The sequence below is a fragment of the Perna viridis genome, chromosome 15 (genome assembly GCF_037379345.1).
Source record: "Perna viridis isolate PV_CMFRI_1.1 ecotype Kerala chromosome 15, ASM3737934v1, whole genome shotgun sequence".
NCBI lineage: Eukaryota > Metazoa > Mollusca > Bivalvia > Mytilida > Mytilidae > Perna > Perna viridis.
The window spans coordinates 155,859-219,147 of NC_142459.1; the positions used below are offsets into that span (position 1 = coordinate 155,859).

The 63,289-nt window shown below is 33.5% G+C and overlaps 1 protein-coding gene across 12 annotated transcripts; it reads right to left on the bottom strand.

The window, feature by feature from the left end:
• Positions 1 to 3,281: 3,281 nt before the first annotated feature.
• LOC148596443 (phosphatidylinositol 4-phosphate 5-kinase type-1 alpha-like) lies at positions 3,282 to 56,277 on the bottom strand. Of its 12 annotated transcripts, none has more exons than XM_088564411.1 (21): positions 56,012 to 56,275; positions 53,969 to 54,009; positions 52,831 to 52,971; positions 48,889 to 49,019; positions 47,434 to 47,551; positions 45,996 to 46,148; positions 44,393 to 44,452; positions 42,826 to 43,065; positions 40,081 to 40,158; positions 38,617 to 38,689; positions 37,423 to 37,440; positions 35,285 to 35,402; positions 33,998 to 34,130; positions 30,286 to 30,373; positions 25,996 to 26,049; positions 21,436 to 21,564; positions 20,420 to 20,576; positions 19,006 to 19,175; positions 17,767 to 17,954; positions 13,473 to 13,496; positions 3,282 to 5,469 (listed from the first exon to the last, which is right to left on the bottom strand). In XM_088564411.1, exons 1-21 carry the CDS (start codon positions 56,073 to 56,075, stop codon positions 5,458 to 5,460), a joined length of 2,190 nt encoding a protein of 729 aa, XP_088420537.1. In that variant the 5' UTR covers positions 56,076 to 56,275; the 3' UTR covers positions 3,282 to 5,457. The 12 variants fall into 12 exon arrangements, with proteins under 12 accessions (XP_088420537.1, XP_088420533.1, XP_088420540.1 ...); XM_088564407.1 differs by having other exon boundaries at positions 38,593 to 38,689; XM_088564412.1 differs by lacking the exon at positions 13,473 to 13,496 and adding an exon at positions 12,360 to 12,379 and having other exon boundaries at positions 5,305 to 5,469; positions 38,593 to 38,689.
• Between the last annotated feature and the right edge of the window lie 7,012 nt (positions 56,278 to 63,289).

Below are 63,289 nucleotides of genomic sequence, written 5' to 3' on the forward strand. Positions count from 1 at the left end.
TAATTTTAATCTCCAATTTTTTTTAAACTGAAAATCAAAGCCCTTGTATACTGTTCAACACCAATTTTACACCAACTATGCACCAACTGTTTTAATTATCATATCTTACATAACTGACCTTATTTAAGCACAAATTCAACACCAACGTAGCACCAATATTCAATAAATCAAAAACTTTTGACAAGTACTTAAAACAACATCCTACATGGGTAACATGATACTGTACTTCATCACCTTTCCTATAGCAAAGTACTTGAAATCATAATAAAGATGAACTTCTGGATATAACACTAACGATGCAATGACTAAATCAAAATATACTTATCTAGACATGCAACTAATTATCATGAAAATATACACCTCTACAGTGTTGAATAGACATAGAGAAGACCGGACTAAAGAGAGCTTAGATAAAAGCTAGAACAAGTGTTATATTGAGGGTTATAGGTTACTGGTTAGTGTAAGATTTAGTGTTTGGTCTCCGGTATGGTCTTGGTCTAGGCCTTGTGTCTGGTGTTGTTCTTGATGGTCTAGCTTGAGGTCTTTGATTGATGTTAGATCTAGAGGTATTTATGGGTTAAGGGTAAGATATAGGTACTTGTTTCGGTTCTGGGTTATGTTTAGGGTTAGTGTTCGGAATAGGGTTAAAGGGTTTGCGTTAAGGTGGAAGAAATTGTTTTGATAAAATTGGAGCTAGGGTTAGGGTCTGAATATCAGATAAGGCCTAGTACCAAGAAAGTTTTTAGAGTCAACCGTTAGATCTACGGTCAGGTCTTTGGTAAGGGTTAAGTTTATGGTTAAGTGTAGAGTTAGGCTTTAGAATTATGTTTAGGGTTGGGGTCAGATGTTGATGTTTGTCTAGGGTAGTGGTTAACTCTAGAGTTAGGTCTATGTTACGTCTTCAGTAAAGGGTTAGGCTTAGGTTTATGTTTATCCCCGTGCGTGACCCATCCTTTTTTTTTTCATTTCATGTTCATTTTATCATCCATTTCATGTTCATTGTCTGAATATAGCTGAAATATTGCTGCTCGGACGTTAAACCCCAACAAACAAACAAACAAAATAGGTTTAGGTTTAGGGTTGGGGTCAAGCCATGGTCTTTGTCTAGGGTTAGGGTTATGACTATGGACAATACATTTGAGAAATATTTTATCGATTAAGTTATGTTTCGAGAAGGAGATTCACTTTGAGGTCGAATAAAGTTAGTTGAAAGGAAATGGTTAAGGGTAGATTAGGGTTGAATTTTCAAAAACTTGTGTCTATCGCAGGTTTTGTATTGATTAAGGCTTGATGTTAGACCTTTGTGTTATGAATGTTATTGTTAAAGCAAGAACCATCTAGTGTTAAACCTTATGTCAGATTAAATGTATAGAGTTACAGATAGAAATAGTTAAAGGTTTATCTATATAGTAATAAAGTTGAATTCAGTTGGAGTAAAGACTCTAGAGTCGGAGTCAAGAGCTGCAGTAAAGAGTTCAGGTTAAGGGGGTAACCCTTAAAATTTTCTCAACGACGGAGGAAGATATGGAAATTCCCAATAATGTGGGAATCGATAGTCCTCAAGTATAGGCCTAAAATTTCATTTCAGTCCCAAGATGGACTAATGGGCCTTGGTCCCAACGACCAATTTCGATATTGGTACATAAGTGGTAAGGAGGTCCTTATTTTATTCTTGTTTTAAAAATCGACTGAAATATATTTAACCAGATATATACATACTGGGTGTCAATTGGTTTTACACACAGTTGCAATAGATAAGACATATATATGACACTTATAACTTAATTTAATGGTAAATATTATTTTTAGGAGACGCATGGTGGGGAGGGGAGAGTGGGGCTTTAGCACTTAGCGTCCTCGCTAAATCAGACACTGAAATTAATACACACTTAACTGTAAAGTGCATGAACAATTTCAATCTTCAAAATAATTCATATTATTACGGTAAATTTCATGTAGTATACTTATTTATTTAAAAGTAATTATTTTTCTTTTACAGTTTTTATAAGAAATTTTGAAGTTTATCATTAGTGACAGATTTTTTTTCTGGTAGTAAAATGACCTTCTTGAGGGAGACAATAAACGAAATTATCATAGTTCCCAGGGTCAAAGTATTGTTTTATTACCATTTAAAACTAATAAGATATTGGATATTTTGTAATAAATTAAGTTGTACCAGCATTATAGCCAAAGTTGTACAAGTGTAATAACCAATGTTGTACCTGAGCTATAACCAGTGTAATAACCAATGTTGTACCAGCGTTATAACCAATGTTGTACCAGTGTAATAACCAATATTGTACCTGAGCTATAACCAGTGTAATAACCAATGTCGTACCAGCGTTATAACCAATGTTGTACCAGTGTAATAACCAATGTTGTACCCGAGTTATAACCAATGTTTTACCAGCGTTGTACCAGTGTAATAACCACTGTTGTACCAGCATTATAAATAATGTGGTACCAGTGTAATAAACAATGTTGTGCAAGCGTTAAAACCAATGTTGTACCAGTGTAATAACCAATGTTGTACAGTGTTATAACCAATGTTGTACCAGCGTTATAACCAATGTTGTACCAGTGTAATAACCAATGTTGTACCTGAGCTTAACCAATGTTGTATCAGTGTTATAACCAATGTTGTACCAGAGTAATAACCAATGTTGTACCAGCGTCATAACCAATGTTGCACCCGAGTTATAACCAATGTTGTACCAGCATTGTACCAGTGTAATAACCAATTTTGTACCAGGGTTATAAACAATGTGGTACCAGTGTAATAACCAATGTTGTGCAAGCGTTAAAACCAATGTTGTACCAGTGTACTAACCAATGTTGTACCAGTGTAATAACCAATGTTGTACCAGAGTTATAACAAATGTTTTACCAGTGTTATATCCAATGTTGTATATAATTTATATCATTTTTGGTAATGAATTTTGCACCTTGAAAGTTAGTGTGACAAGTCTAAGATATACTTTACTGATTCCGTTGGACGACTTAAGGGTGTCTAATGCTCCTCCTTTGTTCCTTTTTGTTCGACTCAATTTAACTTAAAAGTCATTTGTTTTGATCATAGGAAAAGACCCTGCTAACACATTTGTAACAGCCTGCAGGCAAGCATGACACCTATTATTCTGACTGCGAGCTAACTAGTTGTTACTCTGTTTCCAGTTTGCCATGGGTTCGACAGTCCCTAGTAATTTTAAAGTCTTAGGTATGACTTACTCGGGAACCAAGCCAGCGCCTACCACTACTGTCAACTTTTAAATAACAGTAAATGTTGTTTAAGAAAAATAGTTTAATTTTACAGTGTGTTTAATTTACAAAAAGATAATGTTGATAAATCTTACAACAGGTCACATGATTATCATGTGACTAATAATAACCAATATCATACATGAATATATGTGTATGAGAGTGATAAATAAATACAATCATGATAAAACATTTAAAATATGGCAACCTTTCATCAGTGGATATCTATAACTAATACACAGTGGAGCGAGTTCCTTGGTCCAGACCCCTCCCCCATTCACCCCCCCTTATCAGTGGATTACAGATATCTATAATCTAGAGGCTATAAAGAGCCTGAATCACTCACCTGGTCTGATAAGCAACATTCTATTTTTGAAAAAAAGCAACCATGTTTTTCTTGATTAAAACTTCCTAACACTAATACATAATGAAGAATCATATCAATATTCATTAAAGTCTGTCTAGTAGTTTCTGAGAAATTCTTTTTTAAAAAATAGCAAAAAATGTCAAAGAAGGGCAATAACTCCAAAATAGCTCAACGGATTTACTAGTTTGACCACAGATGGAGTTCTTCATTTTGAACAATTTACGCTAGAATTTGGCTAAACCTAACAGTTTGGATAACTTCTGTCCGACCCCTATGTTCTTTTCTAGTAACTGTGGCCATGTTTTTCGATGGATCACAAATCCCCACATCACTTCTATACAGAACACCCAAAGGAACATTCATACAGTTTGGTTCTAAGTTGTCTGGTAGCGTCAGAGGAGAAGATATCTTTATATATAAGGAAAAACGCTGAAAAAGGCAATGACTCCAACATGGCTTAACAGATTAATACCAAATTACAACACTTAGTAGATCTCATCATGCTAAACACATTTACTCTATGTCAGCTTTTTGCTTAACTGAATGGTTTTGGAGATATAGACTGTATATGCATAAAACTTCTGACCCCCATGTTCTATTTTTATTAACAGCAGCCATGTTTATCAAATAACCCAAAATCCCCACATCAGTTCTATGTAGAATATATTAAAGGATATTCATACCAAGTCAAACTGGCCCAGTTGTTCCAGAGAAGAATATTGGAAAATTGTTACCAACGTCAGTGGATGACGATGGACATCAAGTGATGGCAATAGCTTACATGGCCTCATCCAACTCAATACCAAACGGAGTGAGGTCCTGGGCCCAGACCCCTCCCCTCATCTAACTCAATACCAAAGGGGAATGTTGTAGTTCAGATCAAAGGAAATGGGAATTGTTTGCATGTTTAAAATATACTGTAACCATATAGAATTTTACTGATTGTTTTGCTGAAGAATATTTACTTAACATAATTTTTAAAAAAATGTCCAAATCAATGTCCCTAAAAAAACAAAATTTTATCCTAAATAAACCAAGTATAAACGGTACTGCAGCATATCTTAAAACTCCCTTAATAATTGGCCGTAATGATTACAGAGATGAAGTTCCATAGATTGGACAAATCTATTAGTATGTGACTAAGGCACAAACAATTTACTTCTCCAGGGGGGTTGGGGTTGGAATTTTATTCCAAGTTAAAAAAATTTCCAGCAGCAGCTAGAGTTAAAATTTGTATTTAAAAATCTGCATCGTTAATAAAAAAACAGTCAGTGCCTAATATCCTACAAATTTCCTATAATGGCAGATGGGAGATATTCCTGTACTGGCAGATGGGGGAGAAACATCCTACAAGTTTCTTTTTTGTAAACATTCAGATAAAATATCATGTCATCCTAAAAAGTTTCTATCATAATTGATAGTATGGCATAATTCTATAAATATATATATTTTACTCTGACAGTATACCAAAAAGTACCTAAAACGTGAAGATTTTATGACACCATACTACGAAATTTCTATAATGTGATATTGGAGATAATAAGACGTCATACCACAAAAATTCTATAATGCAATTAGGAAGGTAATATGATGTCATACCATGATGAGGGATGACAAATTTCTATTATGATAATTAATAACTTTTATAGGAAGAAAAACATTGAAATTAAGATCCATGATCCATGAAAGAAATAAATGTATTGCTACATCTCATCAGACACACAAACATTGAAACATGAGTCTGTAATCCAGTCCAAAAACTAAAGAAGGTCAAAGGTCACATAAAATACTATTGCATCACCAGAGGTTCCTGTCAATATGTCTGTACTCAGCTACAAATGTGTCTAAAATAAAAAAAAAAAAAATTATTATTGATAAAATGAAGTATACCAGCAAAAAAAACAAATATTAAACTATCATTAAGTACCTCTTCATTCACACAGACTAATAATTAACATTCTGATCACAAAAGTAAATTTGAAATATCTGCTATTTCATCACATTCATAGGCACAAATAATTTCTAAGCATGAGGAAAAAATGTTAAAGTAAAATAGACAACACATACCAAATAAAACACTGCATGGAGCCTTAAGTGGTCACCTGTGACTCAATTGATTCAATTTTTATTTTTTCCATTGAAAAATATCTAAAATTATCACATATTTTCCTGCATAAGCTTGGAAGCGAGATAAACCCTCAAAAGGATGATGAAATAATTATAATGAACATCCGATCGAGATATCTCTATCCAGATAACTAGAAGATAACCCATCTGAATAATGATAAGTAATAGCTAGGACATCTCCAGATAATAACAAATAATATCTAGGATGTCGGAAGGGAGACAACCCCTCCAGATAATAACAAATTATATCTAGGATGTCGGAAGGGAGACAACCCCTCCAGATAATAACAAATAATATCTAGGATGTCGGAAGGGAGACAACCCCTCCAGATAATAACTACCATAGGATGTCAAAAGCGTAATAATCCTTCTGGAAAATTACAAATAATAACTGAGACATTGAAAGCGAGATAATCCCTCTGGAAAATTACAAATAATAAATACGACGTCGAAAGTGAGATAATCCCTTTGGAAAATTACAAATAATAACTAAGATATCTACAGCGTGATAACCCATCCAGATAATAACTACCGTAGGATTTTAAAGGCGTGAAAATCTCTCTGGAAAATTACAAATAATAACTAAGACGTTGAAAGCGAGATAATCCCTCTGGAAAATTACAAATAAAAACTAAGACGTCGCGAGATAATCCCTCTGGAAAATTACAAATAAAAACTAAGACGTCGAAAGTGAGATAATCCCTCTGGAAAATTACAAATATTAACTAATATGTCGAAAGCGAAATAACCCCTCAGGAAAATGACAAATAGTATCTAGAATGTCGAAAGCGTGATGCCATGACAAATAGTAACTTGAAAGTGAGATACCCCCCGAATAATGACAAACAATAACTAGAAAGTTGAAAGGGAGATAACCCCTCCAGATAATGACAAATGAACTAGAATGATAAGATTTTATAAAACAATTGTTTCTTAAGGATACTCTTATTTTAGCCATGGATGAGTTAAAACTTGTGATGTCAAAGGAATTTTGGAGAGCAGGGCATTCTAAATTGGCTTATTATTCACAAAATAATTTTTTAAAGTAAAAAAAAAGAATAAGACAACCCTAGAAAGACCATGAAATCTCAGACATCCTTAAGTAAGTTTTCCTAATAACATTTGTATTCAGCGATTTACATCAATATCATGTAAGCATCAAAGTAACTTGGACTGATTTCATTCTGTTTCAAATGTAAGCTTGAAAGGCTTTGGTGAAATTGAATATGATACAAACATATCACAGATTTCAACAGCTATGTCCCTTACCCTAGGACTAAATCTTTAATAACAGCTTCAGAATGGTTTGAATGGAAAACATTAGAACATTGTTAAAAAATAACTGTCTTTTTTTACACTTTTTATACTTTATGAAATCACATTCACACAAAGTCCATACACAAACATACACAAACATATAGACCAGGGTTAGAACAACAACTACCATAATAAAAACATGCGAAAAGAAGTAAAGTCTGATATGATGGACAGAGATGTCAGACCAATTCCATGGTAGTTCAAAGATTTATCCACTAGACAAAAGCTATCCTCTGAATTTTTCTAGTAAAATCTAAACAAGTTATTCAGTGGATTAATATCAATGCGCAATAATAAAAAAGTTTTTTAGTACTGCAATCGTTCTATTTGAGGAACCTAAGTGCTTGGCAGTATATTTATTGATGATATCATCCTGCTTGTTTATTGTATTCTCACCATCACTATTGGGGAAGAAATGTATTTAACATGTGGTATAAAAATTAAACTTGTTCAAAAAGTGATAAGTATGAAGACAATAATAAGAGGCTCCCAGGAGCCTGAATCGCTCACCTGGTTCAATTTGTCTTTCAAACACAAAATATTTAACAAGGGTAATCAAGGGAACCAAGGTTATAGCGGTAATCAAAAGAATGTAATCCAGGGACAAAGACCAGACATGGAAAACAGACATACACAACAAAGAACATAAAGTAACTAAAATCATACATACAAAGTAACAAAAGTAAATGAGCAACTCGGACTCCACTAAAAACTGGGAGCATGGACCAGGTGCACCGGTAGGGTAAGCGTCCTCTGCTTTTCTAGGAACACCCGCCGAGTTGCTCATAAAAAGTCAAGTCTGGGGTAGACAAACGAGGAAAGGAAAACTATGACCCATTGAATAAATCAGTTTTCATGGTGCTGATGGATACACCATAACGATCCACGAGTTCATGATGACGACGATAAAACTTCTGTAGTGATGACTTCAATCTTGTAGCAACATAACCCTGTTCCAGAAGCCTATTTGTTAGAGTTCTAGCGCGATACAAAAAGTCTGCGTAGTTTCGGCAAGCTCTGGCATAACGTATGAGTTGTGATATGAACACTCCATACGCAGGAGCCGAAGGGATGTTGCCACAGATGAAGAGGTTGTTCAACAATTTTGACTCAAAAAGTCTTTGATAGGACTTACAAGATCTTTTCAACAAGTTTCTTTTAATCTATCATAGTTTTCAAGATATTGACTGGAAACTGTAGAAAAACAAGATGCTCCCAGTAGCCTGAATTACCCACCTAGTTGAATTTTGCCTTTCAAAGGCAATAAATTTAAGAAGTTGTCCAACAATTTGACTCAAGTAGTCTTTGGTAGGGCTAATCATAAGGATCATTTCAACAATTGAATTATACTTCCTTTTGTTTTATTGGGTATGCGGGCGGAGTATTATGAGTAATTCGGTTACAGTTTGGGTATTTAAGGTTTGTTTGTATCATTTAAAGTTATCGAGTTCACACCAAACCAGTCCGACAAGTTTATTTAATAATGTTATGTTTTGTAAGTTAATTTGTATGAATCAATTCTAATGATGTTCATACAATTTATATTTTCTAGACTACTATGACATGACAGGATGATGGTCGCCACTGACAAACCTTTCTTTTTAAATAAATTGCTTTGGTGTGCTTCTCCTCCTATATTAGTCTTTTTACTTGCCCTTATAAAATGGAAATGATTTATGTTCGGACGAACGTAGTGAGGGAGAACATAAAGTTTCTTTTAATTTATCATAGTTTTCAAGATATTGACTCAAAACAGTTAAAAAAAGGCCATTTTTCCCCTTTCAAGGACAATAACTCTTACAAGGAGTCATCTGACAACTTTTATCCCTGAAGACTTTTGTATTCCTAATAATAAGGATCATTTCAGCTATTGAAAGAATTTGGCTAAATCTAACACTTTTGGAGGTATATGCTAATAACTACTGTCTGACCATTATGTTCTATTTTTAGTAACGATGGCTATGTTTTTGACAGATCAAAAATCCCCACATCAGTTCTATGCAGGATACCCCAAGGAACATTCATAACAAGTTTGGTCTCAATTTGTCAAGTAGTGTCAGAGAAGATTTTTGACAGAAATAACATTAAAAATAGCAAAAATTGTTGAAAAAGGGCAATAACTCCAACATGGCTTAACAGATTAAAACCAAAATTTAACCAGACACAGATCTCATCACACTGAACACATTTTTCTGTCAGAATTTAGCTAAACCTAACGGTTTTGGAGATATATGCAAAAAAACTACTGTGTGACCCCCATGTTCTTTTTATATTAACAGCAGCCATGTTAATGCCCATATCAGTTCTATGCAGGATACCCAAAGGAACATTCATACTAAGATTGGTTCTAATTAGTTAAGGAGAAGAGTTTTGTATAATTGTTAATGACAACAACGGGCGCCAATAGATGGCAATAGCTCACATGGCCTTTGTCAAGGAGAGCTAATAATATATTGACTAGAAATAAAAGCAATATACTCATTTGGCACCAATTAGAAAAAAAAACTCTTGGCACAGCCTCACACTTTACCCAAATTCTAAGCCTCATAAAGATTTCCAACTTAATGTGCCTGTCATAAATATGTCCAGCTGATATAACATACCAAAAGTACAGACCTAACTATGCTACAGATATCCGTTCTAACCACATAACACATGTACGATCTAACCACACGGTATGTCAAACCTAAAAGTCATTCAAATAATAGTTCTCCACATAAATTGATATAACAACTCCCTTCCTCTAAAATAAAAAAAAATCATATATCTAAGTAGATTTAACTTTTCCATTCTAAGAGTGTTTTTTCATTAAGACAGATGATTTCTTCTATGATCATATTAATGATTGCACTGAAATAGAAATACACTTCTGGAAATAGTCTATGGCAGATGATTGCAGCTAATCTCTCATGGCATACATGCATATAAAAATCTAGGATTTCCCATACTCATATAAAAATTCTTATTTTTTTCATTCCCTGATTACCTACACTTTAGCAAATAAAAGCTTTCTGGAGCATAGCATGATTCAACCAAAATGGTCAAACCCTGCACAGTTGGGGCACAAGAAAACACAATATTAGTTTTTAACACACTTATAAGCAAGGGGACTTATACTTTAATTTTGGACACAACTGGATTGGACACAATATAGCACAAGACTTGAAAATTAATTCAAAATTATCCAAATCTGACAAAAAATTTAAAAGTTGATATTTTGGGGTGTGGTTGCTTTGGCCTTTGACCCTTATAACTCAAAAACTGTCATCAAAATACAAATCTCAGATTTGCAATAGAGACTCATGTTACTTCTTATAGAGATTACAGCATGCTGCATTAGTAACTAACAAGTGTTAGACAGTTAATAGTTTTAAGCACATAAGAAACGTTTATCATGACAAAACTATTGTTTCAGTGATTTTACCCCCCCCCCAAAAAAAAAAATAGTTCTACTAAGTCTGATATTTTTAGATAAACATTATTCGTCATTTTAACATGGGTTCCCATCGACAACTTTTGCTGTAGTATCAGCAGTAATGAAAGTTTGACCTCTTCAGTATCACGGCTATAGTCTAAGCAAAGTGTATCCATTTAGAACAACGAGGTAATAAACAATGGAAAAACTCTAAAAATCACCGCTATCTACAGCCATCATAATTCATCCCTTTCCAGCACCTTTTAAAAATATTAACAATTTGAATTTTACAAGCACTTAAAATTTTGCTTACACACAGCAGTAAATTTTGGTTACTTTTTAAGTTACAGCAGTTTGTTTTCTGTTTATTATAAGTTATTTTGCACAATTTATTGTCTGTCTGCATTGTTTTATCTTAAGACTTCCCCTTGTTTTTGTCCAAAAATTTCACCTAGTTTTGTCCACAGATTCCCCTCGTTTTGTCCAGGGATTTCCCCTTATTTGTACAGGGATTACTCCTCATTTTGTCAAAGGATTATCCACAAATTGCCCATGGTTTCCCTTTTGTTTTGTCTAAGGAAAATCCCTTATTTCTCCATTGATTTTCCCTAATTTTGACCATGGTTAACCCCTTGTTTGTCCATAAATAACTCCTTGTTTAGTCTAAGGATTTCACCTTGTTTGTCCATGAATTACCCATTGTTTTGTCTAAGGATTTTGCCTTGTTTGTCCATGGATTACCCATTGTTTAGTCTAAGGATTTCGCCTTGTTTGTCCATGAATTACCCATTGTTTTGTCTAAGGATTTTGCCTTGTTTGTCCATAGATTACCTATTGTTTAGTCTAAGGATTTCGCCTTGTTTGTCCATGGATTACCCATTGTTTTGTCTAAGGATTTCCCCTCATTCTTTCTATAGATTGTCACTCTTTTTGTTTAAGGATTTCCCTTCCTTTGTCTGTGGATTTCCACTAGTTTTGTCTAGATATTTCCTCTCATTTTATCTAGGGATTTTCCCTTATTTGTCCTTTAATTACCCCTCATTTTGCTAAGGATTTCCCCTTATTTGTCCATGGATTACCCCTCGTTTTATACAAGGAATTCCCCTTTAGGGCTAACAGTATTGCTACTTCTCTACACTAAACATGTAAGCAATTTGTTATGATAACTACACTTATAAAGCCTGTATATAAACAAGATTAAATTAGTTGTGACTTGAACTTTAATGATCAATATGTGTTGTCAAATTTTGTTTATTTCAATTTATATCATTTAACTCAAAAGGGAAATTGTATTTACAGTACAGAAAGAGACATACCATGACTGATCACTGACATACTGTTTTACCACTCACTGAGCGGTAACCTACAATTTTCTTTATGGGAAGAGGTATTCCCAATTTGTTTCTATATTTTGAATGCCCAATAACTTTCAAAAAGAATTTGTATCAAATCTGAAAAAACAATAATGTTTTTGTATACCACTCATAGAGTGTTGTATCACTATGTTGGTGATCATTCACCACAGTATGTCTCTTTCTATAAATACAACTTTACTGACAACACCTAATATGGCTATCTTTGATAAGACAGACAGGCTAGCCAATTAACAACATATATAATGGGGTTAGTTAACAAACTACATTAAAATCTCTAGCAATAAATAGAAGTACAACCAGCTGTGGGAATGAAATAACCCAGTATCTAGTCAAATAAGAAAAGTAAGCCATATAAATAGCCTTAATTCCTTCGGTTTGGCAACAAATATTTTCACTATAGATTGGTGTACTATATTGATGAAATATACTTTAGAAGCAGAAGCATGATAATAATAAACAGCTGATTGTATCCCACAACCAAAACAAAGCTTCGTGTTACCATGGTTACCTTGGCTACGTCTGCAAATTAAGTTAAAATAGAAAATTAAGTTAGCAGCATGCAGTATTTCTATACGAATACATGCCCAAGTACAATGTACACATTTCATAAAATAATGAAAACTAATAAAATGCTTTGATATGATTATAAATGTTGAATCCTGAACAGTTTGGGAAAAAAATGCTTTGTGATGGTTGTAAATCCTGAACACCTTATTGATGGTTGATACAGCAGAAGTTTCTGACACTGAATGAATGGGGTCAGAGAACTTCAAAATGGAAAAATGAATTTTAGATAAGAGTGAATTTTCATTAATTACAAATGGCGTTTGATTTGGACTTCCCTATGTTCTAGTTAATCATGTCCAAAATTAGATCATAATACAATTACAGAGTAAGAATGGGCATATCAAAGAATTTGGTACATTCAAATGCTTTTGAAATCAAATTATATTTTGGACTTCCCTATGTCCCAATGAAAAAGCAAAAACAAACATATCATCAGGAGTCAAATACCCACTGAATTCATTTCTTGTTCAGAAAATGTTATAGATCATATAACCAGTCTTAGTTTTTTCATTTGGGTGTTGCACTTTTGCAATAAAATTGATCATCAGATCCATGGGTTTTTTTACACCATAAATCACTTAACTATAGGCAGTGTCTGAATATTATATGAACTGCATTCATAATTTTATTAAAGAGGAAATTTATCTTCAAATAAAATTGTCAAAAAAGCCTGAATCACCTGGGTCTCATCAACAATAAGATGCTTAACATCATAAAATGAACCAGAGAATATCTGTCATACATTGTTTGATATATACTGATGGGACAACAAACACAGATTAATACCTCTGAGATAATAAACATGTCAATTTGTCTGTCTGTCTGAACTTCATAACGTTCATACAAATTTAACCCAAAAATATAAAAAGTTGGAGAGGGTGATGTTGTGTTACAGACCTACATAGTAATTTTTAACACCCTAACACACTCCCTCAAATAAAAATTATAGAGAAGCTACACTAGATATAGTGATAGGTTCAATGGAGGTCACAGTATTTGAGAGGTTTAAGTTGAAATACAGATTCAGATTTCATGCCAACATTACCTCAAAAATAACTCCTTCTATTTGCTAGAAATACCCAATTATATAACCACAATGTTTATGTGTAGATAAGACAATTATATCACTATAATGTTTATGTGTAGACAATTCAAAACATAGAAATTAACATAATGATTAAAAAAAAGGCAAACAAAAAAACAAAAACAAAAAACAAAACAAATAAACCAACAAAATAATACAAAAAAAAAACACATACAAAATAATAAAACAAATAAAAAAACAAAAATGCAAAATATAAATTATCATTTAATGATAGCAACTGATTAATATGTATATTTTTCTTGTACCTGTGAACAACAGCCTGAACCTGGTATCATATGTATCATAGTTAAAATCATGTATCATATGTCCCTCCATAGTTAAAATCAAGTATCATATGTCCCAGGGCTCACTGTGGTCAGGGTTCGACATTAACGGTTGCCCGATTGCCCGGGGCAAGTAAATCGCCGGTCTGGGCAAGTAAAAACGACATCAAAGTTGCCCGACTGGGCAAGTGAAAAAAATATGTGCCCAAATTACATTATTTCTGATCATCGCAGCTCTAAAACATCGAAAATTACTTCTGTATAGTTCGCCGTTCTTCCCGACCTTGCTGACCTATAGATTATCATTGGATAGTTTTCTGATTTTCCCTTTGCCAAAAATAGATCGTATGATATTAATGTCGACCAATCGGATGCGTCCAATTGTACATCTATTTTCGTTATCCAATTGAACATCGCGATTTATTTATGGAATTTCTTACTTTGGAAAACTGTAAGAAATCTGTATCGAAAACTTCGAAAATATGAGAGAAAAAGAGAAATAAAATTCTATTGAAGATAGTTATTGTTGTCCATTTGTTAAACTAAAGATGTGAAATAAAAACTCCTCACATGAATACTTGTAATTTCTATGCTTCTTGTTTTACCCCTTATTCCCGCAAAAAATATGACGGCTTTTCGATTTATTTGGCTTGCAATTAATCAGTTCTCCCCAAGTGTCGAGGGAGTAAGCATGGCCAAGCAGGGGACACAAAGTTCCGGGCAAGTTTTTCAATATTTCAGGCAAGTAAATCACATATGTCACTTGCCCAACTGGACAAGTGAATATAAAAGTTAACGTCGAACCCTGGTGGTGTAATTTCAAAGATATCCGTACCTTTTTTTCTCAATTTTTTGTCAAAGCATCAGGTGAATGCTTGTTTCTGGCCTCTTTCTGGCACCTAATTTCTAAGCCATTAGTCCCTACCCCTTTTATATATCCAACCTTTACTTCAGTGGTATGTCATCTCTATGTTCATTTTAAAATAACTTAATTTCAGAAGTAACACACTTCCTGATTGGATAAAAAAATTATTGCATCATCTCATAGACCAAATTTTGTAATGGGACTATGACATCATCAACTTTTTAGCTAACCTGGCCAAAGGCCATGTGAGCTATTGCCATCACTTGACGTCCGTTGCCGTGGTCATCATTAACAATTATACAACTCTTCTCCTCTGAAACTACTTCACCAATTGCAACCAAATGTGGTATGAATGTACCTTGGAGTATCCTGCATTTAATGATGTGGGGAATTTTGATTCATTGAAAAACATGGCCGCCATTACTAAAAATAGAACATAGGGGTCAGACAGTAGTTTTTCACATATATCTCCTAAACCATTAGGTTTAGCTACATTCTGACATCGGTTAAAAGTGTTCAGCATGATGAGATCTATTTCTGGTCAAGGTTTGGTTTTAATTCATTATGCAATGTTGGAGTTATTGCCCTTTTTCAAGGATTTTTGCTATTTTTAATGTTATTTCTTTTAAAAATCTTCTCCTCTGACACTACTGACTAATTGAAACCAAACTTGTTAAGAATGTTCCTTGGAGTATCCTGTATAGAACTGAGGTGGGGATTTTTGATTCGTCGAAAAACATGGCCGTCGTTACTAAAAATAGAACATAGGGGTCAGACAGTAGTTTTTCACATATATATCCTAAATCGTTAGGTTTATCTGAATTCTGATGGGAAAAAGTGTTCAGCATCATAAGATCTATCTGTGGTCAAATTTTGGTTTTAATCCGTTTAGCCATGTTGGAGTTATTGTCCCTTTTTAACGATTTTTGATATTTTTAATGTTATTTCTTTCAAAAATCTTCTCCTCTGAAACTACTAGATCAAATAAAACCAAACTTGGTATGAATGTTCCTGCATAGAACTGATGTGGGGATTTTTGATCTGTCAAAAAACATGGCAGCCATTACTAAAAATAGAACATAGGGGTCAGACAGTAGTTTTTTCGCATATATCTCCAAAACTGTTAGGTTTAGCAAAATTCTTTCAACAGCAGAAATGATCAATATTATTAGGACTACAAAAGTCTTCAGGGATAAAAGTTGTCAGATGACTCCTTGTAAGAGTTATTGCCCTTGAAATGACTTCTTTTTTTTTTTTTTACAGTTTTCAGTCAATATCTTGAAAACTATGATAGATTAAAAGAAACTTTAAATTGTTGAGAAGATCTTATAAGTCCTACCAAAGAATTCTTGAGTCAAAATTGTTGGACAACTTCTCGTTAAATTTATTGCCTTTGAAAGGCAAAATTCAACCAGGTGAGTGATTCAGGCTCCAGGGAGCCTCTTGTTTATAATGATTTACTTGTTGAATTTTGATGCTAAAATTAATTTATAAGGAATAACTGCCATGTTTTCAGTCTATCTGAAACAACCCTAATGGCTGTGGTCTATCTGAAACAACCTTAATGTCCGTGGTGTACGTTGATTTAGTGTGCACCACATGAATGAAGTTTTTTTCTTCATAAACATAAAAAAAAAGTAATAAAACAGTCATTCCTTTAATGGATCAATCCACTTATACAAAAGTTATTGTCCAGCCATCCAAAAAACCTATGGACACCAGCATTATTGTTTGCAGATTTATCAAAAATAATTCAAAATACGAAGTTGTCGAACTAGGTATACCCCCACTTGTACAGATAGTTCACAGCACCCAAAATAGCTTACAATTAAAATTTGGAATTACTCCATCCTTTTGAAGTTGAAATTTTTTTAGATAAATATTTTCTCCAATATTTCATAATAATAAATAAAGGCCACATACCAAATTTAAAATCCATGCATCCATAGGGAGCTGAGATAATTGTGGTGAAATTTGGATGGATGGAATGGAGGAAATGGCAGACAGACAGAAAGACAAGGTGACTCCAATATAACATGTGTTGAGTGGGGTGTAAATGTATCAATAATCTCAGTGGCTAATAATTACGGATTCTGTTAGGTCAACACTTTCGCCTCTATCAATTTTCACTGTTTCATAAAGGATATGTGTTATATACGTAATATAGTGTTAAAGTCAATATTGCAGCTACTTATTTTCTTGCTTTTATACTGACCATGAAAATGGCTAAAATAAGTTCACCGTGAAAATGAATACTTTTACGTTTTAAGAGTAAAAATATCATTTTTGGTTGACCAAATGAAATAAACCACGAATCAAGTATTAACCAGGTTATTGAGTATAACCGGTTAAAAAATTAGTAACATTCTTTATAATTTAAGATAATGGATGACCGTGCAAATATTAATAACCGATTTGTAATCACTGAGATGACATCACAGTACCAAGCAATGTTATACAAAATAACCTGATCAAAAACAACCAATCAGAAACCTGCTACAAATCAAATTAAATTATAAAAAACTATCTTGATTTCTTTATTTATTTTCAAATTTTGTTTCCTAATAAGGCAAAAAATAATATGTCTGTTTTCTGCTACCCTACCTACCCCTTAACATTACTATTATTATAGCAGGAAATAGAGAAGTAATTAGAACAAGATTTATAATTGATAGCCAACATCACTGAATTAAAAATGATACCAGGTTCTAAGATCAAATACTGAAGCACTAGGTACACAGAAAAAAATGCAACATATGTTTTAAAACATGGAAACATACCGTATATTTAGGACCAATATGGAAATTTAGGTTTTTGTGGCTATAAAATAACATGGAAACAAAATTTATTTTCTCTAAATTACATGAAAACTGTAGCTTTCTCATGAATTAAATCCTATGAAAACATATAATTACCATTTAATTTTTATTTATCTGTAATTAATTTGTTAGTCCTTAACACATGTTTTTCATGGTGGTCCTAAACATATGAGAAACACATGTTTTTCAGGTGTTTTCAAAACATAAGAAAAAGTGTGCTGCAATTTTTCCTATGTATCAAATCTAAACAAAGCAACCTTAAGCTGAGGGTCAACTAAAGTTCTCACCATTTCTTCTTCATCTAACTGATTTGTAACACTGCCCCCCTCCTGGTTAGTCAGGGTTGTGTCTTTATTTATTTGTTCGTTATCATCCACAGCTGAAGCATAAGATGTCTCTGTGCTACTGATCAGGGTATTATTTACAGATTTCACGGGAGAAGATTCTGAGTCTAACTCTGCCTGGAAACTTTGTTCTGAAAATAGACACAAACTTTAGGAGGTGGACCTAGGGTAAGGGACATAACTCTTGAAATCAGTGGTATGCGTGTGTCATATTCAATTTCACCAAAGCCTTTTATGCTTTCCTTTGAATCAGAATGAAATCAGTCCAAGTTACTTTGATGCTAACATGAGGTTGATGTAAATTGGTGAATATAAACATTCCAATGATTTGTACGATTTGTGTCCCTTACCATAGGCTACCTCTTTAATTCTAATCTGAAAACAGAGATAAAAAAAAATATGTCCCACAACAAGCAGTAATAAATATTTCAATATTCCTAAAACATTGAGGCTTCAATTTCGCATTGCACGTGGTAGAACCTCTAAGTGATTGGCTTTCTATTTCGATAGTTTTTGTTTTGAGTTCCTCTGGTATACAATTAATGTTAGGATTTAGATCTTCCTATAAATATATTTCTAATGAGGCTGATGAGAAGTTACTCATTGAAAAACATGTACAGCATATAAAAATGTGCAATGTGTTTTGAAAACAGACTTAAAGAACTTTAGTGAATACACTCTTAATACACTACTACACAAAAATCTGACCAAGGATTAATAAGCCACCTTATTCAATATCAGCAGTCACTGATTAATTGATTAATTGGTTATGGTTAAACATCCTATGCCTGATATTTCAGGACAAGAAGGATAGACATTGATTTGATAAGGTGTAACTTGGCGTACCTATTTCACTGTAACAACTGGGTGTAGATAAGGTGTAACTTGGCGTACCTATTTCACCTTAACAACAGGGTGTAGATAAGGTGTAACTTGGCGTACATATTTCACTGTAACAACTGGGTGTAGATAAGGTGTAACTTGGCGTACCTATTTCACTGTAACAACTGGGTGTAGATAAGGTGTAACTTGGCGTACCTATTTCACCTCAACAACAGGGTGTAGATAAGGTGTAACTTGGCGTACCTATTTCACTGTAACAACAGGGTGAAGATGGGGTGTAACTTGGCGTACCTATTTCACTGTAAGTACTGGGTGTAGATAAGGTGTAACTTGGCCTACCTATTTCACTGTAACAACTGGGTGTAGATGGGGTGTAACTTGGTGTACCCTCTGTAAAGTCTGTGTGGGTTGGAGTTGACTCAGATAAACTCAGGTTTGGAGATGCTGGAATCTGTGATGTCACTTCCTGATATGTTACGGTGAATTTACCACTGCTGGAATAGTCCAATCTACAAAACAATATGACTTCCTGATTTACTGCACCATCTATATGAGACTTGAATGAGTAGACAAGGATGTTTAAAACCGCTTCTGCTGAGAGTAATCTTAACATCAATGACAAGGAGAAGTTTCTGTAAATTGTTTGAAAAATAACAATATTGACATTTTTGTCTGTGTAATCTATTACAAAAACTTCTCCCTGTCAAAAACAAAGGGAGAAGTCAGCACAAACGAGGAGAATTTACCCCTCTAGATTATGATCTGCTTCTGTTAAATTTATCACTGCTTGAACACTCAAATTTTGATCACATACAACAAGTAAATCACTATTTAAAAACATTGATTTCATTTATGTGTTAATCCTGAACTTTTAGACCAAAATTAATAATATTTATTTTCTACCACTAAATAGAATAAACTGCTAGTGCAGTGTTCTAGCATTTAACTGGTAGGATGTTAAGTCAGAAATGTCTTTAACTGGTAGGATGTTAAGTCAGAAATGTCTTTAACTCGTAGGATGTTAAGTCAGAAATGTCTTTAACTGGTAGGATGTTAAGTCAGAAATGTCTTTCTTAATTTTTTTCTTTTCTTGTATGTTTGTATTCTTCTTGAATAGCTGCCAACTTCTGAAAATGAAAGTGGGACAATGTGTGAATGTGTCACATCATATTTTGCAAACTGAGTTAGTTTGACTTCATTAATATAACCTTTATTGTATTAAAAGTCTCAGTTCTTTTTGAAAACATATACATGTTATATAATAATTAATAGTGAGTAAAACACGATAATCAAAGTTGTTTGGGAGGGTATTCAAAAACTCAGTGGTGTGACTTATCTGGGAGGGGTATTCAACAACTCAGTAGTCATATTTGTCTGGGAGGATATTCAATAACTCAGAAATCACACTTGTCTTGGAAGATACTCAATATCTCAGTAGTCAGACCTGTCTTGGAGGGTGTTCAATATCTCAGTAGTCAGACCTGTCTTGGAGGGTGTTCAATATCTCAGTATGTCAGACCTGTCTTGGAGGGTGTTCAATATCTCAGTAGTCAGACCTCTCTTGGAGGGTGTTCAATATCTCAGTAGTCAGACCTGTCTTGGAGGGTATTCAGTATCTCAAAATTGATTTCATTTATATCATTTACTATTTTCCAAAATTTGCAGCATGCAAAATGCAAAATCCCTAAATGCTCAGATTAGCATACAGATGGCACACTATTAGTACACTATGTAATACACCATCAGCTGTTACCTTCTGTTCTCACTATCTGATGTCCGTGATGTGTAGGACATTTGTGAAGTGTTTGGAGACTGTTGCCCTGGTGATGACCTTGAGGCCAAAGCCTCAGCAAAAGTAGGAGGTGGCGTGGAATTTTCTGGAACAAGGTCTGGTCGTCTGCCTGTTGTACCTGGGAAAAGAAAGGTCAAAAGGTCATATCAACATTGTGGTCGTCATTTGTAAGGTTATACCAGTAAAAATCACAACTAAAGTATTGTAAACTTACCACCTATAGACTTAGAAAAATCATAATTGAAGAAAACTTACCACCTACTGGCTTAGCTAAATCTCAGTTAATGTAAACAGTAAAGGGAAAACCAAGATTTTAGTGGAAATCAAAAGAATGTTATCAAAGGGGCAAAGACCAGACATGTGAAACAGACACACACAGCAAAATCACAGTTAATGTAACCTAACCACCTATAGGCTTAGCAAAATCACAATTAATGTAAACTAACCACATATTGGCTTAGCAAAATCTCAGTTAATGTAAACTAACCACAGATTGACTTAGCAAAATTTCAATTAATGTAAACTTACCACCATTTGGCTTAGCAAAATCTCAGTTAATGTAAACTTATCACCAATTGGCTTAGCAAAATCTCAGCTAATGTAAACTTACCACCAATTGGCTTAGTAAAATCTCAGCTTATGTAAACTTACCACCTATTTGCTTGTGATGTCAAAATCTCAATAAATGTAAACTTCCACATATTGGCTTATAAAAATCACAATTGATGCAAACTTACAGCATTGAGACTTAGCAAATTCCAAATGAAAGTAAGCTTACCAGCTATTAGCTTAACAAAATCACAGTTAATGTAAACTTACTACCTTTTGGCTTAGCAGAATCACAATTAATGTAAACTTACTGCCTTGAGACGTAGCAGAATCACAATTAATGTAAACTTACTGCCTTGAGACGTAGCAAATTCCCAATGAACTTACCATCTATTGGCTAATCAAAATCTCAACAAATGTAAACTAACCTGTTATTGGCTGACTGTCATCAGAGTAGGAGGTGTATGTTCTGTGTTTTGATAAATCAGCCTCCCCTTCAGATGCTGTGTGCCTTCGTGATGAGACTGGTTTCCTCTTCGATGGAGAATGTTTTATAGCTATAAATTATATATACAAAAATTATTCCACTAAATACCATCAGTCAATGAAATCTAAGTGTTTCTCAAACACTTTTGAATTTATGAGTACACAGTTTGATCTCAACGATATGAACCTAACGATATCTATATCAGGCCAATAGAAACCACAACAGTCCCTAGCAATTGACATTGGAAAATCAGGCAAATAGAAACCAGAACAGTCCATACAACTGACATTGGAAATTCAGGCCAATAGAAACCAGAAGAGTCCCTAGCAACAGACATTGGTATATCAGGCCAATAGAAACCAGAACGGTCCCTAGCAACAGACATTGGTAAATCAGGCCAATAGAAACCAGAACGGTCCCTAGCAACAGACATTGGTAAATCAGGCCAATAGAAACCAGAACGGTCCCTAGCAACAGACATTGGTAAATCAGGCCAATAGAAAACAGAACGGTCCCTAGCAACAGACATTGGTAAATCTGTCCAATAGAAACCAGAACGGTCCCTTGCAACTGACATTGGAAAATCAAGCCAGTAGAAAACAGAAGAGACTCTTTCAATTGATATTGGTAAATCAGGCCAAATAGATTTAGGTGGGTTATACACATTTAAACAGAGAATTTACTTCCAATAGTCTTGATTATTAATCATTGAATAAAATTTTCATATCAAAATTAACCAGATAAATCAATTTATACAGTTAAGTTTAAATTTAACCAAAGTATTTAATTATATTTACTTGAGGAACATACATTTACTATTCAATTAATTTTGAGTAAAGATTTACATGCTACTGATAACCACGTTTTTAAAGGTCTAAGAACAGACAAGGTTGACAATGTTCAGGGAGATCAAGGGTCTCCATTCCATAATTCAAGTAGGTCAAGGGTCAATGCTCCATAATTTAATGAGGCAAAGGATTTAAAATGGTCAAAGTTTAATGTTCCATATTTTATAGAGCTTAAGGTTTAATGTTCCATAATTTAAAAGTGTCAAGGGTTCATATTCCATAATTTAAAGAGGTCAAGGTCAATGTTCCATGCTCAACTAACAAATCATAAACAAACAAACATGATATTCTACAAAATGTTTATGTTACTTTATGCTAATTAATATTTTTACCACATTCTATGAAAATGATAATGTGTTTAACATTGGTACTACAGAACTATTCACAATCTGTAGAGCATAATTTGTAGTCAAACTTCTTAGAAATTACCAAGAATCCAAAGTAAAAACATATCAATTTGAAATAAAAGAATGTGAAATTATTTTGCTCGTGGAATAATATCATATTAAGTACATTGTCTCCCTTCTGTACACAAACCACAAAAATGTTAACACAAAATTTATACAAAATCAAACAAAATTTTGGAACTGAAAAAGGAGAGACACAAGACAACCTACTTAGTATAATCTATATTAATGGACATTCCAACAAGATAGTCCTAAAATAAATAACTTGAGTGCATAACAATACAACATAGAGGTCAATAAATAGAACATGCTGGCTAAAGAAAAGAACTTAAATACTTCAGAAGTCTGTATTATTTTAAAGAAAACAATTAACACTTTCCATTCAAGCCACATAAAATAAATCAGGCCTCGGATTCAAAAAGTATACTAAGGTCTTTCTTAAAATACTGAACATTATAGTCATTTTAAAAATTAATGATATCTGGGTAAAAAGAACAACAAAGTACCAACTAAACAACTCTAGGAACAATGAAATAACAAAGTACCAACAATATAACTCTAGGAACAATGAAATAACAAAGTACCAACAATACAACTCTAGGAACAATGAAATAACAAAGTACCAACATTTAAACAACTCTGGAAACAATAAAACAACAAAGTACCAACAAAACAACTCTGGAAACAATAACATAACAAAGTACCAACAAAACAACTCTGGAAACAATAAAAGAACCAACAAAACAACTCTAGGAACAATAAAAAAACAAAGTACCAACATTTAAACAACTCTGGAAACAATAACATAACAACATAGTACCAACAAAACAACTCTGAGAACAATGAAATAACAAAGTACCAACAAAACAACTCTGGGAACAATAAAATAACAAAGTACCAAAAAAAAACGACTCTGGAAACAATAAAAGAACCATCAAAAACAACTCTGGGAACAATAAAAGAACAACAGAGTACCAACAAAACAACTCTGGGAACAATAAAACAACAAAGTACCAACAAAACAACTCTGGGAACAATAACAGAACAAAGAACCAACAAAACAACTGTGGGAACAATAAAATAACAAAGTACCAACATTTAAACAACTCTGGAAACAATAAAAGAACCATCAAAAACAACTCTGGGAACAATAAAATAACAACAAAGTACCAACAAAACATTTCTGGAAACAATAAAAGAACAACAAAATACCAACAAAACAACTCTGGGAAGAATCAAATAACAACAAAGTACCAACAAAACAACTCTGGGAAGAATAAAATAACAACTAAGTACCAACAAAACAACTCTGGGAACAATAAAATAACAAAGTACCAACAAAACAACTCTGGGAACAATAAAACAACAAAGTACCAACAAAACAACTCTGGGAACAATAACAGAACAAAGAACCAACAAAACAACTGTGGGAACAATAAAATAACAAAGTACCAACATTTAAACAACTCTGGAAACAATAAAAGAACCCTCAAAAACAACTCTGGGAACAATAAAATAACAACAAAGTACCAACAAAACATTTCTGGAAACAATAAAAGAACAACAAAATACCAACAAAACAACTCTGGGAAGAATCAAATAACAACAAAGTACCAACAAAACAACTCTGGGAAGAATAAAATAACAACTAAGTACCAACAAAACAACTCTGGGAACAATAAAATAACAAAGTACCAACAAAACAACTCTGGGAACAATAAAATAACTAAGTACCACAAAATAACTCTGGGAACAATAAAAAAAACATAAAGGAACCAACTCCTAAAGCACCAAACAACAAAAAAAAACAAAAAACAAACATAAAAATAAAGTGATCTATCAAAAACAACAAAAAAATCAATAAAACAACATGGCTTTAAAACATTTAAATATCTTCCATCTTATAAAATCACATCTTCAAATTATAAGATGGACAGCTGAAAAAGTGGCCATTGACAAAACAGAAAGATAGCTGAACAAATGTCCTTATTTTAAAGAAAAAGATAGCTAAACAAATGGCATGAGTTTAGAAAGAAATACATCTGAATAAATGTCCTGAGATTAAACAGTTAGACAAGTACCAATAAACAGAGTTCATAATTTTCCTTTCCTCGTTTGTCCCTGGACTTGACTTTTTATGAGCAACTCAGCGGGTGTTTCTAGAAAAGCAGAGGACGCTTGCCCTACCGGTGCACCTGGTCCATACTCCCAGTTTTTAGTGGAGTCCGAGTTGCTCATTTGCTTTTGTTACTTTGTATGTATGATTTTAGTTACTTTATGTTCTTTGTTGTGTATGTCTGTTTTTCATGTCTTGTCTTTGTCCCTGGATTACATTCTTTTGATTAAAGCTATAACCTTGGTTCTCTTGATTACTCTTTCATGTAAAAGATAAACAACTGAACCAATGGCCAGAGTTTAGAAAGATAAACAGATGAACCAATGGCCAGAGTTTAGAAAGATAAACAGATGAACCAATGGCCAGAGTTTAGAAAGATAGACAAGTAAACAATGGTCCTGCATCTAAACAGGTAGAGAGCTGAACAAATTTCCTGAGGTTAAACAGATAGAGCACTGAATAATTGTCCAGAGTTTAATAAGAAAGACAGGTGAACTATGTTCCACATCTTAACAGATAGACAGCTGAAAGCATGTTCCACATTTAAACAGAGACAGTGGAACATATGTTCCAAATTTAAACAGAAAGACAGTTAAACAAATTTTCCAAATTTAAACAGATAGACAGCTGAACAAATATTCCACATTTAAACAGATAGACAGCTTAACAAATGGCCCAAGTTTAGACAGCCAGACAACTGAATAAATGTAATGAGCTTAAGCAGATAGACAGCTATATGAATTGTTTAAACAGATAGTAGGCTGAACAAATGGCCTGAGTTCAAACAGATGGACAGTAGAATAAATTTTCCAAATTTAAATAGATTAACAGCTTAACAAATGGCCTTAGTTTAAACAGATAGACATCTTTCTTAAACAGATAGATCAGTTCTAAGTTTAGACAGATTTACAAAGGTCTGGAAATTGAAAAACTTCCCTACTGTACATTGCATTTTTCTGGTTGGTAAATAAAATTCATTAGTACAGAGCAACATGAACATTAAATGAGAAACAATAAATGTCTGGAAAACAGAGTTTCTTAACCCAGAAATAAAATCAATACACTAAAGTCTTAATGCAAGCATGCTAATATAAACTAAAAATATACTCAAGGGAGACAACTCTGTTTACCTAATTTGGCGATTTTTCTAAATCTCTGTGACCCCTTGAAAGTGGGTGGATCCACTAAGCACATAAAAAAGCAAATAAAGCAATATAAATACTGCTGAACAGATGGTGGACTTCTAAACATGTGTGTTAAACAAATGTGTAATTAATGTGAACAAACAATCAGTATTTCTATAAATGTAAATATTCTAAGGTATACATCATTGTCTTCAGACCTGTTTATGCTACTTTAATACCAACTGTACTTTTTGTCTTTATTTATGAAGATGATCTGTAAAATCTTGAACTTTGTGTCATTTTAACATGGGTATTTGGACAGGTTCACAATCTATAGAGTAAACACCTCAGTATCAAGGTTAGCCATTTTCTAAGACACTAGTTATGTGATAACCCCAAGAAGTAATGTTCATAGATAAATGCAAAGAAAAATTATTTTGAAAAAGAATTATATTGAACACTAGGTCTTGAAATATTCAAAAGTGTGGTGAATTATCTCTTTAACAGACATGGTGTCGGCCCCACAACACCAGGACAGTCACATCTATAGACTGTCAAACCACAAACCCATACGTCAATTTGTCTTCAATGAAACAGACAATTATCGTTTTCAAAACTTGATCATCATAAACATGTACAAAAGTGGATGAAATGACTTAATTACAATAACTGTTATATTAAACACCATTGGGAAGTGCTGAACGCAGCTGATGTTTAACATTTCTAATATTAAACACCATTGGGAAGTGCTGAACGCAGCTGAAGTTTAACATTTCTAATATTAAACACCATTGGGAAGTGCTGAACGCAGCTGATGTTTAACATTTCTAATATTAAACACCATTGGGAAGTGCTGAACGCAGCTGATGTTTAACATTTCTAATATTAAACACCATTGGGAAGTGCTGAACGCAGCTGATGTTTAACATTTCTAATATTAAACTCCATTGGGAAGTGCTGAACGCAGCTGATGTTTAACATTTCTAATATTAAACACCATTGGGAAGTGCTGAACGCAGCTGAAGTTTAACATTTCTAATATTAAACACCACTGGGAAGTGCTGAACACAGCAGATGTTTAACATTTCTAATATTAAACTCCATTGGGAAGTGCTGAACGCAGCTGATGTTTAACATTTATAGGAATCTTAGTTCTACATAAGGTGTGCAATAAAAGATTCTTCACATTTACAAAAGAGTGAGTTTGAATTTGGATTTCTGATATAACAAGACCAGTTTTTAAATTGACCACTAAATTATTTGGGCAACATGTTCATAGATTGTATAAACTATATTTGGATGACACAGCCTCGTAGAAAAATATCACATTTTAAAATGGTACTGCGACATTTTATCGTCCCAAAACACCATTAGAGTTTTTTTATTGGTAGTCTTCAACATATAACAAGTATGACTGCATTAATCAATAATATTTTGAAAGGATTTTAATGATCAAATATAAATATATACAGCTTCAAAACTAGCTGTGTGGCAAATTTCCGTCTGGCAAGAATGTAGCAAGATTTATGGATGACTACTTATGGTTAGGAATGACTCTATTTTCCCCCTTCAATGGCATCATAACTAAAGATGTGTTTAATCAAACTGTGATCTTATTGACTGATAAAGCAGAATACAAAATTTCTATAAGATTTGACAGCAGAATTAGTAAAAAGCAGCATATATTTAAAACTTTACAAAATTTTAGATAGATTAGTTGAAGGAAAATTTCTTTATGTGATTAAATTGTTTTTTGCAGACTTTTGGTACAAATATGTACTATGTCTCATGAATTTAGTTCTACCCCATTCTTCAAAACTCTGGTTAAATTGCATCACATAGCATTATTGTGACATTGGTTGACTCAAACTTTTGCACCAGTATTGGCTGTGAAGGAGAGCATTTAATCTCTAGGAACATTTCTATACATGTACTTATAACTGACTTGTGAATATTTAATTTTATTCACAGTGAAAAATTCTCTGAGTATAACCCAGTTTCCATGGTTACCAATATTCTTACTTGGACTACAGGTATGTTTAGTGATTATGAAATTTAAAAAAGGTTTCATATGACATAAATACACTGCAAACAATATCATTGGCTACCTGTCAAAACATCACTAAAAAGTTTCAGTTGGTGAACAGAGGCCAAAAATGTCAATAAGTTCCAGTTGGTGAACAGAGGCCAAAAAAATCATTAAGTTTAAATTTGGTGAACAGAGGCCAAAAATGTCAATAAGTTTCAGTTGGTGAACAGAGGCCAAAAACATCACTATGTTTCAGTTGGTGAGCAGAGGCCTTGCCAAAAATGTCAATAAGTTTCAGTTGGTGAACAGAGGCCTTGCCAAAAATGTTAACAAGTTTCAGTTGGTGAACAGAGGCCTTGCCAAAAATGTTAACAAGTTTCAGTTGGTAAACAGGGGTCCAAAAATGTCAGTAAGTTTCAGTTGGTGAACAGAGGCAAAAAAAATCACTAAGTTTAAATTGGTGAACAGAGGCCAAAAATGTCAATAAGTTTAAGTTGGTGAACAGAGGCCAAAAACATCACTAAGTTTCACTTGGTGAACAGAGGCCTTCCCAAAAATATTAATAAGTTTCATTTGGTGAACAGGGGTCCAAAAATGTCAGTAAGTTTCAGTTGGTGAACAGAGGCAAAAAAAATCACTAAGTTTAAATTGGTGAACAGAGGCCTTCCCAAAAATGTTAATAAGTTTCATTTGGTGAACAGAGGCCAAAAACATCACTAAGTTTCACTTGGTGAACAGAGGCCTTCCCAAAAATGTCAATAAGTTTCAGTTGGTAAACAGAGGCCTTGCCAAAAATGTCAGTACATTAGATGCTCTGCCAAAAATGTCAATAAGTTTCAGCTGATGAATAGATGCCCTGCCAAACAAATTCACCAAGTTTCAGATGGTGAACAAATGCCTTGCCAAAAATATCAATGAATTTCAATTGGTGAACAGAGGCCTTGCCAAAAATGTCAATAAGTTTCAGCTGATGAATAGATGCCCTGCCAAACAAATTCACCAAGTTTCAGATGGTGAACAAATGCCTAGCCAAAAATATCAATAAATTTCAATTGGTGAACAGAGGCCTTGCCAAAAATGTCAATAAGTTTCAGCTGATGAATAGATGCCCTGTCAAAAAAATTCACCAAGTTTCAGTTGGTGAGCAAATGCCTTGCCAAAAATGTCAACAAGTTTCAGCTGCTGAATAGATGCCTTGCTAAAAACATCACCAAGTTTCAGTTGGTGAACAGAGGCCCTACCAAAAATGTCAGTAAGTTTAAGATAAGAAGCTGATGCCTAGTGGAAAATATCAATACAAGTTGCTCTTGTCAACAGGAAATTGATGCAAGAAGTATTGTAAACCCCACAAAGCTGCATAACCTAAATTTTGAAACATTGTAAACCCTACAATGCTGCACAAACTAAATTTCAAATCTGGATAAGAAGGGGTACTAGCTGTTTCAAGTTTGCACCAATCTCTCCCATGGAGTATACCTACGTAGTACCTATCTCCCCAGTGGAGTATACCTACATAGTACCAATCTCTCCCATGGAGTATACCTACATAGTACCAATCTCCTCAATAGAGTATACCTATGTAGTACCAATCTCCTCAATAGAGTATACCTATGTAGCACCAACCTCCCCTATGGAGTATAAGTACATAGTACCCATCTCCCCCATGGAGTATACCTACGTGTACCAATCTCCCCCATGGAGTATACCTACGTAGTACCAATCTCCCAAACGGAGTATACCTACATAGTACCAATCTCCCCCATGGAGTATACCTACATAGTACCAATCTCCATGGAGTATACCTACATAGTACCAATCTCCCCCATGAAGTACACCTACATAGTACCTATCTCCACAATGGAGTTTACCTACATACAACTTAGGTCAGTCAATACTGTGAAAGTACTTATTCATGGATACCAACTTTTATGGTTTAGTATGGAGATTCTTTGATTTGACAACTCCATCATACAAGTGAAAGGGAAATATCCATTGGGAACCAAATTTAGTTTTATGAATGGTTACTATGATAGAAATGAGCCTAAGCTTTATGAGTTAACGGGATAAGAATTTTGTACAAAATAAACTAAAGACAATGAACAACAAGTTGGCATAAGCTCCAACAGACCTTTAGAAAATAAAACATTTTAATCTGAGTTGAAAAGTAAAGTAAAAAAAATCCACAAATTCTAGAAAATCTACAACAATTCAGATACCTCTACCAACAATATCTTAAAGTAATTAGTTATATAATAATAAATACTAACGTGTTGGAAGTTTCTTAAAAACTCTCTTGGACATGAAATCCTGGAATCTTTGACAGTAAAAACTTGGTCTATGGACTGATATGGAATCCTACAAATTAAAAAACTTCAGTTACAATATCACCATTAACCTTTCAGTAACTAACTCTTTCTATATCACCATCAAAATTACTTACAGTTTAAATATCACCACCAAATAACTTATAGTTCAAATATCATCACCAATTAATCTTCAGTGACTTTCTCTTTAAATATCATCTTTTACGGCTGATCTTCACAAACTTAGAGTTTAAATATCAATATCAAGCAACTTTACACTTTGAATATTACCACCAAGCAACTTAACTTATGCTTTAAATATCATCACCAAGCAACTTAACTTATGCTTTAAATATCACCATCAAGCAACTTAACTTATGCTTTAAATATCACCATCAAGCAACATAACTTATGCTTTAAATATCACCAACAAGTAACTTAACTCACACTTTAAATATCACTATCAACTTACAATTTCAACATTACCACCAACAAGTACTATGAATTAAAGGGCAAATAACTCTGGAATGACACCAGCAATTTGCATCAAAATGATGAAACATAAAATTTCATGTAATTTTCTGTGTCAAAGGGCCATAAATTCCGTATAAACCATTTTGCCGCAATAATATTTAAATTTAATTTGTAACTTGTCATAAGACTAGAAATCAATTGGATGAGGCATTACAAAGAAAAGTCTGGAAAACAAAATTTTATGAAATTTTCTATGTCCAAAGGACACAACTTCTGTAAAAATCATTCAACCGTTACATCATTCGAACTTAACTTGTGACTTGTCATGATAAGACTATATACCAAATATGAAATCAATTGGACGAGGAATTACGAAAAAAAGTCCAGAAAACATAAAATTTCATGAAATTTTCTATGTCCAAGGGCCATAACTTCTGTAAAATTCATTCAACCGTAATGTCATTCAAACTTAACTTGTAACTTGTCATGATAAGACTATAAACAAAATATGAAATCAATTGGATGAAGCATTACAAAAAAAAGTTCGGAAAACATAAAATTTCATGAAATTTTCTATATCCAAGGGCCATAACTCCTGTAAAATTCATTCAACCGTAATGTCATTCAAACTTAACTTGTAACTTGTCATGATAAGACTATAAACAAAATATGAAATCAATTGGATGAAGTGTTACAAAAAAAAGTTCAGAAAACATAAAATTTCATGAAATTTTCTATTTCCAAGGGCCATAACTTCTGTAAAAATCGTTCACCCGAAACGTCATTCAAAATTAACTTGTAACTTGTCATGATAAGACTATACACCAAATATGAAATTGGATGAGGCATTACAAAAAAAAATCCGGAAAACCAAGTGTGACTGATGTACTGACAGACTGACTGACAGACGGACAGCCAGACGGATGGACAGAGTGCAAACCTAAGTTCCCTTCGGCATTTGCTGAAAGGGGACAATTAATTTTACTTTCTGTTTACCAAGAAATTTATGAGTGATGGCTAACTATACTTGACATCACATACAGGACATTTTCAAATTGAAGCTCTACTTTTTTAACTGTCAGGACTTACTGCTAGAGTTGTCTCTCTTTTATTTATTCTGAAGATAGTTCACATATATGCCTGATGTGTTAGTACCAACGAGTCACTTATTGGCTAAAACTGTGCATAACAAATCCTTACAGGAAAATCCCATACTAATATCCGCCATATTGGTTTCCACGGGTATATTTGTTTACAAACGAAGTTCATAAGTTCCTGTGGAACTCATTCGTCTGCTTGATAAACTTCTCGGTATTGTACTTTGTTCGCATAGAATATATCTGAACTAACGCTGAAATGCATTCTGGGTTCTTTGGTTTTTGGACAAACCATTTAAACATAAACAACATCTCCTAGCAACCCGATTACTGTAAGCATGGCCAACTTTTGACAATGTAAATATTAGAACCGAGAATTGAGATCTCACGGGAATTGAATGATTCAATGTTTAGGAAGAAGTCATTTAAGACAATTTAAACGATGGTATGTGCCAATAAAGTCGTAGACAATATTTTTATTCAAATTCAAACAGTATCTTATTTATGTGACACAGAGTATAGCGACAACCCCGTTTTCAATAAACAAGAGGCTCCAAGGAGCCTGAATCGCTCACCTGGTTGAATTTTGCCTTTCATTGGCAATACATTTAACAAGATGTTGTCCAACAATTTTGACTCAAGAAGTCTATTTGGTAGGGCTTATCATAGGATCATTTTAATAACAGAAAGTTTCTTTTAATCTACTGAAAACTGTTAAAAAGAGTCATTTTTCCCCTTTCAAGGGCAATAACTCTTAAAAGGAGTCATCTGACAACTTTCATCCCTGAAGACTTTTGTAGTCCTAATAATAAGGATCATTTCAGCCACTGAAAGAATTTGGCTAAACCTAACAGTTTTGGAAATATATGTGAAAAACTACTGTCTGACCCCTATGTTCTACTTTCAGTAACAACTACCATGTTTTTTGACAGATCAAAAATCCCCATACCAGTTCTATGCAGGATACAACCAAGGAACATTCATACTAAATTTGGTTCTAATTGATCGAATAATGTCAGAGGAGAAGATTTTTGAAAGATATAACATTAAAAATATCATAAATCGTTGAAAAGCGCAATATCTCCAGTTTAAAACCAAAATTTGACCAGATATAGATCTCATCATGCTGAACACTTTAACACATGTTAGAATTTAGCTCAACCTAACGGTTGTGGAGATATATACAAAAATCTGCTGTCTGACCCCTATGTTCTATTTTTAGTAATGCCGGCCATGTTATTTGACAAATAAAAAATCCCCACAACAGTTCTATGCAGGATACCCCAAGGAACAATCATACTAAGTTTGGTTTCAATTGGACCAGTAGTGTCAGAGGAGAAGATTATTGAAAGAAATAACATTAAAAATAGCAAAAATTGCTGAAAAAGGGCAATAACTCCAACATGGCTTAACAGATTAAAACCAAAATTTGACCAGACAGATCTCATCATGCAGAACACTTTTACACAAGTCAGAACTTAGCTAAACCTAACGGCTTTGGAGATATATGTGAAAAACTACTGTCTGACCCCTATAATTTTTAGTAACAGTGGCCATGTTTTTCAACGAATCAAAAATCCCCACATTGGTTCTATGCAGGATACGCCAAGGAACATTTATACCAATCAGTCAAGTATTTTCAGAGGAGAAGAGTTTTGTATAATTGTTGACAACAACAACAAAAGACGGATGCCAAGTGATGGCAATAGCTCACTTGGCCTTTGGCCAGGTGAGCTAAAAATATATGGAAAATAAACAAAGTCCTCTACAAACAGAAAGATGTTGTTAACTTTTTTCCAAAAAGGGATCACACGACATAGCAAACCTACAGAAAGAATATGTAAGCATTTCATGCTGCTGTGAGGAGAAGTTACTGAGAAAAGTGACGGAAAAAAACGATTATGGATCAAAAACTGGACAATGGTAAAATGGTATACACCCTCTTCTTAGGAACCACCATGGTAAATAACCTACTTCTAATGGTGTAGGAATGATAAATATCACCACCATAGTAAAAAAACCTACTTCTAATGGTGCAGGAATGATAAATATCACCACCATGGTAATAGATTTCATGGTATGTTCCAGTTTAATGGTGAACTTACCCCATCTATGACAATAGATTTCATGGTATGTTCCAGTTTTTTCTTGAGTCTGTAACTCTGTAGAATATCAATGATTCCAAGAAAAAGCAAAAGTCGCTCCCCTTTATTATTCTTAGCTGGAATTCCACCAGGACTGAAATAACAAAAAAGTAATCATATTACACAGAAATATAAAGGTAAAAATCATAATGAATAAAATGTTCCAAGGATAAAGATCACTGTACACATGGTAACAGATCACTGTACATATGGTAACAGATCATTGTACACATGGTTACAGATCACTGTACACATGGTTACAGATCACTGTACATATGGTAACAGGTCATTGTACACATGGTTACAGATCACTGTACACATGGTTACAGATCACTGAACACACAGTAACAGATCACTGTACACATGGTAACAGATCACTGTACACATGATTACAGATCACTGTACATATGGTAACAGATCACTGTCTATACGGTTACAGATCACTGTACATATGGTTACAGATCACTGTACACATGGTTACAGATCACTGTACACACGGTAACAGATCATTGTACACACGGTAACAGATCACTGTACACACGATAACAGATCACTGTACGCAAGGCAACAGACCACTGTACATCGAACACTAAACACAAGGTCACAGATCACTACACAAAATAATAGATCACTGAACACTGAACACTATACACAAGGCCACAGATCACGACATGAAATAACAGATCACTGTATATGAGGTAACAGACCACAGTACTAATGGTAACAAATCACTGCATACAAGGTAACAGACCACTGTACACAAGGTCACAGATCACTACACAAGATAATAGATCACTGTACAATGAACAATGTGCACAAGGTCACAGATCACTGTATATGAGGTAACAGACCACATTATTATGGTAACAAATCATTGCACAGAAGGTAACAGACCACTGTACACAGATCACTGCTCACAAGGTAACAGACCACTGTACACATTTCACTGTACACAAGGTAACAAACCACAGCACTTACGGTAACAAATCACTGCACAAAAGGTAACAGACCACTGTACACAGATCACTGCACACAAGGTAACAGACCACTGTACAATGAACACTGTACACAAGGTCCCAGATCATAACATGAGATAAAAGACCACTGTACACAAGGTCACAGATCACTACACTAGATAACAGATCACTGTATATGAGATAACAGACCACAGTACTTATAGTAATAAATCACTGCACACAAGGTAACAGACCACTGGTGTTAACAGGTGTTGTAGATTAAATAACTTACGGTGTGTCTTCATCTTCTTCTTCATCATCATCTACCTGTCTGGCTGATATGGACTCAATAGCTGTGGAATACTGGGCCAATCTTGTCTTCATTGACTTTGTTCTAGCTAATGAGGTACCTACAAATAATAAAACCTACATTAATGTCTGTTGCATGTGGATCATTGTTACTTTCAGGTAACATTTACTGCAGCAGGGAAGAGTGAAAGGACATGGACCTTTTTGAATCCTTAATGAAAAAAGGTCCTCGGTGTAAAGTAAGGTATGTCCAGGACCTTAATGAATGTACTTTCAATGGTCCTGCATAAAAGAAACCTGTGAATTGACAGTGAATATAAATCTGAAAATGACTGTTGAGTACTACACTACATACTAACTACCAAACATATACTGGTAGTTATCTCTCTTTGAAATAATGAGTTACTTCCCCTGAACCCTAGAACAAGTTTTATTCAGACTTAGTTACTTTCCCCAATTGGCCAAAAAACCTACAGTACTGAATGAAAATATAAAATGCTTCTAAAAAAATTCACTTATAAATTCAAGATTATGTGAAACATTGTTTCTACAGTCTGGGTGGGAAGTTTTAAGTAGTTCCTATAAAACTATAACTCTGTAAAACAATGAAGCAATATGAAAAACAGTCAGAACCTTTCTATGTCTAGTTCATACAACTCAGTTGTGTAAACGTATTAATTTTCATGGTTGCTATTTTTTGCAGAAACTTTCAAGTGAACAGGTGTAAAATTTTCACAGGTTAAATAAAAAAGCTAAGCGTTGTAAAGTATTAAAAATAAATTTCAGGGGTTTTATTGTCTGTGTTTTCCTGTCTACTGGGAAATAGCAAAAGTTAGTACACTAAAAAAATGAATACATTTACATGCAACTCCTTATAATGGACACTTCCATCACCTTCCATAGAACTAACTCATTTTAAAACAAGAGTTATTTCCCTTGAACTCTACAAACTTGTAAGCTATCTACAATACATCTGGTTAATATCATGTTAGATCTGAATGCTGACTTTCTTGGGGCTGTAATATTAGATTTTAATGGTGACTTTCCTGGGCAGTAATGGGATTATTATATCCTTATGACAAAGAACATTCAGACATATTACATATCTTTCCTTTAAACTTACAGTTTGAGCCAGGTTACCCATGAAGGTTGTTAGTGTAATCAAAAGGGTCTTTATCATCATCATGAAGGCCATTTTAACCAAGTTATTGGGTCTTTAAGGAAAGATAAAAAATATAAAAAAAATATGAACCACAAACATAGGCTAAACAAGAAAAGAAGTAACTTGTAGCTATGTTTCCTGCCACTGCAAAAAATAAGTTGAAATACAAAAGTCCCAAAACACCCATAAAATTTGTTCAAATAAAATGGTGGAACAATATGATCAACTACAAATAACGACTAACAATAACAAAATTTGAACAAAATCTGTCAAGTGATTTCCAAAAAGTTGCAGCCACAAGTGTTACCAGGCACAAAGATGGATGTACACCTTATATCCATGTCCCCTTCTGCATATCATAGCCAAAAATGTGCATGAAATCATTTTTGACACCAATACTTGATAAGGCAATCAATTGTATAATTAGATCTGAGTATGTATTATGTATACCTTAGTTAGTATCCACCACCAATAGTTACCTGGTTATTTCATATTAGTACTATCTTTACACATAACTCAATTAGAAAATACTTACAGAACTATATATATACACAAAAAACTATTTTGTAAGTGTGAAGATTATTAAAAACAGAACAATTGATATGTTCCAAGTAAATAGGATAAATCAAACTGGTATTACTAAGTCTGGTACCCAATGGCAGAGGAGTAAAACTGGTACCACCAAGTCTGGTACCCAATGACAGGGGAGTAAAACTGGTACCAATATGTCAGGTAACTGCAGGTCCTTTGATCTCTAATTTTGGTATCAACTAAAGATATCAATGATATATATACAGCATAGCCACACATACAGATATAATGTAGCCACACCCATTGTCACACATTAAGATAATATAACCATACCCATTGTCACACCTTAATATAAATTTAGCAACACCCATTATCACACCTTAATATAATTTAGCCACACCCATTAATGAAAAAAACATAATACTAACTCTCTCCTATTAAGGGGTCTACAATGAAAAAAAATACATAGTTGTATGTAATTGCTGTATAGATTTCATCAGTGGTGTTTATAAATAGAATTGAGAATAATAATATCAAACGTTTAAGTCCCTCCAGCTGATAGCATGTGACAGGACTTACTTAAGTTCATACCAGACAGACCCAAACTGATGTAATTTTGGGGAAATCAGAGCAAGTGTATTTCAATTTATAAAATTTGACACATACTTCTGAAAAAATATTCAACAAATAATTGTAATAAAGATTTTCTGAAATACCTGTTATCATTTCAGATGTCTACATAAAGTATCAAGAGAAACAGATCACGATATTATCTCTTTGATTATCAAGAGTCATCAAGGAATCATAACTTATTTCAATAAACTGGAAATAAGTACTTTAAACTAAGAACTAAACTGTACGTGATGCAATCTTAAGACCATGACCATAAAAGTCAACATTATTCTTAGACTTTAGTATTCTACTAAGTTTTGTGGCACCTGGGCTTGATTCATCAATCTTTAGCCTTCAATTTTAAGACTGCCTATTTTAACAATTTAAAGCCTTTAATTTCAAGACTTTGCAACACCTGGGCTTGATTCAACAATTCATTGGCTTTGATTTCTAGGTTTGTAAACAACAATAAAATTAAATAAGTTTTAAAAACCATTCTGAAAATTTGAGACTTTTTTCCTAATTCAAATTTTATCCAACTAAATAACTAATATCTACATTGGTGATGAACTACTTTAACTACTACAATGTAGAAAGTAAGAAAAAACAGAGATTCCAATCACATATACTGCAGAATTTTCTGTACAGGTGTTTCAAGGAGTTACCTCTCATCAGTAGTATAAGAATCAGATACAATGTATATAGGAATATCTTCATCAAAAAATTAATTGTATGCAAGAAGTACTCAAAACCAAAACTATTGAAATTGGAAGCCAAATCAATTTCTGAGAGGTTCTACCACATGTAATACAAGGAATGAAACCTCGTTGTTTTAGGTAATTTGAAATTTGTAATACTGCAAATTTTGATAAATTTCAGGGTCAGAAAAGTCTGACCACAGGTGAATACCCTCTGGGACCTTTAGTCCACAACCATCAACCCAGTGGTTATAAAGTGAGTATTGTTAGTATGTTAGTTAAGCCAACCTGTTTTAGTATGTGGTTTAGCACCTGAACAGTCAGCCTCTGGCCCTTCCAATGGAATGTCTGCGTTATCTGCTCCTGAATCTTCACGAGTCCGACCCTGAAACACAATCATCTAAATTCTGACCCTGTACATGAATAGTTCTTGTTCTTTGTTTTAGCAATAAAACAATATGATTGGATCCACATTGTGACATTTGGATAATAATCAAAGATTATAATTCTCAGAGGAAATCCATCTTCATGGTAGTTCTATTATATCATAAACAAGTACTGCCTATAAAAAAAGAAAGCTGACCCAGTAAAATTTGTTCTTTTTACTTATAATATGCTACATTTCATTCAGGAAATAACACATAGCATGAAATGTCAATTTTCGATACAGTTTTCTCGAATGCCACAAAGTTATCAGTATTTTGCCGATCAGGAAACAGAATGGCGATCAGGTGACTTGCATTTCCATGGAAAAGTATATTTAAGGTCAAAGCGTAAAAAGCGAAACTATACCAACTGTCAGAAAAAGTTTTACAACTACAATAAATTTTACTGTTTTTCCATTGTTCTCTGGTTACAATGAAAATGTTACATCAAATTGATTGTGATGTTGCTGCTCTTTTCTTCTTAAAACAAAATCACAAAGATTACCAACTTTTTCAATATTCGACTCATGGTCCGGGGTCAAAGGTTACTAAAAATTACCACTTAGCAGTAATACATCACAGAGCAACTGCTTACAGAGTTCAAAATTCTACAGTTGACTATGACAATGTGGACAAGCTCCTTTCTATCTGTCTAGTTTCTACTTTATCTTCTGACGACCGAGAGGGGATTTAGTAGGTACAATCTGATCAAGACGTATCTTAGGAACAGGCTCAAGATTTCATCAGTCAATTCTCTTCTAAAGATCTGTCTCCATCCTTCTGATTTGAGGAGTTTGAGGTGTGGTGTTTGGCAAAAGGACAGGAGGATTTTCTCCTAATAGTTGAGTGTCCGGTCATACCATAACAGTAGCTTTTGTCAAATAGTAGCTGTTTTTAGACTGAATGCGTCTAAGCTTTGACATGATGTAAAAATCTATTTTTCCAATAGTAACCATTTCATTTTATTACGTAACACACATATTCTTATATAATATGCTGTTCGTGCTTTATGTAAAATTGACTAAAGCCTTCAAAATCCTAGCTAAAACCCTGGTCTATTCAAAAATATGAAGAAACTAGTCCTATTAGAACTGAAAAAAATTACAGAAACTCTATTTGACAATTGTTTTACCATGGGCTGGCCATTTATGTTGTTATTTAAAACAATGTAACATAAATGGCCAGTCTGTGTTTAAACAGTGATAAAATGGAGTTTCTGTGATTTATTTCTTAAATAACATCTAGATATCTTGGGAGTTATTTTACAGAAGATTAGAGAGTCATTCTCTGACAGGTATACAATGTAGTATAAGACAATATCTACCCGATTTGAACTCATTATTATATTTACCCTTTCTCTTTCAGCTATATCTAAGTTATATATACCAACTAGCATACTATAATCCATTATCTTAAAGCTTTCCAGTACCTGTTACCAAATAAATACAAAAATTAATGACATTATAAGGTTGAGACTGACAAGTGGCATACTGTGAAAGTACTTTAACCAATTTTCATGGATTAGGCAAGAAACTCAAGTTCATGGATTCTTGAGTTTGTCGTTTTGAAGTTTGCAGTATTCATATCAACAGAAATTTTTTTTTCGTTGAGAACAAAATTTTGTTTAGCCTACCCATGAAAACCACAAAAATTGGTAACCCATGAACAAAAGTAATTTTACAGAAAGTTGTACATGTTTAGCTTAAGAATAAGAAACTCAGTACTACAGTAAGGGCCATAAATCTCTGATATGTTTGTATCATATTCAATTTCACAAAAGCCTTTCAAGCTTTCCTTTGAAACAGGATGAAATCAGTTTAAGTTACTTCGATGCTTACATGCAATTGATGTAACATGGTGAATACAAACGTTCCAATGATTTGTAAGAGTTGTGTCTACCTCCTTAAAGTTGATATAAAGTAGTTACAAGACATCCTATATCTATATTGCTGTTGTTTAAATTTTTTGCGGGTATCAATTTTAGAGGTTGAAGTGATACATATCATTGGATACTTAAGTTAATGAGTTTGTGGGTTAATAAAATATAATAAATGCTTCACCGAGCACAGCTTGATATAACCGTAGAGGTCAAATCTTGAACAGTTGGGGCATGTATGGACACCTTTGAATTTTGATTAAGATTAGACATTATACACAGTATAACAACTTGACCAGAACCAAAATTGTCACTTTTTGGCCCTTATTCCTATATTTTTCCAGTCAAAGAGTAATCATGGGAACCAAGTTTATAGCGATAATCAAAAGAATGCAACCCAGGGACTAAGACCAGACATGGAAAACAGACATACACAACAAAGAACATAAAGTAACTAAAATCATACATACAAAGTAACAAAAGCAAATGAGCAACTCAGACTCCACTAAAAACTGGGAGCATGGCCCAGGTGCACCGCTAGGGTAAGCGTCCTCTGCTTATTATGTCATCCATTTCCTTTTATCAATTCTTAACAAAACCTACAAATTCAATCCCAAACCTCCTGTGGAGATATGGCACTTTGTGGTACAATGTCAAAGCAATCCATTTCCTTTCACTCAAGTAATCAACCATAAATCAGAAAAAATTAAGTTGTTTCTGACTCTTTGTTTCTACCTGGCTCAAGTCACAACCGCAGAAATCAATCCAAGTATTCCTTTTTGTGGTGTGGCACCTTTTAGTATAATTTATATCAGATCTTTTTGCCTTATACTCAAGTTATTATACAGACAAAAGGAAAATACATGTTTCTGGCCCCCTTCTTGGCCCTAATTACTGGAAAGTTCAAGTCTTTACCCCTAAAAACAATCCAAGCCTGCCCATTGTTGTACAGAGTAATGAGGAACAATAATATAGACATTCCTATGCTTTTACTGGAGTTATATGGAATCAGGGATCACGCTAGGCTTTGCCAATGTCGCAATTTGCCATTTTTTATTTGATCTAGAGACAAAAATAACAAGCAACAGATATTCTCTCCAATTAAACAATTATGTTGACACCTGGTTAAAGTAAATTGACCATGACCAATTTACTACTGAAGCCAATCAAAAGTAATTAGACCAGTTGACCATGACTCACAATATCCTCCTGGGAGGTGTCAATTAGATGTAAAATATATTATTGAGCCAATCAAAACTCTTATCATCTGGTCAAAGGTAAACACAATCATGGCTTATGGGCACGTGGCTACATACAAACTTCACAGCCCTATTAAACCATATGATACATTCAGAAACAGATTTACCTTATAACAGAATAAATTAAATCCAATTAACAATTATTATCTCATCAGGAAGTGTCTAAAACACTTCGAAATGTAAGAATTGATAAAAGAAAATGGATGACATTTGTTTACACTTTTGTCATGTGAAAATCGGTATACAAATATATGAGGATTCCCAAATTCTAATTATATCAGATAAATGGAATTCAAGATAATTGAAAAGGGACAAAATTAATGGCCAACGATTGTTTGCTAGAAATTTTATCATTTGATAAAAGAATTAAGTGTGTTGAAAATTTATAAATGAAAAACAAAATTATATTTTAAGATAAACTTAATTACACCACAAAGAACAAAGGTCAACAATGGACATGTTTTAAAATTAGGGACTCTGAAAGCCGGAGCAGCCCCTGTGGAATGCTTGTTCTAGGTCCCTTTTAGGCCCCTAATTCTGAAACAGTAGGGACCATAACCCTTAAAATCAATAACAAACTTCCTTTAGTGGTTTGGAACCTTATTATAAAATTTTATAAAGATCAACCAATACTCAAATTATCACGCAAAACCAAGTATCTACAGACAATGTCAGAGATGTAACTGACAACAGTGCCATGTCAATATACCACTGCAAATTTTTTTTGTGCCCCTTTTTAAAAGATTGAAAGATTTGTCTGCATTTCTGATATAACTAACACAAAATGAAAGTTACAATCACACTCAAAGACAATAAAATGTTGTAAGCCTCCAGTTTCAGGCATGTCTTGATGACTTACCCTACAATCTCATATCTATGACTTGATGACTTACCCTACAATCTCATATCTATGACTTGATGACTTACCCAACAACCTCATATCTATGTCTTGATGACTTACCCTACAATCTCGTATCAATGTCTTGAGAAGAGCATCATATTTGTCTTTTTCTAAATATATTCCTTCAGCATGACTATTTAAGAAATCCAAATCTTTAAAAACTGGAGAGGATTTTTCACGTTCATGTTTTGATGCTTTCCGTTTATAAGTGCTTCCTTTCAAGTCATATTTTTCATGCATTTTCACTGAAGTTGGAAGCAAATTGTTCATCACAACAAAACGAATATTTTTTCCACCACACTGAAATAAAAGTAAGTTTACATTGAAATAAACAGAAACAAAAATAAAACCAGTCTCAAAATAAATCTAATGTACTGATAAAATTCAATTAAAGGGGAAGTCCACCTTTGCATTAAGTTAGCCTCTTATGATAAATCATACCCACGTAAACATAAATAAATAACCTTTAATGCAAAATACGTTTTTATAATATGCTCAAGGCTACGCAGTTTGAAATCTTTGAAATATTTGAAGATAGCCATCTTGCAGAACTCTTCTATCTGATGGAAGATCATAAACAGACTTAACTGATTTTTACTGATAGCTTACAATTGGCTCGTGACGTCACAAAGTCGGTTTGATACTGATACAAGTACTAAACATAATATGAAAACAAAGAATATTCCATAAATATTTCTACGATCCTGTTTATCTCACCACCAAAACATGTTGTCTTGTCAAGCTTACGATTGCACGAAATGATAAAAGAGAAATATTTTTTTTTAGAGAAATAAGTTTTTTGAGCAGCAACACAAACATTCTTTGGAAGTAGCCATTAGAATTTCCTCTGAGATGCTAGTCTTCTTGCTGAAAATCCTGTTGTTTGTCAATGCTGTCTGACATTTGCTTACATGTTGTGCCTCAATCTTTTCTTCTGTTTATTTTAGATTTAAATTATAGAGGAAAAGTACCAAATTTGCTATTTCTTCAGATATCGTAATCAATTTACTTTCACTTTACAAACCAACTTTGTGACGTCACAGCTCAACCCATCATGGTGGCGCCCATAGGCGCAAAATTCAAATTCCATAATTATAAATCGTGAATAATTAGTTATTAAGAAAAGGAAATTATTTTGTTTCAATTTAATTTTCAAGAACATTTAAAAGATTAGTTTTGATATTTATGACTTGCACATTAACATAGTCTTCTCCTTTAAAGAGTAGTTGCAGTTTTGGGGTTGCAAATGAACAGAGGGTACAAATTATCCAACATACATTTTTTGAATATGATAAATATTTCACTTATGATGTAACCAAAAATTAATCTTGAATGTTGATGCATTTTGACAATGAATATTGCATTCCTGAAGACAGAACTAATGGAAGACCAGAAATTCACAGATTAAAATACATGTAAAAATACAATACACTACAAAGCCATTTACCTAATAACAATACACTACACAACCGTTCACCTGGTAAAAAAACACTACACAACCGTTAACCTGATAACAATACACTATACAACCAGTCATCTGATAACAATAACCTAAATAACAATTCATCTGATAACAATACACTACACAACCATTTACCTGATAACAATATACTACACAACCACTTACCTGATAACAATAGAGACCATAAAACTTTGGTAACAATGTACATGGATTCTGGTTTAAATTCTGTAATAGAAAAGTACTAGAGTAACAGCAACAGAAGCCTGAAGAGTTAATTGTTGTAGTACTTCATAAATTTCATATTGAGTGAAAAATTGACAATAAACAAAGCCATTTCTTTAATAAATAGAAATTGATTTTTATTTTAAAATACATGTACATGTATGTACATGTCAATGGATAACTTGGAGAAGTTTTGTTAAATTTCATCAAATTCAAGTTGACATCATAATGAGGCTCTATGAAGTACAAGATCAATCTTTATTAATATTACCATGACTCACTGCTGGACCTGACTTTGAATTGCTTGTATTCAAGTGTGTAACCTCCCCCATATTCAGTTTCTTTTTTTTTGAGGATTTTGAAAACTTAAGTCACTTTCACCTGAGAAAATGAGGACCATTTTAATGGTTTTTATTTTGAAGTAGTATTTGCATCTGACATAAGATATTTCAGTATCATCTGTTATTTACAGCACTGTGTAAAGACATTTATTGAAACTTAAATGTACATTGCATGTGAATAAAGCACATTTTTCACTGTTATGCAAGCATGTTTTCCAGACAGTCCAAATAGCAAATATACCTGAGATTTAATTGTAAAAAAAACTCTCCAGCCTTCAAGAATCATCAACAAGAGGCTCCCAGGAGCCTGAATCACTCACTTGGTTAAACTTTTGCCTTTCAAGGGCATTAACTCTAACAAGAAGTTGTCCGACAATTTTGACTCCATGAAGACTTTGGTAGGGCTTATCATGAGGATCATTATCAATGGAAAGTTTCATTCTATCTATTACAGTTTTCAAGATATTGACTGCAAATTGCAAAAAACGTAATTTTTGCCTTTCAAGGACAAGAACTTTTATATGGAGTCGTCTGACAACTTTAATCCCCGGAGACTTCTGTAGGCCTTATAATAAGAATCATTTCAGGAATTGAAAGTTTCATTCTACCTATCATAGTTTTCAAGATGTAGGCTGAAAACTGTAAAAAAAAAAACCTTTATCACCTCTCAAGGGCAATACCCTTTTCACAGTGTTGTCTGACAAATTTGATCCCTTGGAGACATTTGTAGGTCTTATAATAAGGATATTTCAGCAATTGAAAGATATTGGCGAAACCTTGGGAGCCGAGATAATTGTGGGCAGACAAACAATGTAATTCCAATATACCACTCGCTCGAGTGGGGGTATATTATCGATTATCTGTACTTTTTCTTTTGATATTGTTACCAGATATCTGTCTAACTCATGTTTATGACAAGACATTTGAAAATGTTTGTCAAAACGTTGGGACTAATTGTGAAGTCAGTAGACCTTCTTTAGAGTTTTGAATGAAAATAATGTCATGTGCCAACAGTTTGTAGTCGCATTACTAGATTTTTTGCTTAAAGTATATTAAAATGATCAAAAATGCAATTATTACCAATAAAAATAATAATACTTTTTGATTTTGATACTGAACATCTCTACTTGGGCTTGATGTTCCAAATAATATTGTCAGTGTCAAAAAGTAATTTATATATATAAGTAGTTATGAGTAGTACTTACCATATAATATCCTGGTAATAATTTCTGGAGAAAGTCAGCCTCTTTATGTTGGACTGTTTTTATTATAAATTCATCATCATTAGTTAAATAGAAAATACTTCCACTTGCCCCAGGGTTAGAAAGTTCTTTTAGTCCTTCATCACACAGTGATAACTGAAATAGTACAAATATATCCTCAAGCTTAAATGTATTTTTTAAAACTTTTTGTGGTAGTATAAAGACAATAACATAGCGAGGACAAAACTTGAAAAATATTGATATACAAATTTGACTCTAATCAAAGCAAATGCATATTTCCTGTATATCTTGTATATCTGTTATTTTGTATATCTGTTTGATGTCTGTGTAATTGTGTAAATTGTCTGTAAAGTGAGATTCTAAACTATGTCTCTACAAGGCCTAATCTAGATGGAAAAATGAGCGAATAATTTTTCTTCATTGTGCTCACTTCTCTGAGTTGTCAGGGAGAAGTTTTTGTGTGTAATAGACTACACAAACAAAAGGGATAAAAATCAGTAATCGTCCAATATGGTCTGAGCTACCAGCTTGTGTTTACCGCTGTACAAATATGTTCTGAGCTACCAGCTTGTATGTTACCCTTGGACAAATATGGTCTGAGCTACCAGCTTGTATTTACCACTGGACAAAAATTTAATGAAACTTTTCCTTGTCATTGATGTCTAGATTAGGCCCTATCTAAAAATCACAATGCCAAATCCAGACAGTTCCATAAGAAAATGTAAAAAACTTCACTTGCTTGAACTCGGATGGCTTGAACACCCGGAATTTCTCGAACACAATTCAAAGTACCAAAATTTCTCCTATATTATCAATATAAATAACCATGGATTTCTCGAACTTCGATTTCCCGAACACTCGAACTGACTAGTTCGGTAATAAATCTTAAAGAATAACCCTCACTAACTCGAACTTGTCAGCTATTTTGTCAGCTTGGATAATAAAAGGTGTGAAAGACTGAAACGCCTATCATTAGTCAGTGTCATTTTAGTTAATTGCAGGTAAAACTTAAGTCATCACTAATTAGGTAGTTTTGATCTTAACATAGTATTGATTGAAGTTTGAGAATGTCCCGAAGTCAGTATGATGAAAGCATGAAAGAAAATCAGATAAAGACAAATCATTGACCAAGGAACTCAAACTCTGAACGTTTTTAAAGTGTACACAGCATTTTTAATGTCCACAAATCAACATACATCTTCCGAAAGCAAATAAAAAGGATCCACGAACTAACACAACTTAGTAAGAAGTAAGCAATTTCTAACGATAAAGTCGGACTCGGACCGGCAACGAAAAAAATACGGAAATATACAAACTTCAATTTCTCGAACTCCCGACAACTTGAACACATTTCAATGGTCCCTTGGAGTTTGAGCTATCGAGGTTTGACTGTACTATAAAACAGTATTACAATACTAACCAAAAAGTCATCTGGCTGAATGCCAAATAATTCACGAAAGTAACGAAATGCAACTGGTGCATATGTCTTAAATCGAAAATCACTAAGATGATGGGCTGGGGTCAAATTACTGCCTTCTCTACAAAACAAAAGAGAGAAAAAAAGTTCAACAAAGAATATTATTTATACCTTACATAATAAAGAATTAATTCTATTTGATGAAATATAATCATGTGACATAGATTGATTTGGATATTTTTTGTTTTAATCACAAGAAAGGTTGAATAACCATAAAAATTCTTGCCATCATTGAATAACCCTATTATTCACCGATGAATCAATCAATAAACAGCAAACCAAACATTATTTAATGGATGGCACATTTGAAACCATGCATTTTTTGTCAGTCCTTTGTTTGTTTGGTATAATAAAACAATAATGGCATTCTAATTCAGTGAATATCCGAAACTGTTAACCTCACTAAGGTTATTCCCCTTGGGCTAAAGCCCTCAAGGAAACAACCATAGTCTAGTTTGGGTTGACAATTTTGGTTTTCACCGTCTTAGAGGGCCGTAATTGTATATTATTAGTCACTGATTTGACAGTCTGAGGTTCAAAATATTACCTTTTCTTAAAGAAGAAATAAACAGACCTCCAATTTTAGAGGGCGATAAATTCTGTCTATCCACAATTGTTTCATCACATAAAAATATATCAATACTTTTGCAAAATTCATTAACTTGCTAATCATAAAGTGTGTAGTGAATTTATCACTTTTTTTCATATTCTTTCAAACAAATTTCATGCTTTCACAGTTCACTAATTAAATAATAATGATATGTTCTATAATAAACACATGTCGGTCAAAACACACAAATTTGACAATGTGGGCACATAGTACTGAAGACAAATTAACAGTTCATTCATCTAAGAAGTCACAGAGGATGCAGATCAGCGAGTTCAAAGTTATAATGGAATATGGAAAAGTGAGTTATTTCCCTTTGACAATAACTTGCAACACATTTCATGTAACTTTTACCTCAAAATGCTGACATTTAAAAAGAAATTAAGATATCTTTGAAAGACTTGTATGATTCACACAGCACCCAAGACAATACCACTTCAAGCTATGTAAGTAGAATATAGATTTTTTTTGTGTTATTAACCACATTAAGCCCTCCCACATTAAGAGGGGCAGTCTCACAAAATTAATGAAAAATTTAGAAACATATAAAAGTAAGATTTGTGGGAGATTTTTGGTTAAAATCACTATATTTTCTGTGAAAAATACTCAAAAATTTATTTTTTACATGAAAAATTTGCTTTAACATAAAGATCTACATTAAACAGTGTCAATGGGGAAGAATCTCCCACATGAGCAGTTCCAAAGGTTCAATGGTATGCTTATATTTGTTTTTTTAAGGTAATTTGAACCAGTTCTATGTTGCCATTCCTGTCACACTTTGGTGGACTCACGATGGGAAGAAAACACTTTCTACAACAGCGAAATCTTGCATGAGAACATCTCTCTCAGGTTTGGATGACAGTCCACCAACACTCTGTCCAATACCTAACTGAATAGCAGCCATTAATTCTGATGTTGGTTTCTACAAATAGAAAGTAGCATGTAGTATTCTTCATGTATAAATAGAAAGTAGAAGAAAAGTGAAAGAGGATTTCTCAGGATTATTGTTCAGTTTAACTAACATAAATGATGATCTATACTTCTCATGTGAGAGACATATTTCACACTCATGGCAAATAATGATAAAAAAAAGAGGCTCCCAAGAGCCTGAATTGGTCACCTGGTTGAATTTTGTCTTTCAAGGGCAGAAAATTTAAGAAGAATTTCTTTCATAGTTTTCAAGATATTAGCTGAAAACTGAAAAAAAACTGTCATTTTTTCTTTTTCAAGGGCAATAACTCTTACAAGGAATCATCTGACAACTTTTAACCCTAGAGAATTTTGTAGTCCTAATACTATGGATCATTTCAGCTATTAAAAGAATTTGGCTAAACCTAACAGTTTTGAAATATATATATATCCGAAAAGCTACTGTCTTACTATGTTCTACTTTTAGTAACGACAGCCATGTTTTTCAACAGATCTAAAAATCCCCACATCAGTTCTATGCAGGATACCCTAAGAAACATTCATAGCAAGTTTGGTTCCAATTGGTCAAATAGTGTCAGAAGAGAAGATTTAAAAAAAAATAACAACAAGAGATTCCCAGGAGCCTGAATCACTCACCTTGTTGAATTTTGCCTTTCAAAGGCATTAAATTAAACAAGAAGTTGTCCAACAATTTTGACTAAAGAAGTCTTTGGTAGAACTTATCACAAGATCTTTTCAACATTGAACGTTTCTTTTAATCTATAATAGTTTTCAAGATATTGAAAGTTTGGTTTCAATTGGTCAAGTAGTGTCCGAGAAGATTTTTGAAAGAAATAACATTAAAAAATAGCAAAAATCGTTGAAAAAGGGCAATAAATCCAACATGGCTTGACAGATTATATCAAAATTTGACCAAAGATAGATCTCATCATGCTGAACGCTTTAACCTGGTCAGAATTTAGCTTAATCTAACAGTTTTGGAGATATATGCAAAAAACTACTGACTGTTCTATTTTTAGTAATGGCAGCCATGTTTTTCATCAGATCAAAAAAAAACAAATCAGTTCTATGCAGGATACCCCAAGGAACAATCATACCAAGTTTAGTTCAAATTCGTCATGTAGTGTCAGAAAGGAAGAGTTTTGAAAAATTGTTAATGACGATGACAGACAACGACAATGGACGCCAAGTGAGCTAAAAAGGGCTGATGAGTAGCTTCTGCCACATAGAGGCTATAAAAAAAATATAGTGTAGGTTTTCAGGCACCAACGCATCTCAAAAATACTCCTATGTCAGCAATTTTTATTCTGTGGCAAAAAAATTTGTGTGTCTGGTCCTGAAAATGTGCTTTCAGTTTTATAAATTTGTCCTGTCAATCATAAGAGCACTTGACAAAAATGCTACAGCAGATGCAGTTATTTGAAATAGATTAAAAAGATGGCCACTTATATCTTGCAAAATTGTTTCTCTAGGAAGATGTTGATACCATGGAGATTCGTACACAACTTTAAACTTATTGTTTCACACCATCATTTTGGGGGCCTATTACAGCGTGCTTTACAGGGGCTGCTCTGGCTTTCAAAATTTGTCGCCAGAAAAATTGCTAGCTGCCAATTTTTTTCACAAATTTTCAGAAATTAGAGCCAAAATGGGTGCCAACATTTTTTTTCTAATTTTTTTTAAATATGACAGTATTAAGTCCAGTGATGAGTTATCTTTGTCAATTCATCAGAATAATCCTTTCATTCATGATGACTTTTCATTCAGAATTGTCAACTTTCCTTTCATCTGTGGCAACATCCCTTCAGCACCTGCGTATGGACTGCTCATATCACAAATCATACATTATGCCAGAGCTTGCCAAAACTACGCAGCCTTTTTGTTTCACGCTAGAACTCTAACAAATAGGCTTCTGGAACAGGGTTATGTTGCTACAAGATTGAAGTCATCACTACAGAAGTTTTATGGTCGTCATCATGAACTCGTGGATCGTTATGGTGTATCCATCTGCACCATGAAAACTGATTTATTTAACGGGTCATAGTTAATGTACTACTCCAGATACAGGTGTTTTATTTCTATCAAGGACTTCATATTACTGTGCTCATTTAGTCCCTAATTTTAAAACATGTTGACCTTTGTCCTTTGTGGTCTAATTAAGTTTATCTTAAAATATAATTTTATTTTTTATTTATAAATTTTGAACAAACTTTTTTCAAGTGATAAAATTTCTAGAAAACTACCATGGACCATTAATTGTGTCCCTTTTTAATAACCTCTTATTCTCTTTATCTGAATATTATAATTTAATGCCTTCAGTATTTCCTTAATTAGAATTTGGGAATCCCCATCTATTTGTTCACCGATTTTCCCTCAAAAAAACAAAAAAAAAACATGACAAAAGTGTAAACAAATGTCATCAATTTTCTTTTATCAATTCTTACATTTCGAAGTGTTTTAGACACTTCCTGATGGGATAATCATTGTTAATTGGATTTAATTTATTCTGTTATAAGGTAAATCTGTTTCTGAATGTATCATATGGTATAACAGGGCCGTGAAGCTTGTATGTAGGCTCAATAATATATTTACATCTGACTGACACCTACCAAAAGGCTATTGTGAGTCACGGTCACCTGAACTAATTACTTTGATTAGCTTCAGTCGTAAATTGGTTAGGGTCAATTAACCCTGTCCAGATGTCAACACAATTGTTTAATTCAAGAGAATATCCATTGCTAACAAACTTCATGTCAATCTTAATATACCAAACCCAGGCACCAAGAAAATCACCAACTGGTTATTTTTGTTGCCAGATCAAATAAAAAATTGCAAATTGTGACACTGACAAAGCCCAGCGTGATCCATGGCTTTACGGTATTGGTTTAGCCCATCACATGACCTGTAGAAGTTTAATTGTTTGTTACTCGGCATTTGGCGGCTGACTGTCTCATTGGCAATCATGCCACAGCTCATATTCTCATATTTTCCTCCACATGCCCATTTGCTCAACTGTATAATAATTATTTTTAATAAGCTGGAGTAGTATATATCATCAAATATTTCCCAGAAAAGATCATCTATTTGCTTCTGACAAAAAAAAATAAAATAAAATAATCAACAACGAAAAAAGACATCCACCTGTATATTTTTTTTAAAATGGCCTGAGAACAAAGATATTTTTTGAATGGCCTCATGTATTAACAGAGAAATTGATAAGATATAATCTTACATTGGGAGAGTGGTAATTTCTGTTACCACACTCAGTTTGTCGCCAGTAATTCTTTAAATTAGTATAATTTCTAACTTTGATGGGCCATTTTAATTGGGCTGTGGTAAATGGTCTCCTCCATTTCCAATCACTGGTCTTTACTGGTGATACCGTTTGATTCATTTAACTGTCTCCTACCCTATAACTTTCCCACCCTATAACTGTTTCCTACCCTATAACTGTCTCCTTCCCTATAACTTTCCCATAACTGTCTCATACCCTGTAACTGTCTCCTACCCTATAACTTTCCCACCCTATAACTGTCTCCTACCCTTTAACTGACCCACCCTATAACTGTCTCCTACCCTTTAACTGTCTCTTACCCTATAACTTTCCCACCCAATAACTGTCTCCTACCCTGTAACTGTCTCCTACCCTATAACTGTCTCATACCCTGTAACTGTCTCCTACCCTATAACTTTCCCACCCTATAACTGTCTCCTACCCTTTAACTGTCTCTTACCCTATAACTTTCCCACCCAATAACTGTCTCCTACCCTATAACTTTCCCACCCTATAACTGTCTCCATACCTTTTTATATGTGACCATGCCAGTATTATGATCCACCCGTCTGTGTCCTATTTTTCTTTCTTTGTCTTTTCCATGAACTCCGCTTGGAGGTCGAAGCAATGTCCCAGCAGACATGATCTGTTGTGGTAGAACTACTTGAGGCTATTCAATACAAATTAATCGATAATCGAAAAATATGCATCAAGACATTGGTAGTGATTGTGACATCATCAAGATCTCCTTTAGAAATTTGAATGAAAATAAGGTCGTGTACCAACAGTATGTAGTTGCAGAACTTAATTTTTTTGGGAAACAAAAGTAGTCCAAAAACTAAATGTACATTAAAATGATTAAATATACAATAATGTGATTACTGATAAACAGAATAATATAGTTACTTCTAAATTTGATACTGACAATATGTAGAAAACATATATCTCAACTTGTGCTCATGCACACATCCACAAGATATTGTCAATATCAGAATCAAAAGTAACTATTACTCAATATTTATCATAAAATAACAATTACAATAGCATGGGCCTACAGGAATAAATGCCTTTTTTGTAGTGTACTATTTTTAGTGCATTTGTTGCATTTCACCATATCTGTTCAGTTTTTGTGTGTCATCACGTTGGTCTGGCAATTGAATATCATTTCCATTGGTTATAAAAGTAGTAACAGTTCTCTCGAAAAGAAAAACAACCAATCACATTATCAGGAGCTATTTGTATTGAAATAACATTTGACTTGCTGGCACTCCATCCCAATGAATGAATTACGGCACTCCATCCCAATGAATGAATTACCGCACTCCATCCCAATGAATGAATTACGGCACTCCATCCCAATGAATGAATTACCTGATATGCAATTTATCAAATCATGTAAGGAAATTTTATGCATGTATAATGTATATAATAATTTCAAAGCAAAGAACTTCTGTGCATAGTGACTTGCATATATATCATATCAATAAGTTAACTAGCATAAAAAATTCACGACTTAAATAATAGTTAAATCCAGAAATCTACATTTCAAAGCCATATTGGAAATCTAATTTAGAAAATGTACCATTTTTACTTTTCAATTGATAATCTTACTAAGCCAATAAAATACTTCGTTACTTGGTAGTCAATAAAACTTTAGGACACATTACCTCTAAAGGTGAAGGTTTTGGTCTTTGTTTAGGAACTGTACCTACAAAAATAAACTATCATCATTCTATATCAAACTTCTTTAATTCTTAATGACTAAAACAGGTAACATATTCATAAATACATGATGTATCATCATATCAGGGCTAAAGCTACTTGAGAAAAACAGTGAGAAGTGACTCTCTTTCAGATCATATATTCATGAAATTGAATTTCGAATCTATACCTCTATCCCTTAATAAATTAATCACAGCAAAATTAATATATGATTGAGCAAAGCATTGTTCTTTTGATTTTGACTTTTGTAGCAGCACTGGAATAGAAAATTTCTGACAGTGACATTCTGTTGGGATTTTCATTTTGTTCTGTTTTTTTTTTTTTTCTGATCCCACTTAATGCATAATGATTTCTTGTTCAAAATATCTTGATATAAGTTGATCAAGAGTATCAATAATCATGTAAAAATTTTATTACTAACAAATCAAGACTGAAACTTTATTGGCACATATCATAACGGTCAGTATGAACTCGTCTCAAGTTTAAGAAATGTTCCGTTGAAATGGAGAATTAATTGTTCTGTTATGAAACATGAAGATCAAAAGAAACGCTACAGGTTTTCTACCAAATTATCAATTAAGATAAATTCAACTTAAGTCCAAATAACCTGCACAACAAATGTGCACGTTTCGTAACAAATGTGAACAGTAAAACCTGAATTATCGTAAGCTGAAGTGAAGAATGTTCATTCTGTATCCTTATTTAAATGCTTAAATGTTTGAAACAAAAAGATGATTAAAATACTTGCTTGTAACTGATAATTCAATAGATTTCGAAAATTTTTACAATTATTTTCTCGAATGGGCGCCATTTCTTTTTGAATTCATATAAGAAGAGAGATAACTCTGGTCAAAATACCGCTAAAAGACCGCATGCAGTCCCGATCATGGGCGATGTCTAAAAATGAGAGGGCGACTTCACTTTGTTTTTGCTGTCGTCTGAGAGCGAAGTGAGTGACTCCAGGGTGACTATTTTGCCCGAATCGCCCACTAGCATGAGTCCTGCCATATGATGTCAAGGTATCTTTGTTTTGACAGGAATTTGCTGACTTTTCACATTCACATATTACAATTAGGACATAAGGCCAGACTTCAATATATTTCTGTTTGTCACAATAGGCCTATTTTTTTATTTCTCATTATAATTTAAAATCACCATAGCTTATAATTTGATATCTCTGGCAAGATACTTTTTTCCTTTTTTTCAGTGTCTGAAACCTACAATTACGAATTAATTTGAAATGTCTAAGATGGTTTCTATATCAGTTTCAAACCACATTCACAGCCTACTCCAGCAATGCTCGAGGTTGTCTGGCAAGCTATTTTCTGACTTGATGCCATCCTTATCTCTAGCACCTGACATGTTGAAAGCCAACGCAAATATGATTTAGATAAACATGTGTTTCAAAATAGTTTAAAATTAACATACCGGAAATCAAGCGATAAATATCCTAATTTTTTATGTTAAATGCCTAGAAAACATTTGTAATGAAGACAGTTGTCGAAGTGACCAGCAATTTTGAATTAGGTCACTAATTTTACCGAATACAATACATGTTTGACAAAACAAACTTGAAGTTGGTAAAGGCAATCTGTTGGTAGTTTATGGTATGTTATCAACTTGGTTCTGTATACTTATGGCTAAAAAAGCATCAATATCGGGTTTGTACCTGCATTTAATGTTTGTTTGGCAAATTTTAAAAACCATGTTTTAAATTGTAAATATTTTACAATAATTCAGTCGATTTCAAGGAACTTCGGAATGAGCATTATGCAATAAGGCGCTCAGAAGTAAGAGATTGGGGTATGGAGGAACAGAATTCCAACCTCGTATGTTGTAGGAGTAATTCACAATCACAGCCTGGCTGCTCCACAATAATGTAGTTCTGGTGACATTCTGTCCTGTGGGGCTTCTACAGATTATCACCAGAACTACATTATTGTAGCTATGTGAATAAGATATCGTGTTCAATTACAAAAACTTAGTACCTTCTTTAAAGATGTCATATTGATCATTCTGAACAGGAATATTTTGGTCGACACTTGTCGCCATTCTTTGATGTTTAACAACGTTTCTTCACAATAGTTTGAAATCAGAAAAGGTTCTTGTTTCATGAACTAAACAACTAAACCATTGTGAGTTTCTATTCGAAACGTTCACTTCCTAGCCATTACAACAGACATGTATGTCTCTAAAATTATGAATTTCCATTTTCTGTCATCTGGATTATGGGGTGACAATTCCGGAAGTGTGTAATACACATGCGCTAAAACCACTTCCGTAAACAATGATCTGGTTAGGAATACATATACCCTCGCCATTGAAATTTACTCTATAAAAATAAATAATTTGTATGTAATATACTTTGGCCACTTAGAGTTACTGGGGGAAATACATGATTTGAATGTACAAGGAATCAGAGACATGCATATACAAATACATGTCAGGCGCGGATCCAAGGACTGGCGTGCCGGGCGTACGCCCCAAATCGATAAGAAAAAAAATTCACCACAAGTTTCACCCCCTGATTTTCGATTAAATTAACGCCCCCCCCTAACTCAAATCCTAGATCTGCCCCTGCATGTGTTGTTTAGTGACTTCATTTTACATCTAATATACACTCCCGGACTCGATATCTATTGTACCGTTTAAAGTTATACTCGAGAAAAAAAATCATTTGGATATGTATATGAAATTCGCAAGAAGAGACGATGTCTTTATCTAGAACCTATAATGGAATTAAACCCGGGCGGATTCAGAAATTATATAAAAATACCGATTCGCCAATCTAATTAGTTATGTCTAATTTGCATCTCATTTATAAGGGTATTAAATGAAATTACCGAACTCAAAATCACAAATCAGAGATAAATAGTACATCCACAGGCAATTAAAATCAAGAATAAACCGGTAAAATGAAAATAACAACTCATAATGCTCCTATCATCGTACAGACTTCTCATTTTGAAGTGAACTGACAACAAATTACAAAGTGTCCAATGAACAAAATAAACAATTACAACAATCCCAACTGTTAAGCCTTTTTAACTTTATTTTACATTCAAATTTGGTTCTGTTAAAAGTCTCAATTAGATCAAATAATTCATATTTTGTCTTTGAATGATAATAATTTTGTTACTTGAAAAAAATGCAGTGATACATGTTTCTATTCCAATTCTATTTTTACATAGCCTTATCACTGAATGTTAATATGGAAATTCCATATATAAATATTCTTTTTATATATTTGCAGTTAAGGGATGGGGAACCAAAATGATTTTTCTATTATCTTAAAAACAATTAAAAAAGTTGTAATTATTTTAAATTGACGACGACGTCCCAGTGGCAAAATAGCTGATGACATCACGTAAAACTTTCCTATAGGCTAAAAACCACTAATTCCACTTTCCATAGGCTTCTATGCTAATTTCACAATATTCAATGGCTTCTCTGGACTTTACCTTAACTTTAACCTGCAGAGGACTATATATCAGCATGATTCTACATATGTCAGCTCACAATCCTCAGAATGGCATGTGGGGTTAGCAGACTTGCAGTGCAGTAGTGGTCACCGGAAGTGAAGGGTCTATAAATAGTATGGGAAATCCCAGTGTTTTCACAAGATAAGGGTATATTTAAAAATCATTATGGAGATTAGGCTTCACATCACAAGAAGCAAAATGCACCTATAAAATGTACAGAAATGTTTTTCCTTTCAGAAACTGTGAAGGCAACGTTTTTTTTAATCAAAGAAGATCGATAGGTCTGATCTTATTATTTTTCGCCATTATTTTCGAAGATTGCCGACAAGACATTCACCAGGGTTAAAATATTTTAACCTTGGTAAAAAAAAAATAACACTAACGGATATAGGCTAGCGCCAATCTGGAAAAAGTCCTCCCGTTAAGGTTTTTAATGCACCTACCTAACACATGGCTAATTTCTTTAAAATCTTGCGAGATCAAAGATATGTCGAAAAGCTTGTAATTATAGTGAGATTCAATTCAATATATTTTAAAACTTTTGATGTTGAATAATTTCATTCATTAATAGATAAAACATTGTCATAAAAAGGAGAAAATCTTGATCAAAACAATATCAATAATCAACGTCACCCCCCTTTTAATACTGCTCAGAATCATTATCTTACTTTAGATTTCTTATCAAAATAACCTATTAGAACTTTCATATTTTTTTTTAATCTTATTTCGAATTCATTTAAGCCATTTATTCACTTAATGAAGATCAATGATGCGACTTAATATTTATCACAAGTCTTTAAAATAAATAGAAGTGGAGCTGTCTTCCGGATTGTTTTTCATGAAACGTATACAAAGTCAATAAATTGGCATTGTTTTATTATATGCCAAACTGTAACACAATAGAAACTAACCGCGCATCAACTGATAAAATAATTCCAACTATCATGGCAGGAAAGGTGATGTATATATAATGTTACTTATCGAATTTGATCCATTCAATCACATTCCTTCAAACAAATTAGGCATCACAAAAGTTATTACAGGACTCATACAAGTAAACGACACCTTACATTTTTTTTGTAGTGATGTCCTGTTTTCCATGTCTGGTCTTTGTCGCTGGATTACATTCTTTTGATTTCCGCTAGAATTTCTGATCCCTTGATTACTCTTCAATCTCAATTGAGTTTTTTTTTTTAAATACTTGGCTACGCAATAAGGGAATCACCAGTTGTCGAATAAAGGCCCAGCCAATAGAAAAAGTATCATCGCTTTATACTGGTGCAACTAAAGCATAGAGCTGATACTGTTCATAACAACTGTGCTTTTTCTAAGCTATTGGAATGTTTCCTTTCCATGCCGAAACCTCTTATTACTTGGTACTTCTTTTGAAATTTACCACGGAATATTGTTGAACTAACATGTAAATTACTTACAATTGACAGACAGCGAATTCGTTTGTGTACTGTGTGTAATTGTTGAAACAAGCAAAAATACAATATCAGTAGTGTGCTGATATATGTGAGCAGGCATGTCGACCATTTTCTGTGCATACTTGAGCGGCTGTTTTCAGTTACACATTCTGCGGATTGGTGGCTTTTTATACTCTGTCGTGTTTTAATTCATCATTAGGACAAAAATTGGGTAATGGGAGTCTTTGATATCTGTTGGTAGATGCAGATTTAAATGCAGTCACTCCTGTTTACGAAATGCTTTCAGGAAAACAATCCAACTGTGCCGTACGAAGTTTCACACTCCTGTGTAAGACATATAGCCGACTGGATCTGCTCTTTTTGAGGTTGTATAAGGTAACAAAAATGTCTTGAAATACCTAAAGTGGTTTGGCATGCCGCATACCACATTTGACCGTTTTATGAGCCGTTCTCTGACATTGGGCAATCATCAAAAACCAATAAAGGCAACCTCGGGTAAAAAAATGAAGAAATTTCCAGAATAGGCATTAATAATTAGCCTCTAACTTCTTGAAGTATCAAAAGTTTTGCTAATTAGTAGTGAAGAGTGAAAAAGATATATGGCTTTCATTTGCATTCATTATTCTCATTGTTGACTTACTTGTCTGTCTCTAATAAAATACGCCCATCAGGCCCCTAATGGACCCCTGTCGTCTTACACAACATGCTTTATTCTACCTATGGAGGATTACCAGTGGCCCTCGACCTTTTATGTCGTGCAGGTCCGGGTGTCAAAAGAAAAGGCCTGCTGCAGCACTAAGCTTGTCGTAAAAGGCGACGAAATAGTGCTCAGAACCCTAGCCGGGGGTTAGACGCTCTGCCCACAGAGCAACTGGGATGTGTGCCCCAGATGGTGGGATGGGGTACCCCTGGTGTGTTACATGCTGGGGTTGTCAAGCTATAATACGGAAAAGCTGACCGCAAACTACAGGAGGCTAAACTGCCCGACCGTACCCACCTCCCCTTATTTCCAGTGGCAATCAAAATTTATCGACCCCATTATCCTTGTGTCCCATCCCATTTTTCATTTCATCATTTCATGTTCATTTTATCATCCACTTCATGTTCATCGCCTGAATATAGCTGAAATATTGCTGCTCGGGCGTTAAACCCCAACAATCAATCAATCATTTCTTGCGTTGGTTTAGCTTCCGATTAAGATATTTATAGCACGATCACTATACCCAACGCGCAAACATTTACACAGTTTGAAGTAAATCGGTAAAGAAAAACGGAGAGGCCACAAGACTTTATAACGGACGGACGGACGCATGGACACTGGTACGGACGTACGGACAGATACTTGAATGGACCTAAACATCCAACTTTTCGTTAGATACAATAAACAAGTGTCTTCGATTGTAATACTTATAAGTTAACGCTTTAAAACATTTTCCCGCGTTTAAACGCTTAAAAAAACAGCATTTCTAGCAATGAAGGAGCGAATCTTTGTCACAGTTTTATACGTATTATAAATAGTTGCGTTCGTTCATGAATGTGTATGTTATGTACTTGTTGATTGTCTCTGTACTAATGTAAATTGGCTGTCTGAGAATAAAGATATATAGATAATACTTTGATTAATATTATTGGTGAAATGCGTGTATGGCATCACAGTATTTTATTTGAAGGAAGTTTAATTTTGTATAGAATGTGATTATAGTTGACTCATTTATGGCACCACAAATATAATTTATATTTTTAATAAACTGTTTGTTTATTGCCCTACACTCACTTGTCAAGATGTTCACACCGCTATGTCAGCATGTGTTAATTGCCACTCCAGTAGGTATTGTGTCATTTAATTACATTCTGTGAAGAAATTAAGCCACAACTATAATCTAAGATGGGACAATACACAATGAAATAAGCATTTTTGGTATTTCAACATCCATTCTTCCTGTTTTATGAAACAGACATTGATGATTGGTAATTTTATTAGTGCGCTAAAGCTGTCAAATCATTCAAACTTTAGCCACAATCATTGAAATAAAGCATGCCCTTAGATACATGTCTCTACTAACAAAATTTATCAGTTGATAAGCTGTAATATAGCTTTAGCCTTTATGCTGCCATCACTAAGAGGGAGCAACTTGTATGATCGTTGTTAATACAACCCAAATTAATCATTATATTTAGTTCGCAGTAAAAGTTGTTTATTGGCGTAAATTAGATATAAACACCTTAAACCTGGACCATTTGAACCTTAATGGGGTCAGTGGGACTATTTTTCTTCAGTAGATCTACGGTCTAGACTATCCATAATCTCTTGTTTCATGTACATGTATGTACTGATTAAAATGTGTGGTATCCTTTGATTTTGTCATATTGCTTATAACGGTTGGCTTCAATTAATTTGTGTATTGTGAATAGATTGGTCATCATTATAATCATCACCATTTTCTGATATCTAACCGATATATGCTAATTACCATCTCTGATAATGTCTTTATGGGAGAGGAATTTATAATTTTATAGTGTTTAACACTTGTTTTCCAATCCCTATATTGTATTACATTTGTATCTGTCATGTTCATATTCCCTAATAAAAATACTGTTTACACTAAAATATTTCCCGTTTTTAAATTATAAATAGCATAAGAGCACAAGGAAAACAAACCAAAAACAAAACAAAACAAAACTTCAGGTCTGGTAAAATAATACCCTATAAAAATCAAAACAAAAGGTATAATATGACCATGAACGACACACAAAAACATTATATCCTGACAAAAACGATTTCTAAAATCATGGGACGAATTGACCAAAGTTGGCACAAATTGGTTTGGGCCAAATTGGAATTGGGACAAGTTGACCTGTATCTTTCGAAACTAGAAATGACAGCAAAGGGTGGAAAATTTCAGTTCAAAGTATTACCACTACCATTAATATTGTGTGTGTGTGTTTTTTTTTGTTTTTTTTTTTTTGGGGGGGGGACGGAAATGGATTTGTCGTATTCAATGATAATTTCTTAGTACATGTATTATAAAATCATTTTGTAATATTATAAAATGCGACTGATTTTGTAATATTACAAATTCATTTTCTAATATTACAAATTCATTTTCTAATATTACAAATTCCTGATTTAGTAATATTATAAAATATCATACATTTTGTAATATTACAAATTGAATTTGATTCCTATTATAAGGCCTACAAAATCTTAAGGGATAATAGTTGTCAGACGACTCCATAGAAGAGTGATTGCCCTTGAAAAGTAATTAATGTTTTTGTGCTGGGATTTTAATCATCTGTTGAGGTAAATGTTATTGTGCTGGGATTTTAATAATTGGCAAACAACACTGTAATGTTTATTTATGGACGTAGTGAGGTATAAAGAATTTAAAAGCAATGCAATAATATTCTGTGTTTTTTTACTTCACACCAGGTATAAAAAATTTGAAAGTAATGCAATAAATCTCTGCATTTTTTACTCCACACCAGGTATAAAGAATCAGGCATAATGTGTATAAGGTGACCTTAGGAGATAGAAATTACAAGTTCATTGAGTCTCCCCCACTTATTTTGTGACCATGAAAATAAGAAAATAGCCCTTTTAACTAGCAAATAATGTGCATATATATATAACTTACTATCTAAGAAGCTAAAATAGGAATTCCATTCATTAATTCTGCCATGAGGAATCATGCCTCCCTATGACCCATAAATTACCATTTGTAGGGCTTTAAGGAGGTAGACCTAGGGTAAGGGACACAGCTCTTACAAATCACTGGAACGTTTGTATTCAGCATGTTACATCAATCTTATGTTAGACTGATTTCATTCCGTTTCAAATGGAAGCTTGATAGGCTTCGGTGAAATTGAATGTGATACAAACTGAAGCATATCACTGATTTCAAAAGTTATGTTCCTTACTCTAGGTCTACCCCCTTAAACTAACAATATTATGCTATATTAAGTCCAAGTTTATGGATAGGATAAATATGTATAGTTTTCCACGGATCACAGGCGGCTGCAGATAATATCTAGCAATAAATATATCAAATGAAAACATAGCATACAGATTTTCAATGTACAATAAACTGAAATTGTTCTCTTAGCATAAAAATAAACTGTGACTACAAAACCAATTGGAACTCCTAAGCCTTTCTTGTTTTCAGTACAGCGGAAATAGCTGAGTAGTTCTGATTGCATGACTACGAACCCCACAATTTATGAAATTGGTCCAAAAGGACCAGATACTAAATATGCAATAGAACACAACAGGCCACTATTTCTTTTTACTTTGACATTTTTGCAGGATAGGGATTTAAGGTTAAAATAACTCACAAGCAAGTACTCATTTAGCAAG

What these genes read in the sequence shown, in the direction of transcription:
- LOC148596443 (XM_088564407.1), bottom strand. Translation starts at nt 56,075, where the DNA reads ATGGCGACAAGTGTCGACCAAAATATTCCTGTTCAGAATGATCAATAT. An exon ending in CAAAACCTTCACCTTTAGAG is followed by an intron (nt 52,972 to 53,968) that starts GTAATGTGTCCT and finishes TGTATTGAATAG; the next exon opens with CCTCAAGTAGTTCTACCACA. An exon ending in CAGTTGTTACAGTGAAATAG is followed by an intron (nt 17,955 to 19,005) that starts GTAGGCCAAGTT and finishes GTCTATTTTCAG; the next exon opens with AACAAAGTTTCCAGGCAGAG.